The sequence below is a fragment of the Aristolochia californica genome, unplaced genomic scaffold (genome assembly GCF_029961685.1).
Source record: "Aristolochia californica isolate CCGP_79_NKW_82.1479 unplaced genomic scaffold, dmAriCali1.0.hap1 SCAF_11, whole genome shotgun sequence".
In the NCBI taxonomy this organism is placed as follows: domain Eukaryota; kingdom Viridiplantae; phylum Streptophyta; class Magnoliopsida; order Piperales; family Aristolochiaceae; genus Aristolochia; species Aristolochia californica.
In genome coordinates, this window is record NW_027181782.1 from 29,850,307 (window position 1) to 29,922,395 (window position 72,089).

General features: G+C 37.0%; 3 protein-coding genes across 3 annotated transcripts; 2 read left to right on the forward strand and 1 right to left on the reverse strand.

The window, feature by feature from the left end:
- The first annotated feature begins 16,161 nt into the window (after nt 1–16,161).
- Nucleotides 16,162–17,049, forward strand: LOC137943757 (uncharacterized). The gene has a single exon (XM_068789195.1). The coding sequence runs from the start codon at nt 16,162–16,164 to the stop codon at nt 17,047–17,049; it is 888 nt and encodes a 295-aa protein (XP_068645296.1).
- Nucleotides 17,050–19,485: 2,436 nt separating this feature from the next.
- Nucleotides 19,486–32,958, forward strand: LOC137944727 (protein EARLY STARVATION 1, chloroplastic-like). Its single transcript, XM_068790456.1, has 11 exons — nt 19,486–19,894; nt 22,818–22,909; nt 23,100–23,293; nt 27,199–27,238; nt 27,480–27,561; nt 28,960–29,037; nt 29,124–29,249; nt 30,354–30,475; nt 31,386–31,425; nt 32,328–32,402; nt 32,527–32,958. The coding sequence occupies exons 1-11, from the start codon at nt 19,584–19,586 to the stop codon at nt 32,690–32,692; spliced, it is 1,326 nt and encodes a 441-aa protein (XP_068646557.1). The 5' UTR covers nt 19,486–19,583; the 3' UTR covers nt 32,693–32,958.
- Nucleotides 32,959–33,604: 646 nt separating this feature from the next.
- Nucleotides 33,605–41,490, reverse strand: LOC137944035 (O-fucosyltransferase 16). Its single transcript, XM_068789527.1, has 10 exons — nt 41,226–41,490; nt 41,032–41,091; nt 40,836–40,923; nt 40,291–40,367; nt 38,912–39,000; nt 38,634–38,817; nt 36,193–36,374; nt 35,044–35,146; nt 34,619–34,950; nt 33,605–34,252 (listed from the first exon to the last, which is right to left on the reverse strand). The coding sequence occupies exons 1-10, from the start codon at nt 41,370–41,372 to the stop codon at nt 33,793–33,795; spliced, it is 1,722 nt and encodes a 573-aa protein (XP_068645628.1). The 5' UTR covers nt 41,373–41,490; the 3' UTR covers nt 33,605–33,792.
- Nucleotides 41,491–72,089: the final 30,599 nt, after the last annotated feature.

Consider the following 72,089-nt stretch of genomic DNA (forward strand, 5'->3'; position numbering starts at 1 on the left):
AGGATTGACTTTTCGTACTTTTGGAAACAAAAAATATGTAGGGTTTTTGGTGAATGATAGATTCTATTAGGCTTTGCTATAGGCGACACATGAATCCTTCCTGATAAATTGTGGACTAAGTAAGCATTGACAATCTGTGCAGTCTTTTTAAGTGGGTAAAAGAAAAGGTTTTAAATGCAAATTGAAGTCATTTACAGTTGGGGAATTTTGCTATGGCTTTTATTTGTAGGCTTTCATTTTGTGTTCTCTCTCTCTCTCTCTCTCTCCCCTTTGTCAAATGATGTAGCACATGGTTCAAGAATGGAATAAATTGTTGAAAATTACCAGAAAAGACAGCCATCCTAAACAGTGAATATGAAAAAGGATGAAGTACAGTAAAGTGGAATGAAATTCGGGCAGCCTATTTTTGGGGTAGTTTCTCACTTACAGTTTTTTCTTTTTTGGAAAATCAGAAACTGTCTACTTTTTAAGTGTCCATTCTCTTTAAGTGGGTGAAAAGTAAAGGTTTTAAAAGAAAATTGAAGGCATTTACAATTGGGGAATTTTGCTATGGCTTTTATTTTGTTATGAGGGCTCTCATTATGTGTTCTTTCTCTCTCTTTCTCTGTTTTTTTCTTTTTCTTTCTCTCTCTTGTCAAATGATATAGTACATAGTTCAAGTGTGGAAGGAATTGTTTAAAAAATCAGAAAAGACAGCTATCGTAAACAATTCAAAGTATATGAAAAAGGAAGAAGGACAAGGTATAGGCAAAATTTTCAGTTCGGCTTTGATTGCTCATGAACTCATTTATGCCCAAAGAAGGAGAGGCCTACAAGGCTTATTTGTAAAATAGACCGAGCAAAATAGAGTAAATTGGAGCTTCTTGAAAATGTTCAAGGGTTGACGGGCTTCCCAAAAATTGGAGATATTGGATTTTAAGTTGCAAATCCTCTTCCTCCTCTATCCTTATAATCAGCACTGTCAAAGGGTTTTTCAAAAGCTCAAGGGTTTTAACACATGGCAACCTATATCTCCGTTTCTTGTCAACGTGATGGGGGAAGCCTCATGCAATATCCTTCATCAGAGGTAAAACAACGGTGGATTATTGGTTTCAAACTAAGTTGAACATCTGAAGTTGTTCCTCATTTCCAATTTGTTGACGACACAATATACTTTTTTGCAAAGGATTATTGGGGAGATTGGGTCCTCTAGGAGACACTTCAGAAGATGCTTCAATGGTTAAGTCAACTAGCGATGACCACTACTCCAGCATCTCAAGCACCTCCTACTCCTATAACTAATGCCACTAGAACAAGCTTAGGTATGTCTGCACTTCATATATCCTCTCCTTCGTCTTGGGTAATAAACTTTGGACTTTGTGGCCATATGTCAAGTGTGCCCTTTGTTTTTTCAAATGTGTCACCGTTTTCATCACTAAATTGGTTACCTTAACTGATGGTTGTACTTCTTCCGTTCATGGTGAAGGGAAAGCTTGCCTATCATTTGAACTTTTGTTAATTGCAATACTATCTATCCCAACATTTTCTATCAACTTATTTTCTAGTTAGTAAATTAAGTCACTCAATTGTTCAGTCACATTCTTTCCTTCTCATTGTGTGTTTCAAGACTTGCAAACAAGGAGAAAGATTGGTTTCGGTATGAGAGCAAGGGTCGTACTACCTTGATATTGTTCTTATGCATTGAAAGTTGTGTCCTCTTCTTACTTGTGGCATCTACGCTTGGGACATCTATCAATGGTTAAGTTACGTCAATTCATCCCTACCATACCTCTAGATACTTCATTTAAATATCAATTGTGTTAGCATGGAAGCACCATAGAAGTTTGTTTCCTCGAAGTAGTTGGCAAGGTTAGGGTTTGTTCTATTTAGTACATTTTGACATATGAGGTCTGTGTTGGATTTACAATTCTTTTGGTTTCAAATAGTTTTCAACATCTATAGATGATTATAGTCGTATGACTTAGGTGTATCTCCTTGCAGAGAAAATAGAAGTATTTGACGTATTTATCATATTTTATGCTGAAATAAAAACTCAGTTTGGTGCTTCCATTTTGTTCAAATAATAGTCTTAAATTTTCTAATAATAAGTCCTCTTCTTTTTGTGCTATGCATGGGATCATTCATAAAATAGCCTGTGTATATTCCTCAACAAAATGAGGTTTTTGAAAGAATGAATCTATATTTGCTTGAAGTTACTCGTTGTTTCAAATGAATGTTCCTAAGTCATTCTGGGGAGATGTAGTGCTCACATTCTGCTATTTGATTAATTGAATTCCGTCTTCTATGCTCGATGGTCGTATCCCTATGCATATTAAACCTAGGTGTAAGCTATTTGATTTACCTCATCAAATTTTTGGATTTTTTTGTTCTGTTCTTTATGCTGGTCCTCAAATTGATAAATTTGTCTCCTCAAGCTATTTGTTGTTTTTGTGTTTTTTGACTTTTGATCTCTCTGTTTCCAAAAGGGACCTATCTCTTGAGTCTCTTTTCTTATTCCTATCAAAGATGTCACAAGCATTGATTCCTCACCATGATAGTCGGAGCTATTACATGTGTATTAGCATAAGTGTATACGTCTAATCATTATTAGTTAAGGATCAAGAACAGGTATCAATGGCTCTCACTCCTTTATTGCCCCTACCATCAACCTCCATGCCCGCAACTCTAGTTGTGAATGACCTTGATTTTCCTATTTATCTTTGGAAAGGTCAATGCTTTCTCGTTATGTGCCTTTTAATTCCTTTTCCACTGCATATGCATCATTTGCCTTGTCTTTGTGAGTATTCTCATTCTTACTAAAGTGCAGGATGCCTTAACTTCTTTGGAATGGAAGCAAATCATGGATGATGAGGTGGGTGTCTTGGTTGCTCCACATGGGTCTTGATTGATTTGCCTCCTAGGACTGTTATGGTTGGTTGCAAATGGGTTTGTACATTTAAGTATAATGCCGATGGTATTGGAACAATATAAAGCAAGCTTGCTATGGTGTAGATATTTTGACACTTTCTTTTGTAACTCAGCTTAGTATTGTTCAAATCCTTGTTTCAATAGCAGTGAATAGGGGCTGGTCTTTCTACCAACATGATTTAAAAAATACATTTTTATATGGAGACTTGTAAGAGAAGGTGTATATGGAGTAGCCTCTAGGGAACATTGCTCAGATAAGATAAGAAAAGTATGCAAACTCCAAAAAGCAATATATGATTTGAAGTAGAGTTCACGGGCATGGTTTGAGAAATTCAGTAAGGTGGTGATGTCATTTAGGTTCATCAGAAGTCATTATAACCACTCATTTATTTTGTGTAGATAGTTTGGCATTGTTGTGTTAGTGGTGTATATAGATGATATTGAAGGTATTGAAGATGTGAAAAAGCATGTCCAACTACATTTTCAAATAAAGGACCTTGGTACACTTAAATACTTTTTGGGAATAAAACTAGCCAAATGCTAGAGGGGTATGATTTATTCATTTGTTGAATAAAAAATGATTAGTAGGTGCAAAACCTACATAGACACCTATGGAGATGAACTCTAGCTTACATGATGACAATAGTCCACCACTTAGAGATACAACTATGTTCAATTCTCCCCATTGGATGTTCTTCTTTACTAGTTACAAAAAAATTTTACTTCAAAACTTTGAATTCTTCATTGTAGCATGTACCAAATACCACACAATATTTTTTTTTTTATTTTTTGTATTTCTTCTTCTTCTCCCCCCTTCAAGTTAGGGATAAAAAGGATACAAAAATGTAGCTTGGACAAAATAAATATACTCTTAGCCAAACGACAAAATTTCATACACCAATCAAAACGGTCTAAAGTCTAAAAAATCTCCATTTTGAATTTTAAAGGCAAAAATGAAGGCCGATTTTAGGGCATGAAAAAGAGACTTCTCACTATTTAAAATCACTAGTTGGGTAAACAAAAAGACTTGACTCGCGTTGGGTGTTGAGTTGTAAGCAATTCCATTTTGATAAAAAAAATCATAAATGGAAAAAATACTAGAGGTGAAATGTTTTTTAGAATTTCTGAAGGTGTAGAAAATGACATTTTTTTTCTAGAAAATTCAAGGGAAGGCCAAATGGCATAACCATAAAATTAACAAACAAGTTGGACTTCAAAGAAATTTATTAGGGTGTTATTTGGGCTAAATTTCTTTGAGATTAGAATCGAAGAAAACAAGTAAGACAACACAAAAAAGGAAATCTTGGGCCAAATTGCCTTGTGCGAGTTCCTCTTGAACGCAAAAATAATAATTTTATTAGGGCTAGTGACCTCCCATGCAAGTACATCCAACATGGCAAAGATCAATACAATTTTATTAAACTCCCTTTCTAATGTTGCTATTTTGACGGGAGCCATTGTGATTAGAGATGAAGTTGGTTTGTCTCTTGATAAGGCTTCCTCATGAAAGGGGAAGGAGTTGATCTGAAAATTAATACGGAAAAGTCAGCAGGATTCCTTCATGCATAAGGCTTCTTAGTATCCCTCGGATTTCTTTTGTTTGCTCTGTAGATTCATTTGCTATCATCCAGAGTGCATGTTATGGTCATGGGTTAAGTACCTATGTCTTCCACTCCTAACAGGCTGGTCTTTTGGATAATATTGGCTAGGTGCTTAGAGCGGGCTCCCACGTCCCGAGTTCGAGTCCCGGGGTGCGCAAAGGCTGGATTAAAAATACTGGTAGGTTTGGAAGGGGCGACCTAGCGGAGGGGGCGACCTGGAGAACTGCGAAGGGGCACTAGGAGTAGGCCGCCGCTAGAGTAGGCCACCGGGTTTGGCCAGTGTCGTTACGCCGCCGTGGTCGTCGGCTCGCGAAGGTGGGGTGTGATGTTATGGTCCTGGGTTAAGTACCTATGTCTTCCGCTCCTAACAGGCCGGTCTTTTAGGTAGTATTGGTTAGGTGCTTAACAGTGCATGGAATCTTCTCTGGTTTGTTTAGAACATATCAGGAGTAGCTTTTTGGTTCTTCCTTTCCCCTTGATTGCTTTCAATTCTTGAACCTAAAACCTCTCTCTCTCTCTCTCATATTCTTTTTGCTATACACACAAACCCTAATATCTTCTTCTCTTCCCCTCGTGAATTGATCTATCATCTCGTTCCTTTACTCTTCTCTTAACCTAAACCTTTTACCATCCAATGAGAATTTTGTGGAGAATGCAGATACTGTCTAACAACATTTATTGGAACTGTAATATCAAGTCCCTTAATCATCAGATACATTAGCTTTCTTGAAGACAAACCCACTCATGGAACTACACTTATTGACTAACAGCAAATATTGAAAATGCACGAATTAGAAAACGTTAGCCCATGAAAGATTTTTGTTCTTTTAGCTTTTGGCTCAAGTGTTGTCTTTTTTAGGTAACACCCCTGCTATCTTTTACTTAGCTATATGTTTTTCTCTTTGGCTCTTTCAATATTATTTTTTGGGTCAACATTAGATTAAAATTTAGCCCCAATTCTGGTTACCATTCAATGGTAAAATTGTTTGGGGCTCCATTTGCCGCCAAATTAAGAATATAATCTAAATTTCTATGATTGACCATTTATTGAAGTTTTTCACAGCTCTATTACGTCTTCATTGCACTATCTGAAGTGGGTTTCTCATTTTTTTCTGATTTTCTTTTGCCTAAAGTTTTATTCTAATCAAGCATCATGAAATTTGAAGGCATGCAGTGGAAAATCGAAGAGGGGAATTTTAGCTGTTTGTTTGTTCTTTAGGATTTCATGAAGAGAAGAAGAGGAAGGGGAAATTCGAATGAAAAGAGAAATGCAAGTGGAGAAACCTTTTGAAGTGTTAGAATTGAACAACAAGTAAGTCGAGATAGATTTTTGCAGTGTGTAGTAAGTAGTTAAAGAGACCATTGATATATGCTGCAAACTAATGTGTAGATGCATTATTTTGTTTCCTAGATGTCCGGAAAACAATTTTTCCGAAGGTTTTTATGCTGTCGCAAATTTAGTTAAGGAACATGAAATGTAGCACACGAACAGTTCGAAGAACATGAAGAAGAATCTGAAAAGAATGAGTTTTCAAAGAGTAAAGCCAAGAAAATCTTGACATGTTGCTGAGAAGGTAGCTTCTCATTTGAAGAATACTTAGATATTTTATCTTTATAGTAAGTTCGAGTTATTTTGTTTCACTAAAAAGGTATTTTGGTAATTTGCCTTTAGACCGGTTTATTTATAACTTTATTTTTGCTTTTTTGTTCTGAGCTGATAGATCCATTAAGTTGGAAGAGACATATTCTAATTTAAGACAGGCAAATGTAACAATTTTTAAGAATAGGTGGTTACTGGGTTTAGTGCCCAAATGTTAAACCTTTCTCTCACTTTTTTATGAATTTTAAAATAAAGTTGTTATCTTTTCTTCTCCAATCTGAATTCATTTTGAGTTTAGATTGGATTAACAAACCTTATGACAGAATTAGAACAATTCTTTAGACAAACCTGGTCAGAGTTCAGCTCAAGTGTAAACTTGCTAGATTTCTATTTTTGTTTCCTTATAGATCTGAAGTAGAAACTTGGTCTTTAGGGTGTATTTTGATTCCAGGTTGACATCGGTTTTGTTTATTGGTTCCCCTAACAAGTTGAAGATCAATTAACCTAGTTTCTTCAAAACAGTGGGTTCCATCTAATTAAAGTTGTGATTCCCCACTGGAGTTCATCAACAATTAAGGAATCTATGCTATTAATAATTCTTCCTCATAGTCTGGTCTTTATATAATTTACTCAGGGAAATTATAATTTTTATGGGGTTTTTGTGATGTCTTCTATCAATGGACAAATTCTGTCTAAGCAAGGTTTTACAATTGGAAGATTATCTTAAACAAACTACCACAAACTCCAAGTATATTTTGTCATATTTCTAAAATGACTCTTAGGACAATCAACTTTATACTTTCCAAAAGACTTCCAAAACATTGAAACTGGTACATTCTCTCTGATATTTTGTAATCATCATGACAGGTGAAGTTCACCACAATAATTGACATTATGCTCTTTGTGATGGCAAAATGTCCTTCTCTCCTCTTCTTTGTCTAAATCCTTGGCTGCGACCTCTTAGATTGACTACTAAATGAATAGAGATAGATTTTTCTATCATTATTTGCTTTCAAGCAGTTTGATATTTTGTACTAATTATGGGGCAGTTTGAACTTTTTAAGTATTTGTAACGCTTACATTTGTTTTATGCTTCACAGGTAAGGTATGTCAAGCAAATCAAGAAATATAAAACGTGTGTGAGTTGTGACCATGGGAAAGCTTTATTGTCGTTCCAAGACTAATCTTGCTTTGCTAGTTATAAGAGTGTTTGAATTCTTGTGAGGTGCAGTTTTTGTTCCATATCTAGAGGTATACGAAGGTGTTGTTGTTTATATCTGGCATAAAATCAAATATTAGAATCCCTTTTCGTGCTATATGCTAAAAAATTTATTACTAATTGAAAAAAGTAAGGAAAGAGAGGTGAAGAGAGAAAGACAGAAAGTTGTGAAGAAGGCTCAAGATTGATCTGTGTTGGGGGTCGTGCATGACTCCCAACCTATTTATTCAAATGCTTATGATAAATTTACAAAATTAGCCCTTACTTAAGTGAAACCCTAATCTTGTTATATCTCCCATTCTCTATGTTATGTACATGAAAGTTGGATTAGACACATAATCTAATCTAGATAATTAAGTTTACATCAGAATATAAATGTGAGGGTAATGTGAAATGACTAAAATGTCATTGCACTACTTTCTCGACACTTTTCGTCAAGTTGGAGCATATATGTTGAAGAGACCCAACTCATTACAAAAGTTCATGAATTCATGCTTCTCCTGTGCTTTAGTAAAAATATCACCAAACTGATCACTAAATCGAATATATTGGGTTGTCACCTCCTTTATCATAAAGTCTTGAATGAAGTGGCAGTCTACCTCCATGTATTATGTTTTCTCACAAAACACCGGATTACTAGCAATAAAGATAGTTGTCCTGTTATTATAGTATAGTCATAGGTTCTTTCTTATAAAACCCTAACTCCTGGGTGACAAATCTCGCACATTAGTTCATTTACAGTGTGGGTCATTGCTTTATACTCTGTTTCTACATTAGATTATATAACAACGTTCAGTTTCCAACTCTTTTAGTTGATTAAGTTTCCTCTTAGAACCACAATACCTAGTGGTTGATTTTCTGTTTAGCTTAGAACCTGCATAATCAGTATGAGCAAATGCTTCAATTTTCAATTGATCATTAGGTTTAAAGAAAAGACCTTTCCCCAGGGCTTCTTTTAGATATCTTAAGATTTTGTATACAATCTATAGGTGAATCTTACATGGATGCTCCATGAATTGACTTACTACATTGATTGCAAATAAGATATCTGGTCTAGTAATTGTAGCATATATGGGCTTGCCCAATAATCTCTCATACATTGTTTTATCTTTCAATTCAGTGCTCTGATCATCATGAAGGTCATGTTCTACCTCTATAGGTGTATCAATTGGTTTAACTCCCAAAAGACCATATTCTTAGAGAATGTAAGTTACATATTTTCTCTAAGTTAAAGATATTATATCTTTATTTCTTGCAACTTCTTTTCCCATAAAATATTTTAGTTGACCTAGATCTTTAGTCTAAAAATGAGTTGTCAAGAGTGATTTAACTTATTCAATACTTGAATTGTTACTCCTTGATAAAATGATATCATTTACATATACCTATAAGACAATAATCTCATACTCTCTCCATAATAAACAAGGAATGATCATAGTGGTTTCTGAAAAATCACATAGACATAACTACTTCGCTAAAAATTTTAAACCATGCATGTAGACCTAATCATACCCATTGAACTTTGGTGTACCCCTGTACTTTTGGAGACTAACACCTGGAATTTGATGAAACATTCATAAATTTGGTACCTCTCCAAGCAATCAAAAGTAATTGTTTGATTCATTAGTTTGCTGCCCAAGTCCCACATGAGCCTAATAGGTTGACCCTCATCTACATTTTCATGGTAACAAAACTTAACCTAATGCACTAATGATTATATATTAAGCATTTCAAATGCAATTCCTTCAAGAGACAGATTCATGTCCTTTGCAAAATAATTGACAAATTCATCACAATACCTCTAGTCACAAGAAGTGTTAAGTCATCTTGTAGACGCACTTACAAGATGATTGGAGACTTGAAGACTTGCATCAAGTCAATTAGATTCGTTTCAAGATCTCTAGCCATGTACAAGGATAATAATCCAAATATCAATCCCAAGCTACACAAGAGCTTTGGAGCTTCAATGCATAAATATTTTCAAAATCATGCTTAATCAATGCATGACCATGCTTTAAACTTGCTATAATTCCTTATGATAGTTTTCATCATGCTTAGAAGCCATTTAAAAAACTAGCATTGATAGATTATCCAAAATACACCTGGCAAACAATATACAATATGATCAAGCATCTATACAGGCATAATCGATCATACAGAATCCTACCAGATAACATTGTACGGAATGATTGGTCATACTTTGTAGTATGATCGATCATCTAAAATTCTGCATAGCAAGCGGTATAAAGCATAATTGATCAATTAAAAAGAATTGGTCGATCAATTGGGTTTTTTTAGGTTTTTTGAAAGTTTAAAAAACGTTGATCGTTGCTAAGATCGATCAACAAGCCTAGGAAACCAAAAAATTTAGTCGTTACACAGTTGATAACTTTTCCAGTGATTGATTAGATTTGTTAGCTTTTTGGAAACGAGCATATAACGAATAGTTTAGTTGAAAATCATATAAAAAGGCCACTAGACATCTTTTACAACAATAAATAAGCATTTATTTGAAATCCCTTGTATTCAAAGAAGCTTTAACTTGAAATTTCCATACAAACCTACTTTGGAGAGAAAAAAAAAATGAAATCATGCATTGTCTTTAACCTCTCTCAAAATCCTTCAGTGTTCTAGCTTTCTCAAGCTCCCAAATTTCTTCTCATGTGCTCAAAGAATTAGAGACTTTGATTTGACTAGGAGAAGACCGTTTCTCCCATTCAAAAAGGTGTAAATTTTATGTTTCTTGTTGTTCCTTTCATTTTACTTATCAAGGTTGTTCTAGAATTCAGACTCTATAAAGGTAAGCTTGCTAGAACTTTTATCTAGTTGTATAATCTATGTGGGAGAAATTTGGGATAGTGTAATTGGGTTACCCCACCTAACCGTGTATAAAGAAGTGAATGAGCTTTTATTGACAAATACTCAAGCCATTATTCTCTATCTTGCAAAATTCCTTTGATAGTGCTTTAGAGTGAAAGAGAGAGCCTCACACATTTGAAAAATCTCATTTCTCTTTCATTACTCCTTGCATACATATACTCAAAAACTCTTTCATCATTTCACATTGTGCTACAAAAGGAATAGGATGTTTAAATCTCTGAAAGAGAAACATCTCTCCAAGGAATGGTGTATTTTTACCTTTTCTTTATTTAATTTTGTGAAAGGTTCATCTAGAACCTATATAATCTAGATAGAAAAGTTTAACTAGAGCTATAATCTAACAACAATCTCTTGGGGACATTGGCTTTGTACAAATCGTATATTGAATTATACATAGCCAAAGAGAGACAAAGTCTCTTTTGTAATTCCAGCTATTAAAGCTTTTTAAATAGTAAAATTTTCTCGAACAAGGGTCCTTGGGCAATAACTACTACTAAAAAAAATCAAAAACAAAAACAAAAATTGCCCCTATAGTATGTGCATGTTTCATTTTATTTTGACTTGATTTTATGCATGATTTTTAGTTACACGCACAACTTATTTTTAATTTGATAATCTCAATTCACTCCCCTCTTGAGAGACTACCTGGGCCAACATTATCTCATTCTATCCCTTTGAAAATAATTTTATTTTATAATATTTCCTCTGATTGAACTCTCTTCTCTTTTTATCTTCGACTTCTTTGTACGTCACATAGTGACAATTCAACCACCATTGATTACTAAAACCTGTGAAATATGTGTTTTCTTTGGGTAATCAAGGTGTGTAACCTGATTGGTGCGACTTTGAGAGATGAAGTGGGAATCTTTGGCGGAACTTTACAATGGTGCACAAATTTGTATATAAAAAATAGAAAGACTCAACTTTGTTAAGTTCAAAATTCCTGAACGAGTATTTTACCATTGTTCCATGCATTCGAGAACATGTTCCCATGAAACTATGGACTACGCTTGCAAATAATTCCACCAAAAACCAAAGAATCCTTGTAGAAATCCTCAAGTTAGCCAAAACAATGACAACTTTCCAAAGGTATAAAGGTAATGCCTGCCACAAAGACTTCACCCGATTAATACATAAGATAATAGCAAACTAAATAAAATTTTGAAATTTTAAAAATTAAATATTAAAAATAAAACATTAAAAACACTTGATGTCTAAACTCTCTTTCTGCTTTATACAGGTCACAAAATGAGCACACATTGCTTCAAATTTTTTGTAGCTTTTTGCATCATACTAGCCATAAAACGAATATCTAAACACCGTTGCTACAGATCTAGTTTTTATTAGTGTTGGAAAATTAGTGTTGGGGTATTTTGGTTATTTCACTTTACCTTCACATTTATATTCTGGTGTAATTATGTTCTTTATGTTGAATTGTGTTTATAGTCAAAATTTCATGTACATATGACATACAATGAGAGAACAGATTTGTGTTTTTATACAAGCATTATGGTTGATTATAGTGAGGTATATACTCCATCTAAAGAATTTTCAAGTTCTGATGGGAAGGACATTATTACTATTACATATAAAATATTGAATGGTGCCAATTACCTCTATTGGGCCAAATTAGTTAGAATATATTTGAAATATAGGAAAAAAGAATTTATTATGGATGATTCCCCCGTTCCCATTGATTTAGAATGATTAGGATGTATTAAGATGATTGGGGATGATTGGGAAGCAGAAGACAACCAGGTTATGACTTTGATTGTGAATAGAATAGATTCTTCTCTCCGGAACCAGGTTATGAATTTTGAGACTGCCGAGGCTATATAAGTGTCTCTGGAAGCTTTATATGCTTAAGAGAGCAATCTTTCAAAAGTGTATGTGTTATGTACTAATTATTTTCTATTGAAAAGAGGAAACATGATAGTAACAGAGTATTACCATTCCTTTCTGGGAATCTAGTAAGAGATTAATGTTTATCATCCGTTAACTATTATAGATGAACGAGAGCTCAAAAAACAACAAAATCAACTACTAGTAGCGAAGTTTCTTGATGGTTTGGATGTTCAATTTGATGGAATCAAGGTTCAAGCTCTTGCCTCTGATGAGAGACCTACCATATCTACTACCTTTAATGGGGTAATGAGAATTGAAAAGACAATTGTACCCAAGGTGAGAAATGATGCTAAGATAGGTGAAGCCACGACTTTTAATACACTGGATATTGCATCTGGATCCACTGATTCATCCTAGATACGCACGGGAACTGGCAGAGGTAGAGGTAGAGATAGCTCAAGCCGAGGAAGAGGCCGTGGGGATGGTCAAACTGAAAGAAAGTGTTTTCATTGTGGAAGCACTAATCATTATTCCGACAGATGTTGGTTTAGGTTTGGAAAGACTGTATAGGCCAATTTTACTATCCATGATGGTAATACAACTGTATTTGATGTTACAACACATGTCACACCTGGAGCCACAAATGAAATGCAACAACTAATTCAGCAACTACAACAAATTGCCCAACATATGGCTTAGCACTCCATTACTTCCCCTCTACATCTTTGGCTCATACTTCTCCTCCCACAGGCACGGGTTCAAGTATATCTACCTAGACTGTGTGTTGTCATTCACCATCTTGGGTCCTTGATTCGAGAGCTACTAAACACATGTCAGGTACGCCTTCGTTATTTTCTGACTTAAGAGTCCTTGCTTATAAAACATGTCAATCTCGCCGATGAGTTTACTCTTCACCAATGCAATGAGTGGGAAATATTACTCCAGCTTTTTTCCTATCACCTCAATCCGCCTTACTCATTCTCAAATTTTCTCTAAAGTTTACTATCTATGAGTCAACTTGCAAAGTCTATGTGTTAGGAATTAAACGCCCTAGTTCCAAACTAACCGGAGCAATAATAATAAACACGGAAGAAAGGAAAAAACAAGCACGGAAAAGTACAACAAAATTTATATAGGTTGGCCTCAAGGTGAGACTACATCTTGTCTTTTGTCGTTACAGTAATCCACTATGAAGATGAAATATTTTACAAGAGAAATCACGCACTTACAAGTGTTTCTCTCTGATCTCTCGGGCTGCAACTCGAGATGCTCCTCGGTATAAGATTGATAAAACCCTAATAGTGGTGCCCCTCAATTATAAAGAGAAAATTAGGGCAACCACATTACAATAGTGAAATTCCCAAACTGCCCTTAATAAAATAATAGTTAATATATCATGGACCGGGCATAGGGCATTAATTAGGGTCCACAACTTAACACTATGAACTGTTCTTTAAATTTTTATCCTACTCACTTTGTCTTTCAAAATCTAGTAACAAGGAATACAATTGGTTCCACTCGTGAGAGAGGAGGATTGTATTATTTGGAGAGCCACCTACCAGATAATACCTTACATGTGCTACACTCAACTCACCCCTACAGTGGCATCTTAGATTAGGTCATCCATATCTTGCAAAGTTGATTCAAGTAGTTCCAACATTTCTTTTCAGTGCAAGTCATGTCAACTGGGCAAGCATCATAAGAGTTTTTTTTTTCGATTTTATCTTGTCAAACAAGTAAATTATTTGAGTTTGTACATTCAAATGTCTGGGGTTCTTGTCTTGTGACTAGTCAATTTAGTCACAAGTATTTTATTTCATTCATTGATGATTTTAGTAGGTGTATTTGGATTTATCTCCTTTGTGAAAAATCTAAAGCTTTTGATGTATTCTATTTTTTATAATAAAATAAAGAATCAATTTATTGCCTCAATCAATGTGTTGCATGCAGACAATGCCCTTGAGTTTATTAATAGGAAGTTAACTCCTTTTATCAATCTCAAGGGATTATTCAATAGACGTCTTGTGTCTTTCCTCCACATCAAAATGGGGTTGTTGAGCGTAAAAATCGTCAATTACTTGAAGTGGCTCATACTATGATGATTCATATGAATGTTCCCAAATAATATTGAGGTGATGTTGTTCTTCCTGCATGTTTTCAGATAAATAGGATGTTACCTTCTACCCTTAAGGGTAGATCGCGTTACCATTTACTTCTTTATTTCCTGCACCACCCCGTGTGTTTTGCTATGTCTATTTTACTCATGCTTTTGAACTCTCTAGGGATAAACTGTCTCATCAAGCTATCGTGTATCCTCTTAGGATACTCCCAAACACAAAATGGGTGCAAATGGTTTTGTCTATCTACTAAAAAAATATTTGTTTCTACAGATGTTACAATTTATGAGGACGTTCTATTCTTTTAGTCTTCTAGGTCTGAGACAATTTCTTCTATTCCCTTTGTCTCTGAATTTGTTATTCTTGTTCTAGTTGATGAATGTATTAAGTCTACACGATATCAGCTCCATATCCCTCTCTCACACCGGACCATGACTCTGCATTGTCTCATGATCCTGAGGTAAGTGACTTACATCTTCCTATTGTTCTCCGGAAGGGTGTCAAAATAGGTACTCGTCATCCTCTATCTCACTTTGTCTCCTTTGATTTCTTATCTGACTATTATCGTAAATTTGTCTGGTCCATCTCCATTTGCACTATTCCTTATTCCATGTAGGATGCTCTTTTGTCTCCTCATTGGAAGCAAGCTATGGATTTTGATATAGAAGCATTGGTCGATAGAGGTATTTGAGACTTATGTGACTTACCTCTAGGGGCTGCAGTGGTTGGTTGTGTATACAATAAAATACAATGCAAATGGATCCGTCAAGAGATATAAGGCACACCTCATTCCTAAAGGATACACCCAAACTTACGTGGTAGATGTATTTGAGACTTTTTTTTCCAGTTATCCACATGTCCTTTGTTCGTATATTGTTTTTTGTTGTAGTAAATAAAGGTTGGTCTCTATCTCAACTAGATATAAAAAATGTTTTATTGTAAGGTGATAATCGAGCAACCTCCTGGGTATGTAATTCAGGGGGAGAAACATAAAATATGTAAACTCAAAAAGTTATTTATGGTTTAAAATTTGTTGCACAGGATTGTTCTTACTCTTTCCGTTCTGATGGTAGACCAGAAGTTCTTGTAGCAGAGGAAAACTGAAGCAAATTCTATTGAGTTTTCTGCCATCGGGGACGGCCAAAGCAAATGTATTCCATAAATTTGCTGATCGAGAGGATGCCAAGTTAAATGCCGACTGGACAACTGAACATGGTGACAGCTTCTGATCGAGCGATTACGTGGTCGACTGGCAACTGTTATCTGCCAGCTCAGAAAGAGGATAGTAGGGAACTTCCACTTACATTAGATCTCTTATATAGTCATTTCTCAACAAGAGGCTGAAACCAGGAACGGAAACATAAAGAATCGTATTCCTCTGGCAAGATGATTGTGTGATTATTTGTCTCATAATGCAAGAGCGACGGCCTCTTGTCTCTCTTGCACATCTGATCCACTTAGCTTTCCTTCATCCAATTTATTGTAATAGTTTACAACATAAAGATATCGATGTAGTACCGGAAGGGGACAGTAAGAATCTAGATCTGCACAGCCATGAACCAATTTAAACTTTATAGTGCCTTTACTAGAGATCTGGTTTTAAACTGACAAACGCTGATTTGAAATGCCTAAACGCTTGTGCAGATTCTCATTGTCCCCTTGAAGCTCCGCCAGACCTTCTTTCTGTATATACAACTCAAACAGAGAAGAAGAGTAGCAGGATACAACATTTTAACGTTGAAGTCTGATAAGTTTAAACGTGGCTAGCCATTTTAAAATTAGATCAAAGGTGAATTATTAACCGACTTGTTGGTGGTTTGCCGGCACAAGCAGGTAAGCCACTCGTGGAGAGAAAGGACGCTCTCATTGTGACGATAATCAGATTCCTTTTGTCTTGTCCCACATGCATGGGTTAGCAGATACTCTATAAGAACATCAAAGAGGAAGAGAAGGCTTCAACCAAGTCCGTCTTCTTTCAATTTTGAGGTCAAGATGGCTGCTTCAGTTCTCCACAGCAATCGCTACCATGTTCGCTCTACCAGCTTGCCCTCAGGATCTCATCCAATTAGCGAGAACGTCAAAGAGAACCTCAAGCAATTGAGGCAGTGGGAGTCTTTGTCTCTGACTTCCTCATCTTCCTTGTGCACTGGTTTATCTGGCCTCTGTGACTTGTATCAATCTATTGACGATCTGCTACAATTGCCACTAACCCAGCAAGCTCTAGTCGTCTATGTGCAGAAGAAATGCATTGATGAGGTGTTGGAAGGGTCTGTAAGACTACTGGATGCTTGTGGGACTGCAAGAGATGCCATGTTACAGATGACAGACGCAGTCAAAGATCTGCATTTGGCTGTGCGGAGAAGAGGGGCTACCAAGACAGAAATGGAGATTGGCTTTAGTACCTACATGTCATCGATAAAGAAGATCAAACAGAATGCAACCAAGTCCCTCAAAGCCTTGAAGACAGAGAAACTTGAGTTTTCTTCCCTCCCAAACGGATCCCAACACCTTGTTGAGGTGATGAGTGTGCTAAGGGAAGCAAGGTCCCTTGCCATCGATATCTTGGAACAGCTCCTGTCCTACGTTTCTGTCTCAAAACCACGATCCATGAAGAAATCTGTTGTTTTCAAATGGTTCAGCTCTGGACGAGTTGCATGCGAGGCGGACACCCAGAATATGAACGAAACGGAGAGGATGCAAGCAACGCTCTCAGTTATCTGCAGCCATAAATCAGAGAAGGACAACAAACAGGTGCAGGATGCCCAAGAGCTGTTGAATGCATTCATTGGTGGCACCCAAAGGCTTGAGGTTGGTTTGGATCTTCTACAAAGGCGTTTGATCCATACAAGAGTCTTCCTTCTCGATATCTTCACCCACTAGCAATCTCTTTCTCCACAGTATGTAAATGATCAGCATATACAATCATACTTGTACATAATTTATTATCGACCAAATGTACAAAACAAACTCGCCAACAATTTTTTTTCTTTCAAATTTCTTATGTTGATTCATTTGTGTGTACCAACCAGAAGTGTAACCGAGGTTACATGGTTCTATTCGTCAAAAAATCTGGTAAATCCGATTCCATCCAACGATCTAAAATTTCTGTTAAATCCGAAATTTCTGTTCTATTAGACCAAAGTTGGATATTCCATAAGATAAAAGATAATGATAGAGATAAAGATAACTAGTGAACATAAAAATAAAGATAAATAGTCTTCATGTCTCCTCCCTCTATATTATAGATGGATGAACATAAAAAATTCTAATAGCGCACCATACAATTTGGACAATCAATATTGAAGTTGAAGTTGAAGTTAGACTTCAAATTCTCGGTAATGATTTGATTCAACTTTAACTCTTCCTTGGGTGTTAGTGTAGACGAGTTCAAGTGCATTGGAAAACAGATTCCAGTGTTAGTGCCCCAAAATGAAAAATATGATACAAATAAGAAAATAAATAATTTTTTATAATATACTTAAATAGAACATATACCTAAACAGATAATTAACCAAAATAAACATGGTTACTACACTTATAATTGATTTAATGTGTAGTATAAAAATATATTAATATACTAAATAATAAAAAAGTAAAAAATAGCATAAGAAAATATAATAAATAAATAAATATTTTTTAAAATAACATAAGATATATTTTAACATTAAAAATCACTAATTTAATTATAGTAATAAAAATAAAAATAAATAAATGTATTATGTTATTAAGAATATAATATATTCTTTTACGTATTATTAATTAATAATTTATTACCACAAAATTTGAAACCATTGGTTTAATTAATTATAACAATGGGATAATTAAACCAAAATAATTGATCAAATGTTTAGTTTAACAATATTTTAATTACTACTGTTAAATCACTAATTTAATACAATAATTAAAAAATGAATATACTGAATAAATAAATAAAATATTTTATTAATAACAATGGATTATTTTAAAAAATAAATATAATGAAGTTATAACATTGGTTAGGAAAAATTAAACCACAACGTCGTCTTCCTCATGGCACCGATGCGTCGTCTTCCACGACTCCGATCATGGCGGGCCAGTAGGCAACGGCGACAGAGGTAGCGCCCCAACGGTACGCCGAGAGGGAGAAGAGAGGGAGGCTGAGAGGCTCTACGACGGAGCGACAACACGGCTTTGTCACGGAGGCTCTACGACGGAGCGGCGACACGGATTTTTGACGGAGGCTCAACCTCCCGTGCTCTATGACGATGGCTTTGCGATGGAGGCTGAGAGGGAGAAGAGAGGGAGGCCGAGAGGGAGAATATAGAGGAAAAAAATTTCTCGGGAGGAAGGCCGAGAGGGAGAAGATAGAGGGAAAAAAATTCTTGGGAGGAAGGCCGAGAAGGGAGAAAAGCTGAGAGGGAGAAGAGAGCGGGAGAGGGAGATGAGAGAGGGAGAAGGGAGAAGAAGCCGAGAGGGAGAAGAGAGTGGGAGAGGAACGCTGAGAGGGAGAACAGAGACGCAAATAACAGAAAATATTTTGGTCAGGGGAGGCACATCCCACGTGCTGCTTGAAGCTAAAGACTCAAAAAATAGGGCTAGAACCCAATTCTACCGTTTTAGCCTGAGTAGATGATCTGCTATTTTCAAATGAGCGCCAACATCATTCACCACTAAGTGCCTAATCGAATGAACTATATAATACTAGTGAACTTCATTTCAAGTTCATTGTTGACTACGCCCCGCCCCCCCCCCCCCCCCCCCCCCCATAAGGATTTTTTCCCTGAGTTGTTTTATCTTCGTGCTTCCTCCCTTTATATTGTAGATGGATGAACATAAAAAATTCTAATAGAGCACAAGGATTTTTTTCCCTAAGTTGCTTTATAATCTTAGATAAAACATACAAAAGGAGTGGACGTGATTTAAGAGACATTCACAGAATCATATAATTCATAGGGATGCGCAGTGGGCCCAATGTGAAAGCAACAAAAGAGTCAAGGTCTGCTTGGTCGTACAGCAAATACGATCTTTTCCAATAATAGTAGCCGAGTCAACCCGGTCTGGTTTCCTTTCGTCGGCAGATGCGCTTCTTCGCCACGTACGCACGAGCAAATACAATCATCTCTTGGGTCCCACCACTCTGATGCAAAGAAACAGACGGCTCATACCACGCCATGAGGTGTCCCTTGACAACGCAGTCAAACTGACGGGTCCCACTTCGAGCCACTACCAATCGCGCAGATTCATGCTCTCTCGCAACGTCGTCGCCATCTTCAAAGTCTTTCAAGTTTTAACTGACCTTCCCACTACCCACTCTCCTTACTCTTTTACTACTGAAAATGTTCGACTTTCTCTGAGAGCTTCATTACTTAGAAAGCTCACTTCGGGGTTCCACTCCTGCAGCCTTCAATGGGATTTTTCTAGATGCAAACTGGGATATGGATCCGAGTTCAAAAAACTTCGCAGCGCCACTTAGTCTGAAAATCCGGCGGCTGGGGGCGTTTCCGCTTGTGCCCCGCCGTTTGGATGTCGGGCAGAGGAGGAGATGCGAGAGGAACGGATCGCGGGGGGCATGGTGCTGCTGCTCCGAGACGAACTTTCGGAAACCGGCGGCGGCGGCGGTTGGGGGTCCACTCAGGAGGAAATCCGCGGGGACGACTGTCGGCAACGATGCTGTTGACGACTCCAAGAAGAGAGTTCGAGCCGGTCGGGGCCGTGCAATGCCGGTCCAATCTTTTGTCTCCCCTCGGTAAGTTTCATTTTTCTTCTTATCGTCATTCTTTCTTCATGCTGTTGATGTCCTGAAAGTATTGTAAGTGAGTGTCTTAACTTGGAACTCTTGTTCTGTTTTTCATTTGAGAAGAAGGAATTTTGAGTGCAAGTAAGAAGAAACACATATATAGGGCTGCCTTTGTTCCCCAAGTCGTTGCCGTCCTGGACTGAACTACTAAATAAAAGGATTTGAAGTGTTTAAGAACCGAAATTAGTAATCCGCTCGCGGTAATGGACTAGCGGGAGTATCTGTGGTTGTTGTGGTGGCTACCAAGTACATCATCTACTTGAAGGGTTTTGCTATTTGCTGGTATGAGTGAGCGAATATCTCCGTCATTTGTCTTGATCTGATGATTTGGGCTATTACTTGGTTTGGAGCTTTATGCATTATCTGTTCTTTGAATCTGCATCACTGATACCTGGGTTAACTTATATCTTTTCGCCAGAATACTAGTATCTTTACTTCTTCTAAGGGCCAGATTAAGAAGTCCTTAATGGGTTAGTGTGCACACCCCCCTCTCATATAAAGAATCTTATTTTTAAATAACAGAAGAAGATAGAAACTTCCTATCAAGTTCAGAGGAAGAAATCAAATTCTTGAATATCTAATTAAATTCTAAGTTTTGTATTGCTGGCTCTGTATAATATACACATTCAGACCCATTTAACTCATGTTAAACTAAATTTAGGGCACTGAATGCTCTATTTAAGTAGCTTCATTTAGCATGATTGAAACGAGATCAACTGATAGATGAAAAGATCCAATTAAGTGTATCAACTCATAAAAATGTCTTTTACTGAAAAGATGAACTTGTAACAGTTACAATATGTCTTTAAACTAGAATCTAAGGCATCTCTGTTGTCTAAATTCTCACTCTTTTAGTTGACCCTAAGGCAGACCTAGTTGAACTGAGTCCATCAGGTTGGTGCATCATTTTGTTGAAGTTCCTGTTCTCCAGAAACACAAATTTGTCAACAAGTCTACCCTTATTTTGTATTTCTGCAACACTCTTCGTTTTTTCTGATCAAAGGATTAGTCCATGGACTTGGACTAGCTGACATCTTTTCCTATTTATTATTTAACATTGTTTACAAAGACTTGTTTGTATTTTTCTCGTGGCCAAATGTGATGTATGGCTGATGGCTCCATAAGTTCTTAACTCTTTCTCAAAGGTTAGTTGGCTCTTGTCTGCAGATGATATATTGTTTTTGGAACAGGACTGTTGACTAAATTCTTTATATTAAGGCCCTTATCTTTATTTATGAGTGGACCAGCAGAAATCCTAACCCCATTCTGGATTTATGCTTGGATCTGGTGTGTCTTTTTTTAATTGATGGGGTCCCACAAAGGTGGTCCACTTTTTTATGTTTTAATTAATTTTTTTTTGTCCAAGCAAGAAAAGGGAAGAGGCAAGAGATACCAGTAACCTTTACAACAATATTGGCAAGCAATCTCTTGAATGTCACTGGGTTCAGGATCTTAATTTGTGTCATTCTCTCTGCCTGGGAGTGGCAAGTGATTCTAGTAGCCTTCTCAGTTCAATTGAGTATCTCCACATCCATTATCATGGAGAGATCCTTGATAGGTTGCCTCCCTCTATACATATAGTGCACGATAAAAGATAAAATACACTGGGTCAACTCATTACTTGGTTGCCAATATCCAGAATGGTCTTTGAAATATTTGCGTTGAGGTTGAGGAATATATTGATCGTATCTTTTCTTAACTGCTTTTGTAATGAGTTTGAAGATCTACTAGTAATCATATTTCTAAATTGCACTTTCTCATTTTCAAGTGGTGACTCAGTATTAATATACCTGTATTCTCCTCTTTTATGTTGATGATTCAGTATATCATTCACTTTTTTTTATTCTTCATTCCAGAAGAATGCTAGGAAACTAGTTTTGGCTGTTCTTTGTGGGTGTGTGGAAAGAGGGAAACTACAGAAAATTTCTGGGAAAACCCAGCTCATAGGGCTGGGGGTAATTGAGCGTTTTTATCATTAGATGTTTTGTCGTGCTAGCTAATCTTTGTATTCTATCATCTTTCTGGTTCTGTTGTTATTGGAGAATGCTGGTGTTTTTGGTTGATGCTATCAAGCTAGAGTGAGAACTTTTCCATAGTAGGCTCCTTCATTGGTTGGTGGGATGGAGCTTAATTTCGTCAGCTTCTGAAGAGGTAAACCAGGTCGTGCTAATGGACGTGGTTTTTTATAGGATTATGTGGGAAATTTGTCTGATCTTGTCTGTTCCTTTGAGCATTTTGACTCTATGGAGCTAGAGCTGACCATTCTTTAACAGCTATAATGCTTTATTTTGGGTTTGCTGTCAGGTTCTATCTTGATTGAGGGTGATTCAGCTGTTGCTACTAGTTGATTCAGTTAAGATATTTATGGATCTTTATCAGTTGATTCGGTTCATATTTGAGGAGTGCCACCACTATGGCTGATTCTGTAGCTCATTGAGCATGTTCTTCAACCATGCCTTGTTGTGGGAGATATCATTACTTCTGTAGTTTTATTTATTCAATGACCTTTAGCTCCTCTGTATATTTTGTTGGCCTTTTCAGCTTATTTGGAGATTTCTTTTCTTTAATAATATTACTATTGTTTTCTTTAATAAGATTACTATTGACTCCTTTTTACAGGTTCATTAGCATTAATTTTCTGTGAGATATTATTTCAGACAAAACAATAGTAATCTGTGCTAAATTTATTGTACTTATGGAACCGTTGGCTTGAAACAGTTAGAGTACATCAACATTATTTGTATGCGGATGAGTGAGATAGATGAAGAAGTAAGAATAAACAATTAGGCTTTTAGGAATAGTAGCATTTAGCAAAAGAAATCAACTTTATGATGATTCCGAATTTTATTGTTTTGGCATGTGTATATGGCAGATCACACAATGTTTCTAAAAGAGAGGAATTCTATCCTCGATGTAGTCCAAAAAACTCTGCTCCACAATCACGTGATACTCCACCTAAACGAGGTAAGATGCAATTTCTAACTAATATTAAGCTAATCTATTAGTTATTCTAGTTCTAGTTGTTTTGATGCTTTATGCATTTAGCAAATCTAACTCTGCAGTGAATCTTACACATGTCAATTTGGCTGCTGGGTCATTAAGTCCATCACATCTCATTCTATACACGTTTAATCCTTCCACTTCCTTTCTGTAGATACTGGTATTGCTAGTGAAAAAGATTGGGGAATCAACTTGTTAAATGAGAAGGTGAATGAGTCTGGCATAAATGAAGACAGGAGTACCTGGTATCACAAAAGTGGTGGGGATCTTGGGGAAAATGGTTATAGATGTCGCTGGACCAGAATGGGAGGTCAATGTTGTGACGGTTCTTCAGAGTGGAAAGAAACGGTAGATATGTTTTCGTTCTCCTTTTCCATTTATTTTCCTTTAAACATTTGTAGATAATGAATTTTGTCTTGAAATGCTCTATTCAAGTTTCATTTTTAGTGGCAGTTAATGTTCATCTTTGTTCAATTTCAGTGTTTGAAACCATGGGTCAGTTTAAGGTTTGGGATGAAAAATACAATTGTTTAACAAACTTTACTTTTTGAATAATATGAGCATAACTTGCAATATCTTTCCGAACTGAAATCATTTCATTTTAGATTTTTTTCTTTTTCATTTTGGGTCAAAATATCACTTGATAATGGAGCTTAATCGCGAGTTTTCCATGTAAAAAATATTTTATAGGAGAACCTTCAAGTTGTTACTTCTTCATTTTTGTGATTCTTGAGGTTGAGATGAGCTTAGCTACTCAATGTTTATGCCTCTTATTATTTGAGAATTTTTTCGAAAGACGATTTTATTAACTAAAATTGGTAATATAAGAATAGACACAAATGAGGGGGAGAGATATCTGTGTGGTAGATAGGAAGATCCATTAAAAGAGGACAAGCATGAGCAGAATAAGAAAAACATGATTGGGTGGTCATGATCTCCCAGCCTACTACCAATTCCTCTTAACGCATGATTGCCTTTTGGACTACCATCAAAGTTGAATTATAATGACTTGATGGATGGTCAAGGCGCTTTCCTTAAGGGAAGGAACATCCTTGACGCCTCCATCGCGGCACATAAGCTCTTTGATCATTTCTCCCACTCTAGTTCTCCTCGCTTTGCATTGAAGTTGGATCTTGAGAAGGCATTTGACAGGGTTAATTGGGATCTCTTGGATGATCTTTTGGATCAGATGGGCTTTGGTGACCGTTGGAAGTTTTGGATTAGATCCTGTGTTTCTTCGGTCTCCTTTTCCTTCCTTCTCAATGGGTTTGTTTGTGGTTTCTTTAGGGGATCCAGGGGCATTTGGCAAGGGGATCCTCTCTCCTCCCTTTTATTCAATATTGTGGCTGAGCTCCTCTCGGACATTACCTATAGGGCTAAGGAGGTTGGTTGGCTAGTGCCAATCAACAGTATTGAGGCCTTCGACGTTCCCCTCCTTCAGCATGTTGATGATACTTTATTATTCAGGGTTGGATCCTTGGACTATATTGTGAAGATCAAGGCCTTGCTGGGTCTGTTTGAGATTGTTTCGGGGCAGAAAGTCAATTGGCAGAAGACATCTTTGGTGGGGTTCAACATCAACGCGGAGGAACTTCGGTCCATGGCGGATCTCTTGGGTTGCTCTATCTCTTCCCTCCCTGCCACCTACCTCGGTCTTCCTCTCTTTACCTCTCGCATCAGCAAGGACCTATGGAGCCTGGTTATTGAGAGATTGGAATGCCGTTTAGCTACCTAGAGGGGTCGTTTCCTCTCTAAAGCTGGGAGACTTGCTCTTCTCAAATCTTGTTTGGCTGGTATCCCGACTTCCTCTCGTTTATGCACTGCCTTGCTGCGATTTGCCACCAAATCGACGGCTTGATGAGGAGATTCCTTTGGCATGGTACCTCTACCGAGTTCAAGTATCATTTGGTGGGGTGGAAGGATGTGTGCATTCCCAAATCTAAAGGGGGATTGGGTGTTAGGCTCATCAAGGATATGAATTTGCCCTCCGCCTCACCTACCATTGTTCCACTCGGACATCTGCCTCCATGTTGGTAATGGTCGCTCGATCCGGTTTGGGGAAGACTGATGGGTTAGCTTTGGGCCTCTGAAGGCCTCTTTTGGTAGCATTTGGCGGGCCTCCATGTAGTGCTACCTGTTGATTGTGGATGCTTGGGGTTTGGGAGCTTGGGATCTCCGATTACATTGGGGTTTGGATGATGTTGGTGCCCTTCTTACCTCTCGGTTGTTGGAGGTGATTTCCGCTTCTAGGCCTCATGATTCTTTGGATGACTCGATGATTTGGTGGCCTGAGGCTAGTGGCTTGTCCTCGGTCTCATCCGCCTACTCCCTCATCAAGGGTTGGACCTCGGCTACCCCCAACCATGTGGTGGATTTTATTTGGCGTCTCTCTGCTCCCTCAAAGATTAAGTTCTTCTTTTGGAGTGCAGGGCTTAATAGAATTCTCACTGTTGTCAGCCTTCATCGCCGTGGTAATCTCAGCGTGTGCACCTCTTGTCCTTTGTGTGGCCTTGAGGAGGAGACTTCTTGCCACCTATTTGTGTCCTGCCTTTAACAGTAGTCCGTATGGATGAGCATCTTCAGTCGGTTCAATATTCAGCTTTGTCTGCCACAGGACATCCTCTCGGTTGACCTCGGCTACCCCAACCATGTGGTGGATTTTATTTGGCGTCTCTCTGCTCCCCCGAAGATTAAGTTATTTTTTTGGAGTGCAGGGCTTCATAGAATTCTCACTGTTGTCAACCTTCATCGCTGTGGTAATCTCAGCGTGTGCACCTCTTGTCCTTTGTGTGGCCTTGAGGAGGAGACTTCTTGCCACCTATTTGTGTCCTGCCTTTAACAGTGGTCCGTATGGATGAGCATCTTCAGTTGGTTCGATATTCAGCTTTGCCTGCCACAGGACATCCTCTCGGTTGGGTGTTTACTTCTTGGGATTCCCCTACCTAAATTGGGGAACCTGATTTCTGCTTTTGTTTATTTCATCCCATGGGGCATCTGGACAAAACACAACAATAGGCGCTTCAACACCAACCATCTCGCCCAGGACCGGATCATCTCCTCTATTATTGGTCACATATCCGCTTGGCTCCACCCCAGGAAGGAGTTTTCCGCTCTTTCTGGATTCTCGCTTAGGGAGAACTGGACCACCATTGCTCAGATAAGCATTGTTGATGCCTCCAGCGATGCAGGAGTGGCAACCCCCTGATCCGGGCTACATCAAGATGAATTTTGATGGCAGCTCCCTCGACAATCCTGGCTTGCCCGGAGATGGTGGTGTCTTTCATGATTAGGATGGTATTCAGCTCATGTCCTATTTTGGACCTATGGGCATTTCTGACTCCACTGCTGTTGAGCTTCAGGCCCTTCTCAGAGGTCTCATCATCTTTCGTGAGCATTTCTCCGGACCGTTTCACATTGAGGGAGACTCTACAGTGATTGTTGGATGGTTCTCCTCTCCCTCTTCCCCGCCACGTCGTCATTGGGATGTATATTGTTTCATTATGGTCATTCTTCCCCATCTTACCTGTATTTGGTCCCATGTGCCCAGATCTGCAAATTCTCCCTCTCTCCATGCCCCTCTTGTAAGGGGGAGGTTTGCCTAATCTTGTTTGTTTTGTTTCTAGTTTAATATATTCATCACTTCCTCAAAAAAAAAAAAAAAAAAACGTTATCGAAGATGGAGCTGAATGTTTTGATTGAAGTGTAACATTCCCACAATTTCTTCACATAGTGGCACTAGCTCCTATTTGTACAGGATGTATTTGAAGCTATCTTCTTCAGAATTTGGTTGAGGGATGTATAATATATATTTTCAATCTTCACCAATCTTACTCTAGAACAAGTAATGTAAATGCAATTTGATTTTCAAATACTATACATAGTAGTTCCTGAGTATGTTTTAGGATACCATTTTGTGCAATATGGTATTGAATATTGGGTTATTTAATCATTCAGGTAGACTGTTTTGCCTCTCCATTCTTGGGATTCTTTTCAAATTTTAGATGCTTAAGCTTGCAATGAAGTTGAATGCATCTACTATCTTATGATATTAGCTATCCTTCTTTTCATATAAAATGAGCTGTATCGGAAAATTTTTACTTTCACTTGAACACTGGATTGTATCACCTATCCATCAACTTATTCTCATTTCATCTTTATCTTGAAATCTGACCTCTGCTCCTATTGTTTCTATAACACCAACAAGTTCATGCCAGGTGAAGGTATTTAATTGGCTTTCTTGATCTCCTTGACAGTGGTGGGAGAAGAGTGATTGGACTGGATACAAAGAACTAGGTATGTAATGGCTTTTACAACTGAAGATAGGTAATTTATGGATGGATAATGTATGACACTTGTGCATGTTTATAGAAGCATTCCAATGCTTTTGAATATTGTGTTTGTGGCTATTTTATGCTATTAGAATTCAAATAGTTAAACCTTATCAGGTGTATCTTATGAGATGATAGTCTCATAAGTCATCTTGCTTAGATTTTTATTTCAATTCTTCTGCAAGTCAATAGTTGATTTCTTATAGGTGTGGAGAAATCTGGGAAAAATGCTGAGGGAGATTCATGGTGGGAAACATGGCAGGAGGTGTTACATCAAGATGAATGGAGGTATAACCCAAATCTAGAAGTTCCAGTCTTGCATCAGCATCATGGTTGTTATTGTTGTTTCCACCTGTTACATTGTTCGATTGATTTGTATACATTGGAAGTAATTGCACATCAATGTTGATGGATAAGAATATAGAAGGTTTCCTTTCTATGTGGAAACAATGGGTGAATTTTAGAGTCTTCCTTCCCAGATGTAGGCTTCAAGCTTCTATTACTTCCAAAAACGGATATTCATATATGATTCAGAAAAAAAAGGCATAAGTATGTTAAACTAAGGTTTTAAGTTAATTGGTCAAATAAGGTGCTCCCTTTTGAAGTTGTCTGGACAAAGTCGAAGAAAGCCATTGGAAGCAACATGTATACTACCTTACTTAAAGATAAATAAGGAATACTCATTGTGTATGTTAAAACATGTCATCTTGTCAAATGAGAAGTTCCAGTTAAAAGTAAACACATTTTTTTTAGTTTTAAGATCTGTTCTTATTAGACCTGCTACCTTACTTAAAGATAAATACTCATAGTGTATTTTAAAACATGTCATCTTGTCAAATGAGAAGTTACAGATAAAAGTAAACACATTTTTTTTAGTTTTAAGATCTGTTCTTATTAGACCCCCTACCTTACTTAAAGATAAAATAAAGTGTATTTTAAAACATGTCATCTTGTCAAATGAGAAGTTCCAGTTAAAGTAAGCACATTTTTTTTAGTTTTAAGATCTGTTCTTATTAGACTGCTACCTTACTTTAAGATAAATAAGGAATACTCATAGTGTATTTTAAAAAATGTTATCTTGTCAAATGAGAAGTTCCAGTTAAAAGTAAACACATTTTTTTAGTTTTAAGATCTGTTCTTATTAGACCACCCTACTATCGATGGTAATGTAATAGAATCATGCGCCTCTTTTTATAGGCATGTTAAGAATCATCCTTTATTAATCTAGGATTAGAAAAGTCCTGGGCTTATTACTTGTGAAGAGGTGTCCTAATTTTGCGTAGTCATTTTGGGAGAGACTTGTACCCTGTTTTAAAATGGTATTATAGGATGTAAGATTGACTTGTATGATGGACCTCCATCCAAGAATTATCTATGTGGAGCTATCATAAAATGGGCCCACGCATGAGAGGAAGTGTTAAGAGTAACCCCGTTACTTGTGAAGAGGCTTCCTAACTTTGGTTTGTCATTATGGGGTAGACCTGAACCCTACTTTAATAGGTCATCCATTATGTATTTTTTCGGATTGATAATAACTTTAAGCCTTGTTTGAAAAGAGAAAGCCCCAGATATGTTTGGTCATGTTCTTTTTCTTTTCTTGAATATTTTTACTTTTATCCTTTCTTCTTTTCCCCTTTTTTCCCAGAATGGCAGTATTTGTACTAATTTAGCCATTTCAAATTGCAGTAATCTGGCCAGGATAGAGAGAAGTGCACAGAAACAAGCTAAATCAGGCACTGAAGATGCTGGATGGTTTGAGAAATGGTAAGGACATGTAGTTGACATTTCAAAAGTAATAAGTATTTTTTAGTGATTAATTGATGCATTTTCTGTTCCTCTCTTCATTTCAGGTGGGAGAAATATGATGCAAAAGGTTGGACTGAGAAAGGTGCACATAAGTATGGTAGACTAAATGCGCAGTCATGGTGGGAGAAGTGGGGAGAACACTATGATGGAAGAGGATCAGTCTTGAAATGGTTTGTTGTCAACCTTGTTTAAATGACAAGCTAAACTCTCAGTTTGCTTTCACTTGTTTCTTGGTGTGACAATGCTAGTTGTCTGCTATCTCAAACATTCTCTAGTCGATATGTTAGTCATACCTTGTAGCATATAAATATGCTTTTTTGCATGCCCTTATTATGGAGTAATGCTGGGGATCAAGTCTTCTTTTGAAACTTTCATGTTTATACATGCATGGGTTCATAAACTCCAGGTTCCTTAAAGCTGTGGGTGAACATGCTTGGATGTTAGGTTTGTTGAGTGCTATGTGAGTCATATATTCTTGTCTGAGGAAAAACTGGGCATATTTAAAACCATTCTATGAGAGTACTACAAATTTCAAGGTGCTGTATTTGATCTAAGTGCCAAATGTAGCAATCAGTAAGAAAAAAACAACTGATGGCAGTGCATAAACCTTTTTAGCCGGTCAACTAGCATCACTGGAGCAATCAGTAAAAAACTGCACTTAAGCAAATTGCACATCCTATCATCCAGACAAGTAACTCTTATATATCATTTGTGATTGAACTGGCAGTTATTTCAGTCATTTAATTAGTCCATGTTTGCACTTGATAAGAATAGTGTAAGCATCTCATTGTAGATAATGAATAGTAGGATGATGGTAGACATGTAATTCCACATTGGAAAATTAGAGATTTAAGCAGAGCAATCTCCTCCTTGAACAAAGCTTTGCTGGAAAAGGTGGATTTCAAGTGTAAATTACAACCAGCTAATGTTGTCTTTTGCTTCTTATATGCAAGAGATATGTTCAGCTAAATGCATATAGTTTTAATTTTAATTTTAATTTTTAAGTTTTTATTTTTTTGGGAAAAGCTGTTTGGCTCTTGTTCCTTAACAAACATTTACAAGGAGGAGAAAAAAAATATCAGCCCTCATGCTATCGGACAGGAGTTTACAGCCACCAAAGATTTGCGAGAAACACCTTCCTTAGCTAGAACATTGTAAACGCATATACTTTTGTTATCACATAAAGCATCATGCTAGTGGTGACTCTTTAATTTACTCATTCAAATGTTTGTAGTTTTAGAGACTTCAAATTGACTTCCTTTTCCTTCTTGCAGGACAGACAAATGGGCCGAGACAGAACTTGGCACCAAATGGGGAGATAAGTGGGAAGAGAAATTTTTTGCGGGTATTGGCTCTCGTCAAGGAGAGACATGGCATGTGTCACCCATGGGTGAACGTAAGTGTTTTTTGCATGGATCATAATATTAGTGATCTGAGATGCTGATTCATTTTGTGGTTAGAAATTTTTGACAAAAGATTTCCTTATTGCTCAAAACTACTATTTAGAACATGGTGTGCATACATGAACAACTAAACTTCATTTACAAAGTGGGATTTTTCGTTTCATTTGTTAAAACGAACATCTGAGTACTCTTCCTTTAATATATTTTACTGTTATGATAAATGATAGGTTAACCTACCAAATATTGGCATTTCTCCTTTGGCTAATGTGTATAAGAAAAAATATGGCCCTATTCCAGTTTGAGTAAGCTAAATTCAGGACAGACCTGAATCCATCTTACTTTCCTACTTTCTACCAGCCTGAACAAGGTAATTAAAAGTGTTCAAAGTTGATTTCTGAAATTATGTGAAAACTACTGACTTGCTTATGGTAAGAACATAAAACTAGCTTTTGAATTGCATCGTCTAAAATATTTGAGCATTTGTGTTCACTGTGTAGTAACTTCATTGGCAAGTTTTGTTCTTGGAATAATCTTGGGAGTATAAATTGCTCAGTACAGTTTAACATGGGCAGCTTAGTTGTCAAAATTTTTGCCATGTTTTGAAGCCAAATGAAGCCTAAGGACTACAGTTTTATCAATGTGTATCAGACATTTTATTTTATTTTCTTTTTTTAACTATTCTATCATTATACTGCTTGCTTTTATATAAAAAAGTAATTACAGTTTAGATTTTGATTGTTAACATTTTTAACTCGATTCAAAGTGCTGAACTAACGTCTGGATGCTGATTTATGTAGTCATTTGTCAACCCATTGGCGAGAAGGCAATTGTTTGCCTTTCTCAAGTCGATGGCATATATGCTTTTTTTCATTATTACTTAGTAATAACTGAATCTTTCTTCAGGGTGGTCTCGTACATGGGGAGAAGAACACTTTGGAAACGGGTATGTGCTTGCTATCATGGCTGATTATTTTTTTCTCACATGTTCCAGAATGGTCTACTCACAATCCTGACTACTAATATAAGCAATCAATTAGATGTGGATGGGAGACTTTAGTCTCATGTTTGTCACATAAAACAAGAAAATTGTGGGAGACTGATTGGTGCCCTTTAAGCATGCCTGCTACTGGTTGTTACATTAGAGGCAAACTAGCATAATGGCCAAGCTGGTGTGTCTTACAGGTAGCACCTCATATAGATCACATATTTATCAAGGGACAATCCGTCCAATGCCAAGCTGATAGAATATAAGGTGCATAATTGATTTCACAAAGTTGGCTGCAAAGACAATGGGCAAATATCTTTGCTGAACAATTGACATGGACTGCATTGAATGTTCCTTATTGTAAAGCTCACTATTTAGTGTTAAAAAGGTCTATTTTGAAAACTATTCCAGGCCAGGCAAGTGGAATCTACTTCTCTAGCGTGAGTTTTAGTGGAGCCATTAGAACTTGATTGCAGTAGCTTCTAAATAGAATTGAACTGTTCCTCTTTTTGTTAAAGCCCTTCAGTGAAGTCTTTGCCCTCTCCCGGCTGGTATAGTGGAGTGACCAAGCGTCTAAAGTGTATTTTTAATTATGCTTAAGGTTTTTACTCTGGCTGTCAACTTATTGCAAATTTCCTAATTTTCTTGGGCTTGTGCCTGGAGTCTCAATGCTCTGAATAAAGCTAGAGAAAGGATAGCAGGTGTCTAATAAAAAATAGTAAAAAACCCTAGTGTACAAGCTGGGGTGTGGCCTCTTATCTTTTTTAAATTCTCTCAAGAAACTTATGCATGATTTGCAGCATTTGCAGAGACATTCAGATTGTTGGTTAAGATTAACAGCATTTTGTTCCATGCTGCAGGAAAGTGCACAAATATGGTAAAAGCACAACTGGAGATAGTTGGGATATAGATGTGGATGAAGAAACCTATTATGAGTAAGATGGCTTCATCTTTCAGTTCAGCCCACTTAAATCTGTATTATCGTGTCTTTGATGTTAATTGTTAATTATTGAATCGCATCATCTTTGTTTTAGTAAGTGTCCTCTATTTTGTTGGCAGGGCTGAACCTCACTATGGATGGGCAGATGTTGTGGGCAATTCAAAGCAATTGCTGTCAATCCAACCTCAGGAGAGGCCTCCCGGTGTCTACCCTAATCTTGATTTTGGGTCATCACCCCCACCTTCAGATGATCCACCAGATTTCCTCAGCCCATCTTCTGGGTAACGAGCTGCTGCATTCTGTATTTTCTTGTTGCCATGAGGATTAGAATTATTTGTTAGAATCCAGTTGTCCCTGGCGGTTGAGTGGAGCTCATTCGTCTCCAATTTGTTCATTCTTTGAATGACCTGTGAACTCAATATTATTATTAGCATTAGATATTTAGTGTTAAATTTGTAATGTCCATTCTGGTTACTGGGGAATTTCTAGGAGTGGAGAGCCAACAAAAAAAAACTTGAAATTACCATTTAATGTGCTCGAGTACTGGTAAAAATTCCTATTTTTTCAAACTTTTCTTTCCATGTAGAAGGAAAGAATGATGAACTTCAAAGGAATATATGCATTTCCACTAAAAAATTGGCCAGTTCATTCTCAGAGAAAATGGTCTAGGTCGTACATAGTGGTTATTGGTATAGAGAAGAAACCACCAAAGATGCAACAAAATTTATATGAAATACGAGTGTTTGAAAGATCCAAAACTAGCCGCATGGTTTCGTCCAACTGAACCTGATTCAACCACTCTTCTCCAACTTCATAGTACACTGGTAATGAAAATATTCTAGCTTCAATAAAGAGCTGTTGTGGGTAACATGGCGTTCTCACTGCTTCAGAATATCTAACGAATAAAACCAACTATAATACTCTAGTTTTAAGTGTTATTTGACATTTTTTCCCTTTCCTGCAGAGGTCCCATCCCTCTCCATGCAGAAAGAGAGGAGAGGCACAAAACCTTCTCCCCTTTTGAATTTCCTGTCTCTCAGGCTGCATCAACAATATTAGCAATTTTAGAAAATCACAAGTAGTATTTACAGCTATTCTTAACCAAACTTTGACTAGAGATTGATTTTTTCTTTCAAAAAAACTCTGCCACAACCTGCCGCTTCACTTTCCAAACAAGCAGAAACCCGTAACATGAACTAAATGAAACTTGCCCTGCGGCTCCACTTAAGCTTAAAAGAAAAACAAATACTGTACAATTGTCTCATTTTTCTTATGTACAGAAGGATATGCTTAATCTTTTTGAAACTCTCCAGGAGAAAAAAAAATCGCGACACAGATTTTTTTATGAAAGAATGAGGTTAACTAGAAAACTAATGTCAACTTCTCTAGTCTGAAAGTATATCTTCTAATTCAGGATCCTCTGACTTGGTAAATAGATAATAATCTAGCTCAGTTCCATTTGACAATCTTCCATGCTGAGGCAATACGCGATTGTCCATGTAATCTAAATCAGACCAGTCAGGTTCTTCGTCACTATATTGATCATCTGTTGGCTCACCAACAACTTTGTTGGTGTTGTTCTTACCGCTTTTACCACCTGAAGGGGATTGTCTTTTGATAACAGGGACTGCCTGCAACTCGGACCTTCCACAAATACAGGTTGAAGGGTTTTCGTGAAATTCACCTCTGCCAGGCCTTACTTCATTAGGCTCTCCCATGAAGCCTTTCTGATAAGTTCGAACCTTTGAAGTGAAGGCTTCCCATGTCATGTTAGATCGGTTCATAAACAAAGAGTACAGTTTCTTTGCATTTGGGCGAATTGTTCTCTTGTGACCAAAGTATCTCCTGCCATATACAATAAAGATTGGCACAGTGAGTGATCCAAGAATTGTGAAGAGGTAATGAACAAGAAATAACATGTGCCAGTGGGTCAATTTTTAAAGCCAGACTGACCCCAATAGTTTGGCTTAGAATGACCATCCTGTCCCCATGAAAAGCTTTTTTTTTTTCACTCAACTCCTCTCCTTATACAAAACCTCACAGACAGTTTTTAGGGGAAATTCCAAGTAAAGGCCAAGTTTAAAATGTGTCTATGAAGATTTGGCCTGTGGAAGAGCTACCAAACAAGACCAGACAAAAGCAAGCATAATACTTGTAGGTCAACAAGTCAACGAAGCACCTCATGCTAACAGAGAGAATAAGCCACCATACCTTCGACCAGCCAACATCCTAGCCATGTTACCATTGTTGTTGGTCACAAAAACATCACTCTCATCACAAACTATGAAGTCCAATGCTGCCATGCGTGAAGAAAACGAAGAGAACAGCATCAACTCCTCCTTGCTAGCTAAAGTTTCTTTTGAGTAGAAATTGGGGAAAAGGGCCTTGAGGGGTGCTAACGTTGCCTCCCCTCCATACACTTCCCCAGAAGCCACATATATGTGAACATCTTTACCAAATCCCAAGGCCCTCAACATAAGACCGACCTCTTCTGGAGTGAGAGGACATTTTCCATGCCTTCGTTCCTTTTCTGGAATAGGTGTCTGAACAAACAAACTTGAAATAAGACACAATAAAGAATGCTAGTGATGTCTGTTCATTCAACAAGTCCCACTCGTATGTTTTTTTGGTCTTACATGCAAGGTTTTCCACCTTCTGCGTATGGCCCCTAGTTCCGTCCTTTCCTTCTCTCCACCACCATAATAACACCCAGAGAATGCAAGCATATCAGGTTCAAACCTGGAAAAATGGAAGAAATTAAATGCATGGTAGAAAAACATTTTCTAGTTTTATTTTTCTCCCCTACAGATGTCTCTAGAGAAAGGTGAAGTAATAGTTACTCCTAACTGGTTCACAAATGTGGCAAGTCATAAATAGTTTACAAGATAACATCAAAGCTTCTTATTTTCAAATAGTCAGAACACTTCTAATCAATATTTATTGTAAAGTCTTAAATGATTCACCAGTCTGAGAAACGGTTTTTATGATAAACGAAAAATAAAGTGTGCACTATGTCCTGGTCAAAATGAACTATTTGACTGGTCCACATTTCAGTAATATAAATAAAAGAATACCACCCTAAATCCCAATCAGCCGCTGAGCTCAGAATCTCCCTCATGGGTCAGATTGCTACTTAGCTTCATACTAAGAAGGATTTTGACAACTTTCAGGGTATGTCTTTGCACAACAACTGGAGCACCATTGCCAACCTCTCTGCACCTCCTTGTGTACCTCCCAATCACGCCTGGACCCCTCCCCCACACGGCTTCATTAAATTAAATTTTGATGGCTATGCTAGGGGCTGTCCTGGCATTGCTGGGGTTGGGGGTGCCTTCAGGAACTCTCAGGGAACCATTCTCTTATCATTTGCTGCCCCTCTCAGCCTCACTAATTCTACTAAAGCCGAGCTCTCAGCCCTTCTCCAAGGTCTCCAGCTCTTCACCAGCCATTTTAACGGTCCCCTCATCATTGAAGGAGACTCCCAAAACGTGATTCGTCGGTGCTCCACTGCTGCTGAACCCCCTTGGCATCATTGAGCTGTTTTTCACTCAATTCTAGACATTGGATCTTCTGTTTATTGCTATTGGTCTCATGTATTTCAGTCAGCCAATGCTTTGGCTGACAATATAGCTAATAGAGGCACCTCTCTTCAAGGCCTCATTGTTGAGAGTGTGCCTCCTCCTGTTGTTGTATAGTTGCTTTTCCCTCTTAATAAATTTCTCATTTCCATAAAAAATAAAATAAATAAAAGCAAAGACAGAAGAATGATGAAGGCAGTCTATTACCTCAAGTGAAGAGCAATGAAAAGCCTACTTTTGTCTCTCATCCTCTGAGTCAACTTTTTACCCATTTCATTGATAGGGTTTGTGAACTTCAAAGCATGGTAATTAACTCTACATCGAAGCTTCTGAAGGTCAGTCTCCAGCTTATTAGCAAGTCTGTAATCAAACTTGCTGAGCTGAACAACCTGCATTGATACAGTTCACAAAGACAAGTAATTGAATTTTTTGTTTGTCATCAGTTGACTATGCCAACATATGAAAAGAACAAACATCAGGAGCCAAGTATTAGACGTGTAAGGATGTAACCAACAAAAAAATATCTTAGTTTAGTAGCATTGAGGAGTGTAAGCCCTACTTACAGATTCTTTACACTCCAAAGAAAAAATTAAGATGCGCCAAATTAATAGTTGAAATGAGCGCCACAATTTACAACATTTTAAAAAAACATCCAAGTATTTATAGACTTATCAAGGTACACTTCAACTATTTATAGACTTAGTAAGGTATCACTCACTATAATTTTTACTTTTATATTTGATAACTTAATGCTTTACTAATTTAGAAACAAGGACTCAAAATTAAAATTGGAAACTACTACTTAAAAGATTTCAAATTGAAGCCTCCAACCAAAACAACAAGTTGCCATTTAAGGGATGCTTGCCACCAAACAACAAGTCCTTTTATTCAACACTACAAACTTTAGGAAGCTTGCAACTTAGTGACTTTCCTATTTTGAACTCTCTATTTCTGGAACTTGAGCTTAAATAAGGAAATTCAGACCTCTTTAAACTGCCTTCTTCTTCTTGCTTCTTGCACGAACATGTGTGACTTTGGGGTGATCTTTTGTCCTTAAATATTCTACTGCCAGATCTTCCATATTACGATGTACTGCATCAGTTTGCCACTAAGCTTCCATAGTGGAAACATAAAGTACCTAAGATGGGCAGCATCGAGTGACCTTAATTCTGTATTGGGTTTCTTTATAGCTCCTTGTAAACTCTCTTAAACTCTGTTTCCATTCACTATTTTAGTGTGTCATATGGACCACAAAGTTTTAATGTGAGATGTGAAGTAGCAAATCAACAAGGGAAGCAACATAAGGATGGTACATGTGCAGATGTCCTATAATTACATATTCTGTGGCAAAAAAATAAAAAAATAAAAAAGTTGAATGCTAGTGTTAAATATAAGACAGCCATATCAGGTAAGAAACTTCCCATCTGCTTACAAGGGACTTAAAAGGGAAATTCTTACACTTTTCATTGCCAACAGAAACATATATTCTGAATATCCATGTGCAATAAACCATTTACAACAAACAAGTTAATTATTATAAACATCCAGCCAATTATGCAACTTTTATTTTATTATAATAGCTATTCAAAAAAAATTACAACAGTAATAACATCCCTACAACAAAGTAAGTTACATTACCGGAAAGAAAGGATCAATGGTTTAGCTTCAAAAGACCAAGTGTCTAATGTCTGCTGATATATTTGATGAATGAAGTGGTTCCAGTTAAAGGATATCCATATTTATAAAAGTTTCCAAATTTTTACACCGAGATACATCCTTGCACTTACAAGAGAAATAACAGCTAGTACTAAGTGGATATGGATCTCATTCACCTAGAAGCAACCAAGAGGACCAATTTAACCTATAAAGAAAGCTACAATTCAGATAATCAACTGCCTGGCGGACCATGCTAGTCTGCCAATAGGAAGCCTGAGTCAAAGGAACCTATTTCAGAACACTAAGCATGATTTTAACTAAACGTTAAGAAAAAGTTTCAGAAACTTCAAGCAATGTTTCTCGTTCTTACTAGTTGTTAGAAATGAGAAAGATGAAATCAATTTATCATTTATTATAAAGGATATCAATGTCTCTAAGGTACTTGAATCAATGTGTCCTATTGTTTCTTATAAGTTACTTGATGATCTCCTAACAGTTCATATAGGAAGCCTGAGTCAAAGGAACCTATTTCAGAACTAAATGTTAAGAAAATGTTTCAGAAAATTCAAGCAATGTTTCTCGTACTTGTTCCTACTAGTTGTTAGAAATGAGAAAGATGAAATCAATTTATCATTTATTATAAAGGGTATCAATGTCTCTAAGTTACTCGAATCAACATGTCCTTTTGTTTCTTATAAGTTACTTGATGATCTCCTAACAGTTCATATAGACTTCTCTCAACTTCCCATTCTTTCATAGTGTTACCTTCGTATCCCTGTTGGTTTCATATATTCATCTCCATCTCACTTCGTAATTAACTCTGATATTGTGCACCAAGGAATAAATATAATGTCTCACGAAAAAAGAAGAAAAATTCCAAACTTCATCTTTTCAATCTTTTACTGCCAGTACCAGCCGACTGAAGTAAACACGGAATGATGATAAAAACCTTTATAACTTAAATGCTGAAGAATTTCAAGACAACTACTCACATGCTTCTTTAGAAGAACAGGTAACACGCGATTCTGATAACATCTTTGTGTGCACTTCCTGGGAACACGCATGTTATAGAAGCCCATAATTTTGCCACCCTTTCTGGGGACTTGCTTGATGATTTTGACATCGTTTGAGAGAAAAGAAATAAACCAGTCAACATCAAATATTTCCTCAAAATCACTGCAAGAAACATTAAAATAAGCATCAGACCAAGGTTACTTGATGCTACATCAAAAGGGACCGGATAATAAGAATATCAGATGCTACTAGGCACCTTGCGTCCTTCCAGAAAGATTTCTGGTCCAATTTTGGAACAACAAGAGTAGCATTCAGAATTCGAGCAGCAACAACAGCATCTGTTATCTGTAAAAACACTTAGTGATATAAGAACAATTTTTTTTTCTAGAACAGAACTATAAGAGCAAAACTGATAATGAAGTTAAGAACATCTAGGAAAACCTAGCATTTGCAGATCATAAATCAATATATAAAAAACATTGTATCTTGCATTGTTTGCAGCGGTCAATGTTATAAGATGTGAATTTTTTTTAAGCCAGCTACCCACTTGCATTTTAAACTCTCCTCACTTTACTATATGTCTTCGTGGGGTGGGCTTTATTGCCGACAAGGGTCAACTGCCAATGAGCTCCAATCTAAGCAATCTACTGATTCATATACCTCCTATTTGAAACAATAGAAAATTAATAAAAAAAAAAGGGGAAGGCAACACCTACGAGCACACAACCCAAATCAGGCAAAACACAAAAATACAAACTGAAGCTAATTACAGTCCAAGGAAGGCACATTCTCCAGGTTAATTACAATCTGGGGGTGAAGATGACCCATTCCATCAAAACTATCAGCAAGAGAGTTAGCTGATAGGAGTACGTGAGACCACTCTATTGTCATAGTAGCTGCGAGATCCTTAATCTGAAGGAATTGATGGAAGAACTTCCAAGCAAAATGCCCATCACCTTTGGCCTAGGAAATAACTCCTTTGAAAAGCAAAAAAAGATGGTATTTTGAAAAACAAAAACCACAACTCTTTTGTGTTGCTAGCATATGAATTCTAGGATGCCCAGTTAACATGTGACTGCACTACAAATAGATGGTATTCGACATTGGCAAGAAAAGGCTAACTGCAGGTTTCATGGAGACCAGTATAAAAAAGGAAGTCACGGTACTAGAAATGACTGTGCGGTAATACAGTAGCAAACGATACGTCCTATGAAATTATTGAAACCTACTTTATTTAGGTACCGTCTGACAATCAAATACAGGATTAAGAAATTATTCAAGAGCCACCTGGAAAAAGTGGGCCAGATATATATAGTCCTTCCAGTCCATAAAAGCATACAGTGATCGCTTCCTCCTTGATAACTAACTTGCCACTGGTGATACAGTTACCAAAAGTAGCAGAAAATACATTTTTTTCAAAACCTTATTTACATAAAATCCAAAGAGGGTTTTATCTAACTCAGTTGAAAATTTAACTAAATAAGTTTTTTTAATTGAAAAGTGGGATTTAACCAAATAAGTGGGTCTAAGTTTGTCTACATTGTTTGTTCTTAATAAAAAAAATTATCAAAGGGAGTGTATGTCAAATGCATATCTATAAAAAGCAACATAGTTAAAAATCATCATAAATATTACCCCTGTTCTTTGCTGATTCAATCCCCCGCTAGTAGCAATCATCAAATACCTATTAGAACTTGTCACTTCAACAGCAGCTGTAATTTGAAAGTGAATGACTGTACATTAAAATTCAGGCGCAAGCACTTGAAGAGTATATGAAAGGAAAAGTTGTAAATTATGGGGAGAATTGAACAGTTATCACCATCACCGCACAAATTAAAAATAAAATCGACTGAGTGGAAACGGCAATCAGGAGCATCGACAACTGCCCATCTCTCTATCCATAAATAGTTTTACATGGGAAAGGGGACCAAACCCAAATACTCCAACCGGAAGAATAATCCCCTGCTGTTACTTAAAAAGTAGGGCCAGAGGCAGCCCATGGAAGGTTCAATGCAATAATAGCATCCTTCACATTTCAAAAACTCGGTAATAATTTTGAAATATGAATCAGTGCACATTCAAATCCAGTTCCCAGAGACAACGGATCCCAAGTCCGGGAGTTTGACAGTCAATCGGCCGTTAGATGCGAGTGAACAAAAGAATCCAGAAAGGAGACCCACTTGGAAACTTCTTGCTCGAATTACTGCAACCATAGTAGAATTTGGAGAGACTCGATGTCCAGAGATCCTTCCCAGCGCTCCCATGATTCTGAAGTCACGAAAACATTAACACGAGAGCAGATCCAATCAGGCCCACCGCTCAAAACGCAAAAATCAAAATCCACCACCATAAAAATCAATTAAAAAAGACCGTGACCGGAACGCGAAAGCCCTCCACGTCAATCAACTCCTTCCGCACCAGCGCCGCAGTCTTCAACTAGAAACAGCCAGAAGGACGAACACGATCAACAACACAAGAAAGCATCAGGACACGACACAACTGGGGGTGGCAACATAGCAAATAAGCGTAATACTGAGCGAGAGAGAGAGAGAGAGAGGGAGAGAACGTACGAGATGCGAAGTCCGGTCGGGAGGCGCCGGAGTGATAAAAGAAATGATGGCGAGGAGGAGAAGGACAGCAGCGGAGAAAGCGGAGACGGCCGAAATGAGGTACCTCCTGCTGTGGGAGCGCCGCCGTGACACCATCTTCTTCTTCATGCAATGGTGCGGCGAGTTACCCAATAGTCGGCCACCACTCTTTCACTCTTGCTCTGAGGCGGAGTAGCAGAGGGAGAGAGTTGAGAGACGGGACGGTCCGGCAAGCGTGGAGGCGGAGAACAAGGATTCAATCATCGCTAGGCTCCGTCCTTATTTACAAAACTGTACTCCTTTAATAAAAAGTAAAAACATCGTAATCTTCCTTCATTAAAAAATCAATTTTTAACAAATCCACGTGAGAAGCACGTGAGTTTGTTAGTCTTCTTTATCTCTATAGAAAGAACAAGGCAGAGGAAATGGCAATTCTTGCAAAATTTTCTCTACTCGTGAGTAGGATCTGATTTGGAGGATTTTTTTCCTTCAGATTTACCAGCCTGTCGTTTTACCTTCTCCAATAAACTACCTCTTTACATAACTTCATATTTTATTATCTCCCTAGTAGTAATTGATAATGGCAAATCAGCAGATCCATGGGCGCGCTGATACAGATTCTCTCCAGGGAACTCCGTTCGATGAAGGTCCTCAAGTGGACTACTCCCTCTTCTGTCTTCTTTCTCACCATTGCCTTTTCCGTCGCAGTAGCAGCAGCACGGAAAAGAAAAATGTCAAGAGTCCAGCTTTTTAACTGCCCCTTCCACTACACCTGACAATCGGCCCGCTCTCTTTTCTATCCTGTTTCCTCTAACATTCTCATCTCTTAACTCCTCTGCTTCTTCTCCTGCAGATATTTCTGTGGAGGAATTGACTGGAATAATTTGGCATTAAAAAATTTCAGGCAGTTGGATTGTTGCAACCTGAAATGAAATTAGGTACAGCTTCTTCTCTTAGAATTTGATGTTTTCTATATAATATTTCTATTGTGATGTGTCTTGCATTTCGAAAAAATGCAATCCAGCTTGGTCGATCTAGGTCAGTTTGCCTGAAACCAACTCAGAAAAATTAACCAAATCTCGTTTGATCAGATGAAGTTGTAAATAACTTAATACTAATGCAACTTGAAGTATTAAAGCAACTCAAATAGCAGCTGCTTTTATTTCAGAGATCAATAACAATCTCGGGGAAGCTAATGAATGTTGGATAATGATACACCAGAGTGGTAGTTGCTATCGATCTTTCACACTATCACTGCATTTAGATTTTTCATTACAGTTATAGCATATTTACACCTCAGGCGATTCACTAAAAACTAAAAAGAGCTCAAGTAGTTGAAAGAATTTTAATAGGTTTGGTGGAAATTTCACAGAAGGTAAATACGAAAGCAAGAGTGTAAAGTTTTGAAACAGACACAGCCTTTTGAAGGTTAGGGCAGAGCCAAAATTTTGAAGCCAGTTCTGAAAGGTATATATTTGTGGGTTATTGGTGATTGACCTGAGATCATTGGATGCTTCACTTGCTAGCATTAACCCTTTGATTTCCCAATTATTCTCGCTCTTGCTCTTGCTTACAAGATTGAAAACACTTTGACATTTTCATTATTTTTTAAAGGTTGTGTAGAAAAAATGTAAATAATTTTTTTTTTCGTTCAACCTAAACCTTTTTAGTATGGAACAACACCTTTTGTTTTCAATTTTTTTAATAGAAAAAATAACTTGAGACCACAAAAGTATAAGAAAATTAGTCAAAGAAAATTATATTTCAATAGAAAAAAAAATTTCTAATGCAAAAACTGATGGAAGGAAATTTCCTCTTATGGCACAAACAGTCCCCAATATAGGTGTTTGTTTGGAAAACTATTTTACCCTCCAATGTTTGTATTACATAGGTTTTTTTTTTTTTTTTTAAGCTGTTACAGTGTTTGTTAATGTGTGAGCTAAACTGAATGCTTTGTTTACTCAAGACTGGTGCCGATTGTCAACAGAATATACAATAAACTTCAAAGAGAATCATTGGGTCGGTAGAAAATAAACTATCAAATCACATGTTAGGCTATGGTCCAGATTTAAATTAGATGTGAGAGTTGTTGGCAAATTTATGTTAAAAATTAGATACAACTGTGGTTGGAAATCATCCAAGTCAAGGCTCAACTAATCTTTTTAAATCGATGGTTTTATAATTAAAGTTGAATCTAGAACTCTTTCATCGTACATCCTCTCTAGACCGGTGGCAACTGGTTCATGAATTGGTCTTTGAACTGGCACCGTCGAGGCTCAACTCTCTGCTTCTTCTTCTGGTTGTTGAAATTCTTCATCCAAATTCTTAAGCATAATTTTCTTAGTCTCAGATCATGAAAAATAATTGACCTCTTCATTCATCAGTTTGGAAACTAGAAGTAGAACTAACTTCTCTGTGAAATCATTGAGACCCTTATTGGGAATCACATTTGGCCCATCTGAACCTCTGGACGACTGAACAAGCAATGAACAAGTGAGCAACCATTCGATGGAAAAGTTGCCTTGAAATTGGATCAATGTTCTGAGACATTCAGTGTAGTCATTGTCGACAATCTTCTGTAATACACCTTTTGGAAAACTTACATCCATAGATATACTCAAGATTGCCAACCGTTCAAGCAAGTTTTACTATAAAAAAATCGGAGATTCTTACTCTTCTTTTACTTTTTCTTTTGTGTATAAAGCTAATGACAATCAGTAGATTTGATAACCGAAAACTAAAGAATTCCAAGTAAGACGACAAGCCCGTCTTTTTGTAAAGGGAAGTACCTTTTGGTATATCTGTTTTGTCTGGCCTAAACTTAGTTGCTGCACTGCTCCATTCTTTTTGCTTCCTGCACCTTTCAAGCAACTGCCAAGTACAAAACCAAAGGTTGCCATGTTCATGCATTTCATAGGCTCACTGCAGTATATTTGTTGTAAGAGTAAACAGCCAAATAGGATCTGGCACCAGGGCCATTAACAAGATAAATTCAACTTGCACTTCAGTTTGAAATGATAAAAATAATGAACGCCTTGACTTTAATAAAAGAAAACAGTCCAGATATCTTACTTAATCTTTGATCACCAACTTTGAAGAGAGATAATATTAAAAAAAAAACCTATTTTACTGCACCAGAGGAATCGCTAAGAAGACACTTATAATAGTTTTGACAACTGTTTTCTCTAATGCTTCACTGGGTTGATTCAGTGTAGATCCTATTAAGGATTTCGAACTTGTTGGTTTTCCATTTTCGTCTTCTTTGAACTAACAAAAATCTTGAAATCACCTGGATGCTAGCCTTCACTTGGACTGTATAATCTTACTGCTCACTGCTCAGTCTACAACCCCAAGAAAGCAATGGACTGAATAGATAGATTCTTTAAGAGACATTGTTGTCTACCTCTTTATCATTGAGCATCGATTTCGGCCATAGTTGAGTAGATAAGGATTTCCCAGAAAGAAAAAGTTATTGCTTCTCTGTATCCGAGTTTCCCCACACCTGAACGTGAGTGAACGCACGATAATGACTTGTGCACAACAAAACAGGACTCTGTACCTTGGTTTTCTCTGTCTAGGTCATGCCATCTTTAGATATGCCGACCGACCTTGAAATTAATCGTTTTCTGACCTGGTTGGGCCTTTCTTTAGAGTTGAAACAGAGCATCCTAGGGCCGCGTTTCCACTTTCAACATCTAATAGACAATTCATCGAACAACTCAAGGGCAGGAAGACACATGGACGACAAAGGATAGGGTATCTCAGTCTGCTTCTGAATCCTATGCGAGTCCAAGGTTGGGTTTCAATATAATAACACAGTGGTGAAAATTTTATGAAACTGTTTTCAAGGGATGGTTCCAACTGCTTGGGTTTTGTCGCCTACTTGTGAACATATTTTAATAGCTTACTACAATATTCTCCTTTTAAGTTTTCTTTCGTGGCTTTTAAAATTTAAAAACAGGAACAGGTCAAAGATTGGGAACTGGGGCCAGAACAGTGAATTATGTACCTAAGCATTGTGGTGGTTGATCCAACAATTGATTAAAAATTGAAATGGGTTTATTGTAGACTCACTCACAAGATCAATATTCATTTTCAGAGGCAAATCCTACATTCGATCCTCAACATCCACAGTGAAATTGCATAATCAAAGAGCAAATCTTGATTCAGAATCCATAGTACTCGGGAGGATTATTATTGAAATAAGAAAGTAAAAAGGCCAAAATTAGTCTAATTCAATTACGCATGAAGTCTACAATTGTGTGTGTAATTCTACTGAGATGTTTAAGGTCGTCAGGCAACAAACTATGTAGCTATGGACTTTTATCTGGTTTGTTTATGCATGTAAGTCACCAAAAAAAAAAAAAAAAAAAATATATATATATATATATATATATAATTAAAATAGAAAATTCAAATTAAAAACAAAAAATATACAAAAACACTCCTACGAATATAAATAAAATATATTTGAGTAATTCTTATGAAAACCACTAATTTTTTTTAAAAAAAGGATAAAAACTAACAAGAAGTATGCTATGGTAAATGACATAAGAAATAAGCATGCTTATTATTATTAATATTAAATTTACTTTAAATTTAAATTAATTAATATTAGTAATAGATCTAATTTTTAAAAAAATTTATTTGAACCACTATGTTAAAATTTATTTCCATTTTAACTTCTAATTTAATCAAATTATGAATTTTTAGTAAGTTTTTAAATATAATTTAGGTTAGTTTTCTAATATAACCCTCCTCATATTTTCAAAATGTGGTCAATTTTTTTTGTGAAAATGGCGTAAATTGAATTGAAGAGGGGGGAATGTAAAATTGCATCTCTCTAGCCTGTAAGGAGAGTTGCCTAACACTAAGGTTGTGTTTGGAACATAAAAAATGAAGAAAAAACAAAAGGAAGAGAAGAGAAAGAGAAAGGGAAAAAAAAAGTTTTATTTTCTCTTGTTTAAATGCCCATAGAAAGTGAGAGAGAAAATGGAAGAGAAATGTAGTTTCTTTTATTTGGATACATGTGAAAAATAAAAAATAAAAAATAAAATTAATAATATTTTAAATTTTTGATGATTTAAATTTTCTTTCAAGTTTCTATTTTTTTCTTTTCTCTCCAAATTCCATCATTTTGTGAGAGAAAATTTATTAACTAAGACAAAATTTTCATTTCTGTCAATGATTTTATGCTATCAAACAACATAACATAACTTTTTGTTCTTTTTTTTTTTTTTTTTCTTTTCTATAGGTTTCAAACAAGCCCTAAAAGACTAAGCTAAAAAACAGGAGCAAGGAAAACAATGTACGCTTATACACATAAACTCCTCTGCATTCATCAAGACACCTTCATTAGCCTATTTATCTACCTCACCCTTCACCCATCTCAAACGTGGCTCCAAGTGATGCAAAGACCATGGGTGAGATCTAAAATTCCTTCCCAATAGGGCAAAAGCCTCCAGGTGGCTTGTTGTTACTCAAATCCCAACTTATGGCTGTCTTGGAATCTTCTTCAATAATGTAAGACAAGTGAGAGTGTTGTCTAGTAAGGCATGACCAATGTTCCAATAATGTAAGACAAGTGAGAGTGTTGTCTAGTAAGGCATGACCAATGGAGAAGGGTTAGAGTTTCTGTAGTTAAGGTGTCAAATTAGTGCAATTTCGGATGATACCCCTAAACCCAGTTGGGGCTTGGATAACCCTTCACACTATAATCAAAATTTTAAGTTCAACATTCCCAAGGGGTAGGAGCCCAACCCTCTATGTTGACGGGGGAGAACTCAATTTGGGTATATAGCCAGGCTACGATGTGTTTTGATTGTTGTGTTGTCCACTTGATACGCATTTTTAGAGACTCCTCTAAAGACATTGTTATTGTGCTCTTCGTTAGTGCCCCAAGGTAGGATCGCCAGGCCACTCTTCCACATCATTTGCCTAAGACAGGACATGGGCATCATGCAGCCCTGACTAATAAGGTCAAGGAAGGTGGCCGACATGCAGTAGCTGTTGCCAAAGAGAAGTAGGAATGGGTTCCACAACAGAGAAGTGAATGGGTAGTGAAGAAGGAGATCGATGGTCTCTTCACCATCATAGGGCTTGTAGAGAGAATTATTGATATGCCTCTTTGTTGGACGTTGTCATAAGTTAGGATCTTTCCTCTTATATCATACTAGTAGAAGAAGACAATCTTGTGGGCCCCATGGAGCTTCAGAGGCAGAAGACCAAATATCTATCTAATGGGTCCATTGAGTATCTTAAAGCATGCTTTGTTGCCAAGGGTCAGGGCTATACTCAGGTACCTGGTCTTGATTACACGAACATCTTTAGTCCCATTGTAAAGGCTACCACTGTCCAAGTTGTGCTCTCTATTGTTGTGGCCAACAAATAGCCTCTTCGACAACTTGATGTCAAGAATGCATTCCTCAACAGTACTCTCACTGAAAATGTTTAAATAGAATAGCCTTCTAGGTACATTGGCCCTCGTTTCCCTCATCATGTTTGTCAGTTACAGAAGACTCTCTATGGTATCAAGCAAGCCCTTTGTGCCTAGTTCCAACGCTTCAACTCATTTATCACTCAACTTGGTTTCTTCTGCAGCCATGCTAACACTTCTTTGTTTGTCTTTCATAAGCACTCTGACATTATATATCCACTCCTTTATGTTGATGACATTATTGTTACTAGAAACAACTCAACTCTTATAAACAAATTCACTCGTAAGCTCAATTTTGAGTTTGCCACTAAGGATTTGGGTCCTCTCAGTTACTTTTTTAGCCTTGAGACTTTATCAACTATCGATGGACTATTTATCAGTCAGCTCAAATATGCACGGGATATTCTTACTCGAGCTCGGTTACTTGATAGCAAACATGTCCATACATCTATGGTCATATCCTAACATTTGTCCATTGATGATTCTCTATTTTTGGATCCTCTCATTGGCGCACTTCACTATCTTACCATCACACGCCTTGACATTGCCCATGCGGTCAATTCTGTTAGCCAATTACTGCAAGCTCCCACTGAAGATCATTTTCTTGCTATTAAGCGTATTTTTCGCTATGTCAAAGGCATCATTCACTTTGGCCTTACCTTTCGCTCATCTACTACTCTTTGTGCTCTAGTTGCTTACTCTGATGTTGATCGGGCAAGTTGTCCTAACACTCATCGCTCTACCTCTAGTTACTCCATTTATCTTGGCAACAATTTGATTTCTTAGAGTACTATAAAGCAACCTACGGTATCACGTTCCAATTGTGAATCTAAGTATCGTAACAACAAAAGTGCAATCTTCATGAGCTTCTATCCAGTTTCTCACAAGCGAGCCAAACATGTTGAATTAGATTATCATTTCCTTCAAGAACTTGTTGTTGTTGACAAACTTCACACGCAGTATGTGCCTTCTCACCCGCAAGTTGCTGACATTTTTGCCAAAAGTATTTCACATCCTCTTTTTGAATTTTTTTGCTCCAAGCTTCACGTCTGTTCCAATCCATTGCTCAGTTTGCGGGGGGTGTATGAAGGATAACGCGCCGTAACATAAGCCTGAAGATTAGATTTCCATTACAGGAATCAGAGGCAGAAGACCGATTAACTGAAGGCAGAAAAACCCGATTATTGTTGAAAATTTTCTTTATAAATTCAATATAAACTCTCACAATCAATTCGTGATGATTACAAAAATTTAATTGAATCTTTTCAACTTGTACCCTCGGTGTCTAAGAGGGTTCTTCAGAGCCCCAGATTCCACCCAATGGTTATTCTTGCCTCAGAAGCTAATAGATTTATTTTTGGTCTAGTCAAAGAGAGATGGATAGGCACTACTAGGAGCCTCATGGTTGATCCGACGGTCCATCCAAAAAATGACCTAGTGGATAGACTTAACTCTAAAACTTATGTTACTTCTAAACTCATCAATAAGTATGAGAATGTTCTTCCAAAGAGGGGATGTGTGTGTATTGGACAATAGGAAGGCGTCCAACAACTTGGGTTGTAGTTATACTTCGTAACTACAATTTTGACACTAAAGTACCTCTTTATTGGTGTTGAAATCCTCATAGCCACCTTGTTAGCATAACAGTGTTCATGTATTTGATTTGCTCGATATCTTGGCCCCCCTCCCATTTGAGAGCACAAAATATCTACCCACTTGACTAAATGATACTATGAGATTTTTGAGGAGGATCCTCTCCATTAAAAACTTCCTCTCTAGCACTTGATTTTGATGACAAATACTTGCTGGACAGTTCATGAGGAGCAAGTTATATAATGGTAGATCAGCTAGTGTGGCCATGACAATATTGAGTCCACTAGCTTTAAATAAAAGCTTTCCCTTCCACATAGTGAACCACCTTTCAAATTTGTTCGAAATTGGGTCCATATGGCCTTGGATGGCTTGTGTATTGTGAGAGGTAACCCCAAGTAGGTGGCTAGGAGCTGTGAGATTTGGCAACTAAGAAGAGTTGATTTCATCTAGTCTATTATCCTGCACATGAATATCATAAACTACCAACGTGCTCTAATTTATTTATTTTTCCCATAAGAGCTTCCTAAACTGAGGATGATATTGATTATGTGAGCTTCTTCTACAATGACATGGGCAAAAACCCGTGTGCCATCAACAAACTAGAGCATGACATATCTAGTCCCACTAGTTCAACAATTGGCTCTGGCCTTCCCTTGTCACAGGCCATGGTAAAAAAACTCCTTAGGCTCTCGCCGACCAAGTTGAGAAGCAAGGGTGAAAGTGAATTCCCCTATCAAGAGCCTTTTATAGCTCTTAAATACTAAGGGATGTTGCCTTTTATGAGGATAGGAAAGGAATGGGATGCAATGCTACTTATATCCAATTTCATCAATCACATTCTAGTGGTCTAGAAGTTGCCAACTTATATGTTCAAAAGCTTTTTCCAATTCAAGTTTGACCAAAATTTGAGGGAGCATCTTATTGTGGGAGAGGCAAGCTAGTTTTGGTGCAGCTAAGGTTGTATCAAGGATCTGATCGCTCTGAACCAACTTATGCATTCAAAAGCTTTTTCCAATTCAAGTTTGACCAAAATTTGAGGGAGCGTCTTATTGTGGTAGAAGCCAGCTAGTTTGGGTGCAGCTAAGGTTGTATCAAGGATATGATCACTCTAGATCAAGGTGCATTGCCAAAAGTCGATGACTCATGGAAGAACTTGCTTAATCGGTTTACTACACACAAGAGATATTTTATAGGTGTTGTTAATGAAGCTAACAGGTCAAAAGTCAATGCGATGCCCCACATTTGGGTTTTGGAGAACAAGGTGATGAAGGAGGCTCCTAGAGCTCTTGAAGTAAGGACATCAGTGTGGAATTTAGTGAAGAGATCCTTCAGATCATTCTTGAGGAAGGACCAACCTGCAAATTAAAATTGAGCAGCATGGATTTGATAGCTACTTCTTCTCTAAAGAAAAAGGGGCTTCTAGATTTGTTCTTGTGGCTGGAGAGATTTTATTGAAGTAGAGCAAGTGATGGGCTAGTCTTGAGGGGTTCATAGTACACAATTATACAAAAAAATTCACCAAGTCATTAGTGATGGTAGTTTGATTCATAGTAAATTCCCCATTGATGTGGAGGGACATGATTTGTCGGACCACTGGTGGGTTGAGGCGGTAGAGTGAAAAAAATTTGTGTTTCAATTGTCGTCTTTTAGCCATTTGAGGTAGACTCTTTGCTTGCAATAGACCTTCTCTTTATCCACAATCTTTCATATTCAAATTTTAGCAAAGAGAGGGAGCTAACCTTGATGGATTCAAGAGCCCAAAGGATCACAAGTTGGTTAAGACTATGGGTTTGAGAGAAGATCGTCGAGCACCAGCTAGATGTGGTACTATGATTGTTTTTGGACCAGTTTTTTATGTTCTTTTTGGAAGATGGGCTCAAGCCCAAATGACCAAGGAAGACTCACACATCTAAGGAGAAGGTCCACATGTCCAAGAGAGGTGGCATCATGGTAAATAAGAAGATTTCTCATAAAGATGTCACAAGGATGTAATTAGTCAGGGAGGAACATGTCTACTTATGTCTTTTTCTTATGTAAAGCTTGTAGCCCTAAGGGCATTATGGATATTATAACAGCCTCTCAAAAACCACAAATAGAGGCCCTTGGCTTGGGGTGGAGCATTCAAGTTCTCTCCCCTTCTCTTAATTCTTCCAAACTCTCTCTTAGCCTAAAGGCTCTCTCTCTCCCTTTCTCTCTTCTCTTCTCTTCTTCTTTTCTTCTTCTCTCCCTCTCTTACTTTGGTCGAGGTTCTAATCATGGAATCCTACAATCAACATGGTATCAGAGTGGGGAAAGATCTGAGATGGAAAAGGATAAGAAGATGGAGAAGAAGGGGAGGAAGAAAAAGAAATAAGAAACAAGAGGAGTTTTTCGTTTTCCCTTTAACCTTCTTTTCCAATTCATGTTTTTCATTTCATTTTTAACTCTCTTACCGTATGTTTAATATATAAAATTATAAATATTTTGAAATATATTTGAGTCTAGTTTCCAACTCAAAAAGAATCATTGAGATCATATTTTTCTAGAAAGAGAAATCGACATTTGAAGCAGCAATGGTCAAGCAGCAGAAAAGTTTCGTGCAACACCAGTGTTGAATTTATGGAAAAAAGAAATACTTCATTGACTTCATTAATTTCTCATAATCAGAGTACGTGAACCTCTATTTATAATAGAGAAAGGTAGTAGAGTCCAATTACAACAAAACTACCTTTGTCTAAACTCTAACACTTAAAGATAAGTCCTAGCATAATTAAATAACTCAATATAGATAAAAGACAAACATAACTCAAACTAGAACTCTTCTAGGACGTGACCATAAGATAAAATACCTTTGTGAGTCCTTCTTGATCTTCCAAATTATGTGATAAAGATGTCAACTTGTGGTAATCATGGTGGGTCTTACTTCTTATGTGTGTGGGCCCATCTTGTGGACTTCCTTTCTTGTGTGACCCATCTTATAATACTCTTAGATATGTGAGTCTTCCTTGTTCATGTGGGCTTAGGTCTATCTTCCAATCCCCCCCTCTCCCCCCCCCCCCCCCCCCCCCCCCCCCTCCCCCTCCATCTCCCTCAAGTTGGGGGTGAGAGAACAACATGATCTCCTAGCTTGCTGCAAATGATGTATATAATATTTTTGTATAAAATGGCACATCTTCCAATATGCCTTCATATTCCAACACTCCCCCACACGCTATTGTATCCTTCCATGAGGCCCTGCTGGCATAATATAAGTGAGAGTAAAAATTACTCCTAGCCGGTAAGACATTGCTCCATACTCCAGTCCTAATGCTGGATGTAGGGCATTGCTCTAAATTGTCTACCACTGTGTCCCTCCACAAGACAACGACTCTCAAGTGGTAGGAGTAATAAAAGCCATTACAGAGGGAGTTGTGGGTTTATTTATAATGGTGTCCCAATCCGGACACCGACTCTCATGGTATCCCAACCGTGATATTTTTTAGAGTTAAAATTATCATGGTGTCCCAATCCGGGCACCGACTCTCATGGTGTCCCAACCGTGATATTTTTTAAAGTCAAATAAATTATGGTATGAGAAAATATATTGAGGCCACCTCTTCTTCAATAATAATGTCTCATCCAAATAGACATAATAGAATTAGGTGTAATGTAGCAAGACCATCTTCCAACACATATAACACGAACCAAAATAATAAACCTTGTAGAAGGACCCATGAAATAATCATAATCCAATATAAATATTTTTTATTAGATGCAGAAGCTTCATCTTTTGTGCTCCGCCTTTCTTGATTATTTTGGTCACATAAACTTATCCATAACATAAGGAATAAAATACCTCTTTCTTGTACTTCTTATACTTCTCCCCCTCAAGCTGGGAAGTAATGGCTGTGATCCCAGCTTGAACCAAATATCATAGAAGTAAAAATAAGTCCAAATAACATAGATGTATAAATAAGCCCTCAAACTAGGGAGAAGTGAGATATTTTCCTGATATATCAACTCAAAAAGTGACACAAAACAATTGGCATAAATTTGGAATTTTCAATACAACAGAATACCAACATGGCCTTTGATTCTTTCAATGCGAATATATCTTTAAATATAGATCAGATTGACATGAAATTTTTTTCTTATGATACTAGACTTAAATAAATTTCATCCAAGTATAACTTCTCGTCATAAAATATAATTATCAGAAGATAAATAATCTGATAGATTTTGGTCTTTGTTATCTGGCCGAACAAAGCATTGTTTCTCCTTTTTTTTAGCATGACCATTGACTATTCTAAGATCAATATCTCCTTATAAAAAAATCATACCGAGAATTGGTTGAATAGGTAAAAGAATAGACTTACATATATTTTTTTTGATATATTTATCCATATAAAGTCTTATTTTTGATAGCATAAAGTACCTCAGAATCTGAAGCTTTCTGCTGTTGCTCGAACCTTTTTGCAATCTGACCTTTGCTGATTAAAATATTGATATTTATCTATAGATAAGTTCGATTGGAAAAAAAAAATTCTTGGAAAGTAGACTCAAATATATTTCTATCAATATATAATTTTCAATATTAAAATCTCAGCATAGAGGTAAAGAACGTAAAACAAACTATGGGTGTAGGGACTGAAAAACAATAACTACGAACCTAGACTTAGGGTTTAGAGAAAAAGATCTCATTATCTTTGTGGGTTGACCAAGTCAACTCACAAAACCCGCTCTGATACCATGTTGAATTTATGGAAAAGAGAAATATTTCATTGACTTCATTAACTTCTCATAATCAAAGTACAAGAACCTCTATTTATAATAGAGGAAGGTAGTGGAGTCCAATTACAATAAAACTACCTTTGTCCCAATTACACCCAAACTCTAACACGTAAAGATAAGTCATAGTATAATTACATAACTTAATATAGATAAAAGACAAATATAACATAAACTAGAACTCTTCTAGGACGTGACCATAAGATAAAGATGCATTTGTGAGTCCTTCTTGATCTTCCAACTTATGTGATAAGGATGTCAACTTGTGGTAATCATGGTGGATCCTACTTCTTATGTGTTTGGACCCAGCTTGTGGGCCTTCCTTGCTCGTGTGACCCATCTTATAATACTCTTAGATATGTGGGCCTTCCTTGGTCATGTGGGCATAGGCCTATCTTCCAAAAACTAGAAAACTTCAACTTTCAAGTCATTTTATGCCATCAATAATGAGATTTTATATGGAGAATTATATATAAAAAGAAATATATTTAAGTATATTTTCTTACTTATTCTACCAATTATCAATCAGAGTTTTTGATATGGAGATATCGATTTTGAAAGAGACAATGGTCATGCTGGCCAAAGGAGAAAGAGTACTTAGTTCGACTAGATTAGAGAGTCTAAAATCTATTAGATTATTTATCTCCAAATAAGTATATTTTATGAAGATAAGCTATATTTGGATGAAAGATATTTATAAAGAAATTTCCATATCAGTTTGATCTATATTTAAGGAGATATTCCCGTTGGAATAATCAAGGTCATGTTAGTATCCTGTTGCATGTGAAGATCCGAATTTAAGCCAATTTTTTTTTGCATCAGTTTTTGAGTTACTTTTTATTAATGAACAATATCAAGAAAGTATCTCATGATCTACTCTTGAAAATTTTATGTTTGTTAACTATCAATATTCTTTCTTGAGCCAAGTTGGTTCAAGTTGTCACTTACATGGGCTCTTTGATTTGGTTTGGTTTTTCTTAAACAAATTTTGCCAATTGATTTTGAGCTATTGTGAAGTTATTACTGTTGAATTATGAAAAAGAGAAATATTTCATTTATTTGATGTAATCAAAGTACATGAACCTCTATTTATAATAGAGGAAAGTAGTAGAGTCCAATTACAATTAAACTACCATTGTCCCAATTACACCCAAACTTTAACACTTAAAGATAAGTCCTAGCATAATTAAATAACTTAGTTGGATTGGTTCGAAGCCACCCCTAATGGTGGCCCCATAATATTATCTTCTAGTGATTACCTTTTACCCCCTTATTTGACAGTTTTACTCCTACCATTTGAGAGTCAGTACCCTGTGTTGGGACACCGTGATGGAGGAGCTTATTACTATACTTCTGAGCAATGCTTATAGACTTACAATCTATAGCAAATAGAAGTGTGTCAAACATGCAACATTAGTCAAGTCCATTATTCACCCAAGAGGTGTTTTTTTTTAGCTACCTTGAGAAAATGGGTAGACTCTATGCCCCATAGTAGGGCTACTTTTCTGCCGGTGAAATTGAGCGAAAAATATTTTAGACTATGAACATTTTGACTGATGCATGGAGCTTTGTCATACGGCTATGAGTTTTTTTTTCTCTCGCCATTATTTTGTGCCAGTTGGATCTCTTGTAAAGAACAAAGAGATCACCAACTTGAGGGAGAGGGTTAGAAGATATGATTGAGGTGGACTGCCATTTTATACTGGAAGATCCTATCCACCATTTGCAATAAGCTGGGCATTTATGATATTCTCTTACCCAAACTTGAGGGGGAGTGTTGGAAGATGGGCTCAAGCCCACACGACCAAGGAAAGTCCACACGTCTAAAAGAGGTGGCATCATGGTAAATAAGAAAACTTCTCATAAATATGACACAAGGATATAATTATTCAAGGAGTAACATGTCAACTTATATCTTTTCTTATGTAAATCTTGTAGCACTAAAGGCATTATGCATCCTCTCAAAAACTATAAATAGAGGCCCTTGACTTGGGTAGAGCATTCAAGCTCTCTCCCTTTTTCTTAATTCGTCCAAGCTCTCTCTTAGCCTAAAGGCTCTCTCTCTCCCTTTCTCTCTTCTCTTCTCTTCTTCTTTTCTTCTCCTTTCCTCCTCTTACTTTGCTCGAGGTTCTAATCATGGGATCCTAAATTCAACGGTTCTCATTTAAGGCCTTTTCCTTGCTAGCCGAGAGGCATTGGTACCCACTGGCACTGCCTCATTCTACCAACCCTATTACTTTTGGAGGGAATATTTTTCTTGGATCCAATGGCATTCAAACTTGAAGGGAGGGCCCTAGGATGCAACTTTATCGTAATAGAATGGGAAGGTGGTCAAATATAGGTCTTAGGAGGGAGAGGCCAGAAGTGTTTGGGTAAAGATCCAGCCAAGTAAATTACGCTAGGAACCTATCAAGTTTACATAGCACCAGGTGACTTTGTTCATTTGACCACATGAAGGAAGGAAAACATAGGTGGCTTTCCAAAAGGTCATTGTTGTGAATGTTCATGGAGTTGGATTTATAGTCAGATGGGGTTTGTTACAAGGTGGGACCAAACCCACCATGACCACACGATCTGGCATGATGAGTCGCCATGTGAGGTGGCATGATGACTCATCACATGAGATGGAATCCTCATCACATGAGTTGGAAGATTTGGCAATCTTCCTTGATTAATGTAATTGATTTATCTTCCCTTCATTGATGTAATTTAGTTAATCATGATTGATGTAATTAGGGATATTAGGGATCCTAATTGATTGAGGATCTTCCCTAAATATGTAATGGAAATAGTATAAATAGGGGTCTTGGTTGAAGGATTCAATCAAACTCTCCTCTTCTCAACTCGTGGAAGAATCTCTCTCTAGTCTAAAGTCTTTTTTTTCTCTTTTCTCTTCTCTCCTCTCCACCCAAGCTCTCTCTCTCTCTCTCTCTCTCTCTCTCTCTCTCATCTTGCTCGAGGTTTCAAGCATGGGGTCCTAAATTCAACAATGTTACAAGGTGGGACCAAACTGACCATGACCACACGTGATGGCATGTACATCATCAAAGGTGGGAATAGCAAAGGTGCTAAGGAGTTTACTTTTAGCAACCTCAAGATATGGCTTAATATTTGCTAGGCAAATGGCAGTGGCTAAGGTTTCCTTCTGCTTGTCTTGGACAGAGACATTGGTGGAGATAGGCTGAGCAAGCTTACATTCTTGAAGATGGCCTCTAAAACGAGCCAAATATTCATGGATATTTTCTCCTTGTTTAGTGTTGAACATTCTTTGGAGAATATCAGATGACATGTGTAAGTTGTTAGAGCTAGAGTACTACTTAGCACATGTCTCCCAAATTTTCTTGGTGGTGTCGAGATGAACAACATTGTTGGAGACATATTTTTTCATGTTGTTGATGAGCCAACTAATTACCCAAGTATCATTTCTTAACCACTTAGCATAAGGAAAATCTTCATCAATGGGTGGCCCAAGTTTGGTGAGGTGACCAAGTAGGTCCCTTTGTTATAAGGAACAATCAAACCGATGTGGACCAACTCAAGAAATTTGATATCCCTCGCAAGGGTTTGGTAGTAATCTTGAAAATATCATTCTTGCTACCCATGTATTTTTCAGCCATAAAAAGGCAATTCAAGGGTAATAATTGTTGATTTTATGGAAAAGATAAATAATTTATTGACTTATTATAATCAGAGTACATGAACAAAAGACAAGATACGAGCAACATCACCTTCGTTCGTATTTGGAGAAATGTAGACACAATAGGAAGTTGCTTCGAAAATCACTATAAGCAGCAAGAACAAATGATTATTCATTTGTGTTCAAAATCCAGTTTGTTGAATTTATGGAAAAGGGAATACTTCATTGACTTCTTATAATCAAAGTACATGCACCTCTATTTATAATAGAGGAAGGTAGTAGAGTCTAATTACAATAAAACTACTTTTGTCCCAATTACACCCAAACTCTAACACTTAAAGATAAGTCCTAGCATAATTAAATAACTCAATATAAATAGAAGACAACATAACTTAAACTAGAACTCTTCTATGGGGACGTGACCCATAAGATAAAGATGTCAGCTCGTGGCTATCTTTGTGGGTCCCACTTGATCTTCTAATCAGCTCGTGGTTATCTTTGAAAGTCCTTGATCTTCCAACCAGCTTGCGGTTATCTTTGTGAGTCCCACTTGATCTTCCAACTTATGTGATAAGGATGCCAGCTCATGGTAATCATAGTGGGTCCTACTTATGGGTTTGGGCCCATCTTACAATACTCTCAGATATGTGGGCCTTCCTTGGTCGTGTGTCCCATCTTATTATACTTTTGGATATGTGGGCCTTCCTTGGTAGTGTGGGCTTGAGCCCATCTTCCAACACTTCCCCTCAAGATGAGGGTGAGAGAACATCATGAACTCCCAGCTTGCTGTAAATGATGTAAATGATCTTTTTGTATAAAATAGCAGACCTCCATATCTTCCAACACTCCCCCTCACATTGGTGGCTCTTCCATGAGGCCCTGCTGGCATAAGATAAGTGAGAGTAAAATCACTCACATGCCGTATGACATTGCTACATACTCTAGTAGGTAAGAGCACACTCATATTTTTGGTAGGTAGTGGGTCTATATGCAATGCTCAGAAGCGTAATAAAACTCCTCCATCATCGTGTCCCTCCACAGGACAACAACTCTCAAGTGGTAGGAGTAATAAATACCAATTAAGGGGGGGGGTGTATAACATAGATATAGTAAGAAAATCTTTCATCATGGTGATGTAACATAGATATAGTAAGAAAATCTTTCATCACGGTGATGTAACATAGATGTAGTAATAAGTTCGTTCATCACGGTGTCCAAACCCAGTCACCGACTCTCACATGTAGAAATTAACGGGTAACATAGATGTAGTAATAAGCTCCTTCGTCACGGTGTCCCAACCGTAGCAAGTCAAATAAAGGATGGTATGAGAAAGGATACTGAGGCCACCATTTCTTCAATAATAATATCTCATTCAAAGAGACACAAGAACTGTAGTTGAAATGGGCTTGGGCCCATATAACACAAACCAAAATAATAAACCTTGTAAAAGGACCCATGAAATAATCCGATGCAAAAACTTTATTCTTAGATGCAAAAGCTTCATCTCTTGTGCTCTCCATTTCTTGAATATTTTGGTTACATAAAACTTATCCACAGCATATGGAAAAAAAATACCTCTTTCTTTTACTTCTTCTACTTCTCCCCCAGAAGCTGGGAAGTAATGGCAGTGATCCCGACTTGAACCAAATATCATAGATATAGTAACAAACAAAAATAACATAGATGTAGTAATAGGTCCTCAAACCAGGGAGAAGTGAGATATTTTCCTGATATAGCAACTCAAAAATTTACGCAAAATAATCGGCTTAAATTCAGAATTTTCAATGTAATGGGATACCAACTTGACCTTTTATTCTTCCAATGTGAATATATCTTTAAATATAGATAAGATTGACATGAAATTTTTCTTTCTAAGACTAAAATTAAATACCTTTCATCCAAGCATAAATTATCTTCATAAATTATACTTCTTTGAGATAAATAATCTGATAGATTTAGGTCACTATAATTTGGCCGAACTATGTTCTTTTTTCTCCTTTTACCAGCATGACCATTGACTCTTCCAAGATCAAGATCTCCTTATATAAAATTCAGATAGAGAATTAGTTGAATAGGTAATAAAATAGACTTACATATATTTCTTTTGATATATAATTCTTCATATAAAGTCTTGTTCTTGAGGGCATAAAGTATCTCGGAAGTTGAAGTTTTCTGCTGCTGCTCGAACATCTTTTGCAATCTACCCTTCACTACTTCAAATATCAATTTTTCTTTGTAGATAACTCAGATCGAGAATTGAATGAATAGGTAAGAAAACAGACTTATATATATTACTTTTTATTTATAATTCTCCATATATAGTCTCATTTTTTATAGTATAAAATACCTATGAAGTTGAAGTTTTCTGCTACTGCTTGAACCTTTTTTGCAATCTGACCTTTGTTGTTTCAAATATCGATTTCTCTTTGTAGATAACTTCGATTGGAAAAAATAATTTTTCTTTGAAAAGTAGTCTCGAATATCTTTTCGTAATTATATAATTTTCAATATAAAAAGCTTTGTATATATGTGAAAAATATAAAACAACTAATGGAAAGAGGAACTGGAAAAAAGATAAATACAAGACCTAAACTACTTGAAATAATAAATCAGAAAAGGATCGCATTATCACTGTGGGTTGACTGAGTCAACTCATAGAACCTGCTCTGATACCATGTTGAATTTATGAAAAAGAGAAATACTTCATGACTTATTATAATCATAGTACATGAACCTTTATTTATAATAGAGGAAGGTAGTAGAGTCCAATTACAATAAAACTATTTTTGTCCTAATTACACCCAAACTCTAACACTTCAAGATAAGTCCTAGTATAATTAAATAACTTAATATAAATAGAAGACAACATAACTCAAAGTAGAACACTTCTATAAAGATGTGACCATAAGATAAAGATACCAGCTCAAAGTAGAATTCTTCTATAATGATGTGACCATAAGATAAAGATGTCATCTCGTGACTATCTTTGTGGGTCCCACTTGATATTCTAACCAGCTTGTGGTTATCTTTGTGAGTCCTTCTTGATCTTCTAACCAGCTGGTGGTTATCTTTGTGAGTCCCACTTGATCTTCTAACTTATGTGATAAGGATGCCAGCTCGTGGTAATCATGGTGGGTCCTACTTCTTATGGGCTTGGGACCATCTTACAATACTCTTAGATATGTGGTCTTCCTTAGTCGTGTGGCCCATCTTACAATACTTTTAGATATATGGGTCTTCCTTAGTCGTGTGGCCCATCTTACAATACTCTTAGATATGTGAGCTTTCCTTGGTTGTGTGGGCTTGAGCTCATCTTCCAACAATAATGTGCTCAAATTTGAAGTAGCCTAAGTTAGCGACTTAGAGATTCAAGTGCAGCATAGACTAGCTCAGGTAAATGGGAGGAGAACACTAGCTTATTAAGACTTTAGGCAAGGTGGGAACCCTCTTAGGTAAGTAAACTTTTTGGCCAAAAATTTCTATAATCAATTCTCTAGTCTTCCTTGTAGAGAATAACAAAAATCAATCAATAAACGTGAGATCAAGTAAGGTGAAGTGGCAATTTCGAGTTAGATCTTTCCAATTTCATTCCAAAAATATATTTGACTCCAGATTGGAATAAACCAGTCTAGATTCAGTTTCTCATGAATTAGGCAAGATATGATTGATTTAAAAAAAAAAACCAGGCCTAATCAAGAAGATATTGATTGAAAGTGATGTCTCGAAAAACAACAATTTTTCTTCAAATAGATTGGCGCCAACTAGACTTTCCAAAGGACCATTTCCTTAATTACTTTGTGCTTGCTTCCTTTTATGTAAAACACAATATTCTATTCTTGATTTTTCAAGAACAATCAGCCAACTCGTGGCTCTTAAAAAATTCTCCAAAAAGTCACAAAACCGAGTAGAGTTCTTCAAACAACTCGGTTAATGGAGAAGCTTAGCATAGAAGCTAAGTAATTAGATTTCTAAAATCCAATGGATAAAAAAAAGTCATAATAGGCTCAAGAACATTTTTATTCATCAAGAATATCTTGTTCCCATGAAATTATAACTTTTTATGCTGAAAATCTCAACATAAACTGATTTTCAGCAAAGAACTTGCAAACCGACAAAACTACCTTGGTAAACTTCTTCTAATCCGAGATGCATAAATCTAAATAATGTCATAAGATGAAGATAGCAATAAAATATTTTCTTGACCATCTTCTAAAGGTCAGAAAACCAAGTGCATAAAGTCATAATAACAAGAATGAAAAACTTTTCTCACAAGCTTCAATTTTGCTTGACAAAGGGCCTTCTATGAGTAGATTTGATCATAACTTTCAAAAGAGCCTTCTACGAGTATATTTGATCATAACTTTCAAAAGAACCTTCTAAGAGTAGATTTGATCATAACTTTCAAAAGAGCCTTCTATGAGTAGATTTGATCATAACTTCTTACAACATTCTTTTGTCGTGGGGATCCTAAATTTGATGCTTTGATACCATGTTGAATTTAGGGTCCCATGATTAAAACCTCGAGCAAGATAAGAGAGGAAGAAGAGAAGGGAGAGAGAAGAGAAAAAGAGCAAAGAGAGAGAGAGAGAGAGAGAGAGAGAGAGAGAGAGATCTCGGGTAGAGAGGAGAAAAGAGAAAAGAGAGAAAATAAACTTTAGGTTAGAGAGAGATTCTTCCAAGAATTGAGAAGAGGAGAGCTTGATTGAATCCTTCAACAAAGTCCCCTATTTATACTATTTCCATTACATATTTAGGGAAACTCTTCAATCAATTAGGATCCCTAATATCCCTAATTACATCAATCATGATTAACTAAATTACATCAATGAAGGGAAGATAAATCAATTACATTAATCAAGGAAGATTGCTAAATCTTCCAACTCATGTGATGACGATTCCAGCTCGTGTGATGACTCATCATGCCACCTCATGTGGTGACTCATCATGACAGCTCGTGTGGTCATGGTGGGTTTGGTCCCACCTTGTATTAGGGTTGCTTTTTGGCTTTGAATTGTATTACATTGAAATCTTCAATGAGCAACTAGGAAATAAACCAACTATTGACTATTCCTTGAAGATCAGGCTAGAGAGGTTCTTTAGGAGTGCATGTAGACTTCACATACTACCCAAGTGGTGTTGTCTTCGAGGGAATCAAGAAGGATGGCCAACGTAAATGTACTCTTTCAAATTAGATGGGCAAATTTTCCTTGTCTCCTAGATTGTGAGGATCACTCCTGGTACACTCGTAGGCTGTGTTTGGAACACAGAAAGTGGATAGAAGATAAAAGAAATGAAAGAAGTTTATTTTCTCTTGTATGGATGCCCATTGAAAATGAGAGAGAAAATAGAAGAGAAATATAGTTTCTATTGTCTTGATACACTCGAAAAATGGAAAATAAAAGAAAATTAGTAATATTTTTAAATTTTGATGATTAAAATTTTCTCTTAGTTTATATTTTTTTCCTTTTCTCTAAAATTCCATCATTTTTTGAGAGAAATTTTGTTAAATAAGAGAAAAAGTGACTTTCCCTCTTTTTATTTTTTATCTTAATGATTCTCTGTTGCCAAACAACAAAAAATTGTTTTCTCTCCATTTTTTCTTTTATTGTTTTATTTTTATGTTTTGTGGGTTCCATATAGGCCCGTAGAGTCAAGTGCAACCGCGACAAGATGGCAATTTGGCCAAATATCCTACAATGTTTGTTTTTGCTCTTAAATTAGCTTAGATTTATGCCAAAAAAAAAATACCGGGGAGGCACATCTTATTTTGATGAGATCTTGCATCACCACACATCTTTCACTCATTTTAAGTGGCACACACTAACGTTTTTGGGCTGGTGAAATTGAATTCAATTCAATTTCACTTTCACTTTCTGTCATTGTGCAGTTACAGTACCATCGTCATATCTGACAACTTGACAACAACAGATCTTCAAGTCCTGTACGACAGCAGTGGTCTCTACCCATCCTCCCCAAGGTGCATATCTTGTAAATCATCAATGGATCTTCAACTTGTAGCATGAGAACGACAATATGACAAACACTACTAGAGGAAGATAGAGGTACAAGAGGTGTCCTCATCAAACTGGATATGTGGAACTATGAACTCCCCACTGTTTGCAGGGAAGAATGGATCACCATCTCAATCATTGCTTCAAAACTCTACAAGTTTCTATCATGAAAGCCACGAGAAAGACACTCGGAGTTGTTAATAATTTGGAAAAAGACACTTCGCTCGTAAGATGAATGGATCAGGCAATAGCTAGGATCATTCTCATCCCACCCATCACCAAGGAGACTAAGGGGTCTCTCGTGGCCATCCACCGAGTAATTTCTCCCCATATTCATCAAGAAGACAACACTGCCATTGAACTTTGGGCCACTGAAACAAAGAACTAGTGTCGGAAGCGGTAGAGGGCCACTGGAATCACTAGCTTGAAAAAACTAGAGTTCCTTTCCCAAATGGGGTTAAGAATTCAAACCACAATTGCCTCTAATTTGAACTCCGCCACTTATTTGGCAAACCTCAGTCCACCCCTCCTTGTGCCAGACAATGTTTACAACCAGTCTGTTCGCAACCAACAACACCAACCAACCTATGCTATGGACAAGTCACAATCCAGCCTTATTGATGAAATTCATAAGGGATTAGTGTAATTTCTTCAGTTACCTGATAAGATCTCATTGTATTTATCTAATGTTATAATTATATTTTTATATAAAATTTATCTTCTCTATTCAAAATTGTATAAATACCAACCTCATACAATTTTTTTAAAGGGGTGGTTTAATTCAATATATAACATGGTACCAAAACAAATCAATGTTCTGCATGTGCCATCCTCCAAAATATTTTTTTCTTTATTCCGCTTCCTCTGCCCGTAACTCAATCTTTGCCACACCCTCCCAAGCTAAACCACCCAAACGATGTGGTCTCAATTCCGTCCAGCTCGCTCTCTCCCATAGTCGCACCGGGCCCAACCTCCACCTGTGGTACCTCTCATTGGCACCAAGCTCATTACTCCGTTCTAAAATCTCCATTGTCACCACGATCACCTCTCACCGGTGGGTTCTTTCTCTCCCCAGAATCTCACATTGTGGGCTCGCCATAATCCAGCCAGAGCAGTTGGACCACCTCGACCCTTGCCTAATTCGTAGCGATGTCGTTGCTGACCCAAAATCTCTTCCTACCATCCCCGCTGAATCCTTGCTACGACTTCTCCTTCTTCTCCCAACCTTCTGCTCATTGTTAGATCGCTGCCTTACATTTTTGAACCTCCTAGATTCATCATCACTGTTGCAGAATAGTCGACGCTTCTGCTGTCACCTTCATCACCACAATTAGCCAGCGCCTTCGTAGCTTCGTCCGCCATCATCTCGTCGTATTCCAACTCTTTGCCCTTCGCCAGACATCGCCGCCGCCTCTTTCTCGAGTTTGCCATCTTCATTTCCTCCTACATTGTTTCGACCTTCACCTTCATTGTCGTTGCCATCATCATCGCCATCAACCTTCCTCTCCAATATGTCATTGTCGATCTTCACGTTGTCACCTACTGCTTATCGTTGCTCAATATATAATAGAAATTACCTTTTTGACAAAGAATCACATCCTTACCATTTGATCCCTAGTTGAGTACCTGAACCTTCCACTATCAAATATTGCTTGCCATTCGCCTTGGGGTTACTCAGAAATTACTCTAGTGCCACGTTCTCAAATACCAGAAACCAACAAATCCACTAACTTATCACTCCTACCCTAGACATTTGACATTTGTTGGAAGATGGGCCCAAACCCACACGACCAAGGAAGACACACAAATCTAAGTGTGTTAGAAGATGAGCTCAAGCCCATAAGACCAAGGAAAACCCACACATCCAAGAGATGTGAAAGATGGGGATCAAGGTCCACATACCATGGAGAAGGCCTACATGCCCATACAATGATGGCAGAATGGTAAATAAAGTCATCTCATAGAGATGGCATTAATGTAATTAGGTTAAGCTCTAAGCGTATTATTATAATATGGTAGTTTTATCAATCTATAAATTGAGCTTCAGGGGGTGGGTTATGACATAAATCCATAATCTCTTCTTCCTCTTGTTTTCTCCCTATGGGACTCTCTCTTTTTTTCTCCATGAGCTAAATCCATGGAGTCTTAAAACTCAACATGGTATTAGAGAAGGTACTTGTATGAGGGCCTCCACCCAAATTATCCACATGTAAGAGCTCAAGAGGCTTACACGTGAGGGAGAGTGTTAAGGAATAATCTCACATGGATTAGTGAGAACAAATATGTAGAGTTCATCCAGTCATTTTTGTGCTCCGTTTATTTCTTGTTTTGATCTCCCATTGCTGCTTCTCCAAGATCTCTAATTTAGAAGCTACTAATTTCCCATAATTGATGACTGGATTGATTAAATTTTTAGCAAGATTATCTTCGGAGATTTATCCAGCGATCTAGAAAATCTCCAATTGTTTCCGATATCTTGGGTTGATCTTTTCTATTCGAAAAGATCACAAATTTGTTCGGAAGCCAACATCGCACTAAAAAATGATGACACTATTTCTGTTCATCGACAACTCCATTGTTGTTGCTAGGGATGCTGACCCTAGACTCTACCGACTCATCTTGCCTTCACTGCCACTCTGCTTGTTAATAGAAATTTCTGAAGAATTTTTTTTTGCACTGGAAAGTTGTCAATTAATCTCCTTAATTTGGACCTCCAGCAGGTTTATTTCGGGAAGTATCTGACAAGCTGGAATTTCCTCTGTATTTTGTAATTTTTTACCAGCACTGAAGTTGCCGACATCGTTAGAATCTTGCCTTTGACTTTTTTGGGTTATCGTGTTCTTGATATCAAGTTTTGCTTGATTCCCAGTGATGTTTCTTATTTCAAAAAGTTCTCTGGCTCCTTGGATGGATATCCCAATCTCTCCACCAGCTTGGTTGTTGTTTCTAGACGTCGCTACTGTCCCGCACTGTTCGGAAGCGGGGACAATGACATCTTGCTGAATTAAAAGTCTTCCTAAGTTAGGAAGCTCTGGATTAAACCCAAACTGAGTCTGCTCTGTTTCGCTCGGATTAACCAAGCGGGCTCAGACCGAGCCAACTCGTACCAAGTTTGCATAGTCTGAGTCAAATCGGTTGGTCAACTCGGTTTGGGTCAGTTTGCCTCAATCTTCTCATCTTGGTCTCCTGATTTGGCATGACTTATTTATTGACTCAGGTTATTATTACTCTATCAGCACATTAAGGATTCATTATTTGGTATGTGTTATTTGGGTCGGGGCCCATTTCGGTTGTTGTTGTTGTGTTTCATTGGCTGAGACATTATTATTGAAGAAGGACTTTCCAGTTGCTGATTGTTGTCAGCATTGGTTATTCTGATGAAGAAGAAAGCACATAGTGGCCCCAAAATATTATCTTTCGGGTGATTAGCCGTTACACCCCATTAATTGGCTTTTATTACTCCTACCATTTGAGGGTCGGTGTCCTGTGGAGGGACATGGTGATGGAGGAGTTTTATTACACTTCTGAATAATGCCTATAGACTACCTACAGAAGATAGGAGTGTGTCCAACATCCAACATGAGTTATTTGACTGTAGTATGGGGTGAAGTCCTACGGTTAGGGGTGTTTTTATTCTCACTTATATTATACTAGTTGGACTTCTTGGAAGAGACCACCAGCTTGAGGGGGGAGTGTTGGAAGATATGGGGGATTGCCATTTCATACGGGAAGATCCTATACACCATTTGTAGTAAGTTGGGCGTTCATGATGTTCTCTCACCCCTAGCTTGAGGGGGAATGTTGGAAGATAGGATCAAGCCCACACGACCAAGGAAGGCCTACACATCCAAGAGATGTGAAAGATGGGCTCAAGGCCCACAGACCAAGGAGAAGGCCCACATGCCCATACAGTGATAATAATATGGTAAATAAAGAGTCATCTCATAGAGATGGCATTGATGTAACTAGTTTAAGCTCTAGGGGTATTATTGTAATATAATAGTTTTATCAATCTCTAAATTGAGCTTCAGGGGGAGGTTTAGGACATCAGTCTGTAACCTCTTCTTCTTCCTGTTTTCTCCCAATGGGTCTCTTTTGTTTTTTCTCCATGAGCTAAATCCAATTGAGTCCTGAAAATCAACAACATTCATGCAAGCCCCCACACCCTACCAACATCCAAAAGCCACTTGAGCCACCATCAATTCAATGCCCTACAACTACAACCAAATCCTGTAAATGATTTGGGCCATACTAAGGATTCCCAAACTTTGGCTCAGTTTGATGCCCCAGTTGGCTTATATCACAAAATCCATAGATGAAGGTGAGAAACAACCTTGTTGCACCTTTATCACAAACATCTTTCGGAAGAAAAAAAATAGTAAATCAAGTAGTGGCCAAACCTCACCATTTGCTACCAGCCTTTCTAAAGGGCATCAAAGAGGCTCTGCACTTGGGACTCTTCAAACAAGCTGAAGGAATTTCACATACTAAAGTGGGAATTTCACATCAAGAGTTCTTTTTTTTCCCTTAGCACATCTTTCTTCAACTGTGTTGGAAGATGAGCCTGAGCCCACACGACCAAGGAAGGTGAGAAAGAACCTTGTTGCACCCTTATCACAAACATCTTTTTGAAGAAAAACAATAGTAGATCAAGGAGGCTCTGCATTCGGGACTCTTCAAACAAGCTAAAGGAATTTCACATACTAAAGTGCGAATTTCACATCAAGAGTTCCTTTTTTTCCCTCAGCCCATCTTTCTTCAACTGTGTTGGAAGATGAGCCTAAGCCCACACGACCAAGGAAGGCTCACATATCCAAGTGTGTTGGAAGATGGGCTCAAGCCCATAAGACCAACGAAGACCCACATTTCTAATTGTGTTAGAAGATGGGCCCAAGCCCATAAGATATGGACCCACCATGATCACAAGTTGGTGAGACCCACCATGATCACGTGAGGTGACATGAGAAGTCTTACACAATAAGAAGTCTTATAGAGCCAAAATTATTATGGAAGCGGTCTCACAGAAGAGTTTTAGTTTAAATGTGTTTTAGTCATGTTAGTCTTCTATTTTTATTGGGTTATTTAATTATGCTAGGACTTATCTTTATTTGTTAGAATTTGGGTGTAATTGGGACAAAGGTAGTTTAATTGTAATTGGACTCTACAACTTTCTTCTATTATAAATAGAGGTGCAAGTACTTTGATTATAAAAAGTCAATGAAGTATTTCCTTTTCCATAAATTCAACAAACTGGATTTTGAACACAAATGAATAATCATATGTTCTTGCTGCTTATAGTGATTTTCGAAGCAACTTCCTATTGTGTCTACATTTCTCCAAATATGAACGAAGGTGATGTTGCTCGTATCTTGTCTTTTGCTCATTCATGACTTGTGACATGTTGCTAGTTCTTTTTTCTTCTTTACACATAATAAAAGATAAATTAATTACAAAATTTCCTAGAAGCTCTCATCACTCAACACTCCTTAACTAAGGCACAAATATCAAATATGCCTAGCTTCTAAAACAACATAAGAAACTCTTTCTTGGGAAGTTTATCAGTGAAACATAAAAAAACAATTACCAGAAAACATCACATGAGGGATAAATAGTGTTCTATTCATCATAATCTCGAATGAGATAGAATCTACCTCGATATACATGGTTTGTTCCTGGAAGACAGGATAATTGACAATAAAAATTTCAACTCTCTTATCATAAAATATCCCCATATGCTACTATATTGGAAATCCAAATTCTATGATGAAACCTTTAACCTACATTAACTCACAAGAAGTATAGGACATAACTCTCTATATTGAGCTTCTTCACTTGATTTGGCTACCACTGTCAGCTTTCTAATTTTTTATGTAACCAAATTTCCACCAACAAAGGTGCAATAAGCAATAGAAGATCTTCTATTAAACTTGGACCTTGCATACTTGGCATTAGAGTAGCCCACTACATTCAAGTGTTGATGACTTGTATATTATAACTCTATTCTTGGAACACACTTCAAATATTAAGAAACCACACTACAATATCATAATGAAAATGAAGTTGTTCCATAAACTAACTCGCTACCCCAACAACATAAGAAATGTCTTTGCAAGTCACAATGTAATACAACAATTTTCCAAAAAATCTTATATAATCAATCTTATCCTTCACCTTTGGACTATCCCCATCATGAAACTCCTAACTAGTGTCCATAGTGGTGTCAACTACTTTTGCCCCTAAAAAGCTAGTCTCTTTTATGAAATCCAAAATGTATTCCTTTTCAGTAAGTACCACTCATTTGCTTTGAGCAACCTCTATCCCAAAAAACCGTGCTTTAATTCAAGTCCTTACTCTAAAAAGTTTGTTTCTAAATACAACTTGGTAACGTCCATGCCAACATTATCACCCCCTCATAATTATACCGACCACATATACAATTAAGATAACACTTCCAACCTCTCTCCTACACATAGACATTGAGTGATTGATTAGTCATCAAACCAAAAACCAACATAATCCTAATTTCGTAAGCCAAGTTTGTTGCTTTTGGTTCAATGCATACATGAATTTCTTCAATTTATACACCTTATTCTCAACCATGGGATTTCTCCAAGTAGACCTCCTCATGAGGGTTTTCATATTGAAAAATATTTTAAAGTCTAACTAATATAAAATACAACATTGATTGTCTCCATTGGAGAGTAAAATACTGTTGACCAAGAGTTGACTCCCCCCCTTATTTTGATCATAACAAAACTCAATAGTGATAAATATTATAAACATAGCCTTTCATATGTTTTTTCCTTTAAGAGACACGAAAATCAAGGTCTTTGCAAAAGAATCGACAAATGCATATCAAGGCCTCAAGCTCCATTCATTTGTCTAATCATCTTGATGAAATACCCACAAGTGAAGGAATGAAGACTTGAAGATTAGAGTCCAAGTTTTACAGAAAACTCTCAATAACTCTAATCATGTAAGAGGACAACACCAAAACTTCAAATTTGAGGTACACATGAGTTTTTTAAGCTTTTGGACATTTCATTAAAAAAATGTTTTTTTTATGCATATCAAAAAATTTAACTTGCTAAAAACCCTTAGGATCATTTTCATCAAGCTTAGAAGCCTAATTTAGAAAAGTGAATATGGCATGATCAATCATTATTTGGTAATGATCGATTATTCAGAGTGCAATCTGGCACAAAATATAAAACTGAAAATGGCATGGTCAATCAGACAAACTATGCCAGAATGAGCTATAAAGCATGAGCGATCATTCCCAGTGGATTGATCCATCATACCTGCCCAGGCATTAAAAAACTATAAGGCATGATCTATCATACCCATGTATTGATCGACTAGACAAAATTATGCCAATGAGGGAAATAAAACACAACCAATCATACTTAGTTTTGCTCAACCAAGAACATCACTGCATGATTGATCAATCAACATAAGTTTTCTAAAATGCCAGACATGCATTGATATCAATTAGTCTAAGGTCGGACAAAAATATAACTGTTACACACAATTGATCGATCATTGATCGATCATTGTTGTTGGCGTTTTGCTAACAGTCATATAATGGCTAGTTTGGCTTAAAGAAGCTATAAATACCCCCACTAAACGTACCTTCGAGCATTCATTGAGTGTTTATTTGCAAACCTACTGCATTTAAAATAATCTTTACTTGAAATTCCTTCCAAACCCACTTTTGAAGAAAAAATACTAAAAATTGCAAACTCCACCATTTCTCAAAGTAATTTATCCTTGCATAATATTACATCAAACTCTAAAATTATTCTCAATTGTGCTTCAAAGTTGGAGGCTTGGACATCTCAAAGAAGAAGGTTGTCTCACCATCAAATTCAAGGGTGAAAAATTTTCTTCTTTTGTATTTTTACTTTTTACTTCCTAGGTTGATATTGGACCTTTATTTCTAGATAGAAGAGTTTACAAGAGTTAGAATATAGTCAATCAATCTTAGGGGAGATTTTTGTGAGTCATATATTTGAGCATCCACATGGCCAAAAAGAGAGTCGAAATCTCTTTTATGTAAATTCTAATTAATAAAGCTAATTAGTAGAATTTTCCAAGCAAGGGTTCTTGGGTGGTGAATACCAATAGGGGAACATCGATAGCAAAACTTCATTTTCTAAAATTTGTGCCGTGTGCATATTTTTACTTTAAAATTTCTTTAATTTTGAATTTGAATCACTAAGTTTTATTTTGAAATATCTCAATTCACTTGGGCCAATAAATACAGATAGAGTTAGGTTTGGCAATAAGAGAGGATGTATCAAAATAACCTATGTCACATGTTCGGGTGTAACCCTTGGCTACTATTCAAGCCATAAACATTCAATTGATACATCAACGTGATATTTAATATTATAGACCTTGTGACAACTAAGTGAAGTGTT

Bases quoted from the DNA above. Each gene is read 5' to 3' on its own strand.
- LOC137943757 (XM_068789195.1), top strand. From the start codon at position 16,162: ATGGCTGCTTCAGTTCTCCACAGCAATCGCTACCATGTTCGCTCTACC.
- LOC137944727 (XM_068790456.1), top strand. From the start codon at position 19,584: ATGGATCCGAGTTCAAAAAACTTCGCAGCGCCACTTAGTCTGAAAATC. The intron at 19,895-22,817 runs GTAAGTTTCATT...TGTATATGGCAG, and splicing joins CAATCTTTTGTCTCCCCTCG to ATCACACAATGTTTCTAAAA. The intron at 22,910-23,099 runs GTAAGATGCAAT...TCCTTTCTGTAG, and splicing joins TGATACTCCACCTAAACGAG to ATACTGGTATTGCTAGTGAA.
- LOC137944035 (XM_068789527.1), bottom strand. From the start codon at position 41,372: ATGAAGAAGAAGATGGTGTCACGGCGGCGCTCCCACAGCAGGAGGTAC. The intron at 40,924-41,031 runs GTCACGGTCTTT...TCGTGACTTCAG, and splicing joins TGGAGGGCTTTCGCGTTCCG to AATCATGGGAGCGCTGGGAA. The intron at 40,368-40,835 runs GTGGGTCTCCTT...TTCAAATTACAG, and splicing joins TTCGAGCAAGAAGTTTCCAA to CTGCTGTTGAAGTGACAAGT.